A 60,948-nucleotide genomic window follows, 5' to 3' on the forward strand; every position below is an offset into this window, starting at 1 on the left:
AAGATCTAAAGCATTCCTGGTGGAGCTGGGGTGTCTCCACTGGAGAATTCACTGACATGGGCATGGATACCCGTGTCCTCTCCTTCCTTGTTAGTGACCTTGAAAGAAGGGGGAACATATCTGCTCTAGTCACGGGTAGACGCTTGGCCACTGTGACATTAATGATGACTAACCTTATCTCTGAAAAAGCCACCATTCAAACAAACCTCTGACATGAACATTCCCTTTGACCCATTTGTTTTTAGACGCTTAGTGAATAATTTACTCAAAATGTAGAGAATGCTTTTTCCTTAGCCTGTTGATGTCACAGCAACTGGAAAGTGGGGAAGAAAAAAAAAAAAAACAGGTATCCAGGGCATGAGGGGGCAAAACCAAAAGCAGCCAGCAAGGTGGGAACAAATAGAGAAAAAAAAAAATTTTTTTTGAGAGGCCGTGCAGAAAGAGCAGGCTTTAGGACCCTGTGGAACCCTCATGTCCAACCTCCCACCCAAGCAAGCTGGTCTGTCCCTGCCTCCAGCTGTTACTGGCTCCCAGAAAGCCATGATGCCAAGGCAAAGCGCCCTCCCTGTCTTCTCTACCAGCTGATTACTGCAGTGCCTGGTATCGAACCCACGGCCTCAAGTGTACTTAGGCAGTCCTACTGCTGAGCCCAACCCACAGCCCCCAGAGCCAGCACTCACACCATTTCCTTCCCCACTCCTCCTCCAGTGTCCCACTGTCACCCCGAGGCCAGCAAAGAGCTCTGCACAGGCAATGGGGGCACAAGGGAGCCTGGCTAGAGAAGGAGTGCGTGTAGACGGAGCATTTACACGGTGAGAAATGGTACTGCCCCACAGCCCAGCTGAGGGAGACCCTGTTCCTGCTATCATAACTCCTGAGAGCTCCCATATGGTGAGGACTCTTTGAGACAGGACATTCATAGCTCTCTCGAGAGCTTGAAGGAGGAGTAGAACCCGCCTCCAGGATCACGCTGGTCCAGACAAACAATGGAAGCCTCTCGGGGATGCCTGCAACCGAGGAAGCTTTCTTCCACAGGAACAGAACTTTCCCTCCTAGCTCGGCACAGCCTCCATTAGGGGTCTGGCACTCCTGACTCAGGGCAAGCGGGATGTCACTTTCTTTACTCAAGAACCAGGAAGCTGAGTGGGCCTCCCGTTCCCACAGACAGCCTACACCCAGGTGCCTGCTCTTAGCTGTTCACAGCTCAAAAGCCAAATATCTGAGTGTAGGGTTAAGAAGCAATCAAGCAGAGGAGTATCCTTGCCTGTGGACCCTTCCCAGGGGTACTGTTCCCCTGGGGAATGCACTGGGAGTCTCTGTCTCCCACCCTTGTGCCCTGGGAGATGATGGTTTCTTAGGATTCGGTTTGCCCTGTCTCTTGGTGCAGGGGTGGCAGCATAGGCTCTCAAGGGAGTAATCTCCTTCCTGCTGTAAAAGGTGGGAGCCCGAGTCTCTACTCTCCCTACTCCCAGCAGAGGTGGGGGCTAACGGGGGGCTCCCACTGTGCTAGTCATGGTGGAAGGGGTCCCCTCGCTAGGAAGGGGCCCTCAGTGCCAGATGGGTCATGGTCACATCTGGTTCCTATGCAGTTTGCAGTTAGATATACAACCTTGAGTAGAAGGCTTCTCAAACCATGGAAGAAGGAGCCCAAAAAACCATTACAGGGTGCTAGTGGTTACCTGGAGGATTGTTGGGTTTGTTCCCTGACATAAAGACTGAACATCTAGGAAAGACAGACTACCAAGCTGCGGAAGAAGGTAAAGATAACAGCTTCAGGCCTGGGGATGGGAGGAGCCCAAGGCTGAGAGTCTGCTAAAAATACCCTTTGGTCCTGTAGAGGAAACCCCTGCCCCCAAACCATCTCTAAATTTCTACTGTAAACAAAAAAACCACCAAGTCAAGGAATCATTTTTTGTCTTTTAGTCAATGTCCCTCTACCTCTCCACTTTCAGACATGAATCCGGGAGTAAAATTGGTACATAATATCATTCTATGTATTTATTTTATTTATATAAGTATAAATAAATACATACAGGGGCCTGGAGTTTGCAATCCTCCTGCCTCTGCTTCCTCGGTGCTGGAATTTCAGGCTGGTTTTCCCAGGGTTGATGGCTGAGGCCCTCCACACAACACTCTGTATGCCTCCAGCAGAGCCCTGGGCTCTGCCTTTTCTCTCCCACTGGTGCTATCCTCTTGAGTCTCCTCACTAGGCCCTAGCCCCAGCCCCAGTGACCCACAGCACCTGAAACAGGGAGCCACCAGGAAGGCTGGGCTACTCTGCAGAGGCTGGCATCCTGCTGGCCCTGGTGCTGGCAGCATAGGCACACTGCTGCCTGTGCCATCCCTCGGGGACTCACGGTATGTTCCATACTTTTCTGCTACCATCTGGAAATAATGATTTTGAAGGCAGAACCCTGGACTCTGCAAATGATACCATGGGTTCTGACAGGTACAGTAAATTTACACTCTGGAAATTAGGCCCCAGCAATAACCAGAGCCTCCCGGGTGAGTCCTTGGACAAGGCAGCCTGGGCTGCTGGGGAGTCCCTAACTGTGCATGGCCTGCCCTCAATCCTGGCCCTGCCTGCCATTGTCCTTGTCTGCCTCTCATCTGTGAGATGAGAGAGAAGAACTCAACAGTTTGGGTTGTGCTCTCCAGAGCTCCTGAGGTGAGGAGGAATGATGGGAAATTCCAGAGGGTGGGTTGGGATGTGTTCCAGCCCTATGTCAACACTGACCCTTCCCCCTTCATCCTCTGTATTATAATAGACTTCAGACTGTGCCATCCCCAAAATGCAGCACCTTAGTATAGTGGATGCTTAGAACGGAAGGAATCTGAGGAGTAGCCCACACAGGAAAGCCCTTTCTGACCCTGTCCTGACCTCTCACCTCCCCCTTGAAGCTAGCCAGAAGATCTGGATGAGAGGAACCCTCCAGATCCTACAGGAAAGGAGTGGAGGAAGCTGATAAGAGATGCTCCCTGATCCCCCACAGCGGGCCCTCAGCCCTCCACCCTGACACCTTTCCTCACTCTACCCACTCTCCACTGCTTTCCCCCTTTGGGAAGGGGGCTCCTTGTTTCCTTAGGAAGGCTCTTGGATCACAGGAAACTCACGGTCCATGTGTGTGTCATGCTTTTCTCTTGTTAACTTGTTTATTGGTACAGGGGCCTCGGCTAACGAACCTAAGATGGGTGGAAAGAAAAGGAAATGTCTACCCATAAGAGTGGACAGGAAGCTGAGCCCAGACTGGAAGGTGACCTGGCTCGCTCCTCCACCCCATGCCACTCAGTTCTCCCCAGCATCGGGTAACCAGAGGGAAGGCCCACCTATTGGAGAGGTGCCCCAGCTGCCAGCTAGAAATATAGTGAAAAAGGTGTCCCTGGGGGACACCACATATAAAGTTATATACATACACACACACATACATACACGCATACATGCATGTGTACACACACGTCTGCACATATTAGAACATATTGACAAGGGAAAACTCAACTGTTTGCAAAATAATATGACCAACAGGTCAAACTGCTCCTCAGAGTGCTAGCCTGAACACCAAACACAGGGATGGCGGCAAGGACACTGGCTTCATCCAGACCACAGAGGGAGAAGGAGCCATCAGGTCCGAGGGCAGAGACTCCAGTAAAACTGGATCCTGAGCACGGCTGCATGGAAAGACCAGGAGACTCCAGTTTCCTCTTTTCCTCCTCTGCAGCTAACACGAGGCTCTGCCAATGGCCAGAGCCCCAAGCCGCACACACCAGCCCCACCCCCGAGCTGTCTTCTGCAAACAGCAAAGCATTGTAGCGCGTACATGCACACACACACACACACACACACACACACACGCACGCACGCACGCACGCACGCACGCACGCACGCATGCACGCATGGTACCTTAAGCAGAGGGGCGGAGAAGGGCAGGTGGAGAAGTGGGAGCTCCAGGAGCCCTGGCCCACGCCCACCCCAAGCTGCCAATCTTGAGGAAGTAGGTGAAGGCTGAGCTTTGATGCAGACCCCAGGATGTCTGCAGCTTCTTTGCTGCCAATTACTGAGTGCTCACCCCTGCATCTCAGCAGACACTCTTTGGGGACATTTTAAGTCTGACTGTGCCTGCTGAGCAGCTGACAAATGAAGCCTCTCCCTCCCTCCCTCCCTTGAGCTGCCAATTCCTGTCTCTCTGCCTTTGCTTTTTAAGGCTGGAGGTGGGGGAGGGCTGAGGTGGAAGGTGTTGGCCTGTCCCAGGGCAAAAACGTGGTAAATCTGTCCCTTATATCCCCTGCCTGGACTATACTAGAATGGGCTGGAACAGTCCAATGTTCCTTAGGGACCATGTCTTTCACTTCCTCCTTAAAGGCGTAAGCCATGTCTTAAGCACCCCATTAGCAGTCAAGAAGTAGTAATGGGTTGTGTGAAGAGATGGTTCAAGGGTTAAGAGCACTGACTGTTCTTCCAGAGGACCCAGGTTCAATTCCCAGCACTCACATGGTGGCTAACAACCATCTGTAACTCTAATTTCAAGGGGATCAAACGCCCTCTTTTGGCCTCTGTGAGCAATAACACAGACAAAACATTCATAGACATAAAATAAAAATAAAGAAATCTTGAAGAAAGAAAGTGTTTGGTCGGAAGCATCACCTCAGTTCCCTAACACCCCTTTATATAAAAAGTCTGGATTGTTTGCGGGGGTCATCACCCCAGCTCCTGGCATAAGCTCCCTCCCCTGGGAGTTGCCTCAGTCCAAACTTCACCTCTGAGAAAGCCCGCCAACCCATAATCCCCTCCCCAGGGAGGGTCAAGAAAGCCTGCCAAATGGTAACCCCTCCCCAGGGAGGGTCGAGACCACTCCCACAGGCTATTTAAACTGCCCGCCCCCCCCAGAGAATGAACACACGGTCTTTGGGTTTCGCATGATCTCCACTTTTCTCTCTTCCCCTCTCCATGTTTTCCTGGGGCCACCTGGGAGCACTCCATTAACCATGGGCATCTTTTAATTCAGTTTAATTTGGTTTGATTGGGATTGTTTGCATTGGTGGAGAGGTTCGGCTAAAGAAAGTGCTAGGAAGAAAGGAAGGAAGGAAGGAAGGAAGGAAGGAAGGAAGGAAGGAAGGAAAGAAGAGAGAGAGGGAAAGAAACTGGGTGGGTTGGTAGGGTAGATGGAGGGATGGATGCATGGATGGATGCATGGATGGAATGCAAGTCAGTCAGTGGGCAGATGGAGAGGTGCACTGATGAAGCATCAGACGTGATGGAGAGAGCCATGGTGGATATTTTGTGTGAACCAACGCATTGATGGACATCTATCTGCAAGAATGGACAGGGGAAATGCTATCCCATCAGAAGGATGGGTAAATGCATAGAGAGATGGGAAGACCCAATAAGAATATGTCTATACTCAGGCTGAACTACCTACCACCTCTTGGGAGAAGCCAAAAGATCATGAGCCCCTGTCGTGGTCCATGGCCAGCCCGGACCATAAATTATTTTTCGATCCAGAGGGGAGGTGTGGGAATAAAAACATAACTCACATGACTTTATCGGGAGGGAGTTTTCAGGGATCCCTCATGAAATCCTGAGTTCACATCCTGAAATTTTCACCCGCGTTTAATCTCCAAACAGTTTTTATACCAAAATGTAAACTGAAAGAGACGTTCATTAGCATTCTGTTTCCTAGGTAGCTGGGAGAATGGCTGTGGTCACGTCCACACCTTTCTATGCCCATTTTGTCGTCTTCCTATCTATGGCTGCTCTGTAGGTCTCTGTCACAGACTGAATTAACACCTCCTTCCCAGGCGACCGTCCAATTACAGAAAGGAGCAGAGCGACATTAGCATATCCTGATCCTTTGTCTAGGATGTCTCAAAAGGCCGGGTAACCACCTCTGTGTGGCAGGTGCACTGTGGCCTGAAATTCTGGCTGCCATACCATGTAGAAATATGGGCCTGTATAATGTGGCCCCTAGAAGCCCAAACCTGAACTTCCCACAAACTTTAGGTCCCCAGTCCTTGGCTCACTCAATTCAAAACAGCCAAAAGTACTCTCAAGAAAGAACTGATCTTGAGGTAACCCCAGAGGGCATTAAGGACTCAGCCTCTAGGGCCTCAGTGAGTAGCTATTCAGGGAACTATGCCAAAGTCTCTAAAGCAGCCTGTGACCAGATCTGGTGGCCCTGAAACTGTCTAACCACCCATTCCTCTACAAGAGCCAACCCAGCCTGGCCTCCCCCCCAACCTGGAACAAAGTTGAGGGATTCCCCCCAAAGAGATGTGGAAGGTGTAAGGGGCCAGGACGACATGCCCTATCCTTAAGCCTCACCCATCCCTCCCATCATTCCTCTTGATATGAGTAGCCCTGATTTCACAGGTGAGAATTATTTGTTTACTTTGCATGAGTGCGAGCCAACCTTAAACACAATTGCAGATCTGGACACAAATTCATTCAGCAGTCACATATTTGAATCAGTCACCCAAACATGCTGGGGCTCTGTTCCCTCCTCCCCGAGAGCCCTACAGGCAAGTGGCCTGAGGCCTTGGGGTCCCTTGTAAAGGAAAGGGAGAAGTGCCACAGGATCTCCTAGCCCTGCACGTCTAGGTTCTGAAGCAGCCCACCCCAAGGCTATGGGCTGAAAGCAACAGATCCCCACATGGGTGAGAGCGGAGGAAAATCCCCAGCCCTGCTGTGATTGCCGCAGATCTGAGAGCTCAGCCGGGATCCACCCTAGAAACTTTCTGTGTGCATGTTTATGTGTGTTCCTGTGTACCAATGTGCCACATGCCAGAGCACATGGGCATGTATATATATGTGAAGGCCAGAGGTTAATGCCTGGCATCTTCCTCCATGGATTATTTTTTGAGACAGTCTCTCATTAAACCTGGAATTCACCCATTAATTGGCTAGACTGGCCAGCTAGCTAGCAAGCCCAGTGATTCTCCTGTCTCTGCCTCCTTAGTGCTGGGATTACAAGCACGTGCCACTACATCCAACTTTCAGGTGTGTTTCAGGTCTGCATACCTGCATGGCAGGCACATTGCCTAATGAGCCTTCTCTCTAGCCCTACCAGCCAGACTTATCTTCTTAAGGCTTATGATTCATTGACACATATGTGTGTGTGTGTGCTTGTGTGCACAACGTGCACAGGCATCTGTGTCCACACGTGAAAGCCAGAATTACACATCCTCTATCACTATCCACCCAGTCATCTGGGGCAGAGTCTCTCTGCAAACCTGGGCATCTCATTTTCTTGGGAAGGCTGGAAACTATTAAGTCCCAGTGATCCTCCAGTCTCCACCTGCTCAGGGCTGGAGCTGTAGGAGTGTGAGGAATGCCTGGTTTGTTACGTGGGCGTTGAGATTTAATACCAGCCTCACAACTACACAACACCACACTATCTAGCCTCCCCTACCTCAACCAAGCAGCTGGAACTGCAGGGAGGATTTGCATGCGTAGATTGGGGAAAATACTTAGTGTTTTTTTTTTTTTGGTAAGATTTTAGTTTTATTTATGTGTATGTATGCATTTGTCTGTGAATATGCCATGAGCGTATGGGCATCAAAGGAGGTTGGAAGAAGGTGTGGGATCCCCTGGGCCTGAAGTGAAAGGCTCTTGTGAGCCACCAGATATGGGTGCTGGGAAGAGAATTCTGGTCTTCCAAAAGAGCAGTGAGTGTTCTTAACTGCTGAGCCCTCCCTTCAGTCCCTAGGAAGACACTTTGAAAGGCTAAATGCAGATGAGCCTGAGAGCAAGTGTACACATGGCCACAAAAGAGACATTAGAATGAACAGCCTTTAAGTGAAAAACAGAAATAAGGTAGAGAGGGGATCCCCAAGAGAAGCCCCACCGAGAGGCTGAAGGGTTAATGTGTTGTGGGCACACAATGGCCTCTTCTCACCCCACACTAGTCATCCCCAGGGCTTCTACACCACCAGTGCCTTGTGGAGATGGATGTGAGAATGAGAAGTTGTTCTCTGCCTTTCATAGGCAGACACACACATACACACATGTGCACATGCGCGCATGCGCACACACACACACACACACACACACAGAGGCAGGATTATTTTGACTCACAGTTTCAGAGACGTCAGGCAATGGTAGTTTGGCCCTGTCATTCTGGCCCATGGTCAGGCTGAACACCATGGTGGAATATATTAGTTGTAACATGAAGGGCTGGCCTGCTTGTTTGTTGTGGTTTTTGTCCTGCCCAGTACCCCACAACTATTTAGCTCCAAAGAAAATCACACATAGGTCTCCATAAATTATAAGCTGATTGGCCCATTAGCTCTAGCCTCTCACTGGCTAACTCTCACATCTGGATTAACCCATTTTTCTGATCTATGTTAGCCATGTGGCTCAGTACCTTTTTTCAGTGGGGCAGATCACTGCTGCTTCGGTGGTCTGGGCAGGAGTGGAGGGGGAATCAGCTTTATCCTTCCCAGAATTCTCCTGTTCTCATTACATCATTTCTACTTCCTGTCTGATTTTCCCGCCTATATTTCCTACCTGGCCAATCAGCGTTTATTTATAACATGATTGACAGAATACAGACAATTCTCCTGCACCAATTAGGGTTTTCTAGAGGAACAGAACTTATAGACTAAATATATATGAAAAATATACACGTGAAAGGGCATTTATTAGAATGGCTTACTGGCTGTGGTTCATCTAAGCCAACAACAGTTGTTTACCAATGGAAAGCCCAAGAATCCAGTAGTTGTTGAGTTCACAAGGTTGTCAGCAGGTCTTCAGCATATACCAGAATCCCAAAGATATTAATAAGCTCTAAAGCCAGTGAAGGAGTGGTCTCACCAGTGAGAAGGAGCGCAAGCAGGCAAAGAGAGAGCAAGCTTTCCTCCCATGTTCTTTATAAAGGCTGCCAGCAGAAGGTGTGGCCCAGATTAAAGGTGGACTTCCCACCTCAAAGATCCAGATTAGAAGTGGGTCTTTCCACTTCAAATGATTTAATTAAGAAAAAGTCCCCCACTGGGCAGTGCTGGCACACACCTTTAATCCCAGCACTCGGGAAGCAGAGGCAGGCAGATCTCTATGAGTTTCAAGACCAGCCTGGTCTACAGAGAGAGTTCCAGGACAGGCAAGGCTAAGACACCTTGTGAAGCCAAGACAGAAACCTTGTCTCAAAAAATGAAAAAGAAAAGAGATATTTTGTTTGTGCTCTAATAAATAAAGCTTTTCTAGAGATCAGAGTGTGGAGCTAGCCATTAGATAACCATGGAGGTCTGTACAAATATACAGGAAGTGATATGTCTGGGCAGAGAAAGGAGCTTGGCACCTTTCCGTCTGAGGATTTCGTAGAGGGAAGAACTTCAGTGGCTGGCCGCTTCTCTGATCTTTCAGCTTTCACCCGCTAATATCTGACTCCAGGTTTTTATTATTAAGACCAATTAAGACCAGTGTGGGGCACAAATTCAAGTGAAAGCTGCTTGCCTGTGACTTTGCAGCCACGGGCACAGACTGGAGCGACACATGGCTGGAGTCACTGCCCCACCGGCCAGGTTTTCTTTTCCTCTTTCCCTCAAGCCCTCTGAATGGGTCTGACTTTTTTTTGTTGCAGCCTCTCTGCAACAAACTGCACAGGCGTGTGGGCTCAATATGCTGCCAGAGTTAGCCCCTCGCCACCAGCCAACACTGCATTTAGGCAGTTCCCTCTGCACAGTTTCTTCCCTGTGTTCATTTTTCAGACAGTGGGTTCCTTCTCCCAGTGAGTTGTGTTTTTCCTGGAACCTCTTCTTGGGCAGCCTTGACACCTGCTCGGGCTCCTACTGTTCTGTGTAGCGGCGTCTCTGAGTCATCATCAGCAGGTTTGCTGAAACAGTTGGGAATTCTTAAAGGCAGGAATTAGTTAAAAGAGAGGCTTTTGCCCCACATTAAAAAAAAAGAAAACATTATTATCATAGTTACATGATGAATTGTTTAAAAATGGAATAGTTAAATGAAGGAATAATCAACTTATCAGGGATCGACATAATGTTAATTATCATTTTGATAATCTTTGTTGTTGTTTGATAATTCTTAATTCTTTTTTTTTATCCTTTAAAAAGTTGGTTGATATGAGTGCCAAGATACAGGCCTCAGAAAAGCTTGTTAAAACAGATCACAGAGATATTCAGATCCAGACAGAGGAATTGAAAGGAAAATCAATTTCAGCATTGCATTATAAAGCTAGAGAGGAACAGCCTTAAGGTTTTCAAACAATCAACTTTAATTTATCCAGTAACCTTACAGGAATTGCCAAATGATAGCTAACCACAAAGCTGTGCAAGAGCTGAATGGACCCCTGTGGAAATGTTAGATTTAAGGAGGTTCAAGAAAATGGTAGTCTCGTATAGCATGCATTCACCTTTTGTGCAGCAAATGTTAAACTCATGGTCAACATGTAATAGAATTATCCCTCAAGACTGGAGAGACTTGGCTACAGCAGTCTTGGAGCCTGGTCCTCAAGGACCTGGTGGAAAGATGAGGCTAAGACCATTGAACAACGAAGCAGGGCTAGAGGTATGGAAATCTCCCAAGACCAACTTCTTGTGTTGCTAATGCACAAAGGCAATCTCTGTATGATGGACACACCCTGGCTTTAAGCCAAATAGTAGCTTTAAATGCTTAGGACAAAATTGAAGAAATAGGAAAGAAAATTAAGTCATTTACTCAAGTCATACAGGACCCAAAAGAAACCTTCACTGATCTCTTACAAAGATCGACTTCATCAGTAAATAGAATGATATCAAATTCAGAAGCTAGACAAATAATAATTGAAACCCTGGCTTTTGAAAATGCTAGTTTTGAAAATGCAAAAGGGTAATTAGGCTGCTAAAGACAAGACCAACACCCTTGGAGGAATGGGTCTGAGATGCAATCAATATTGAATCTCATGACCATGATAATGCTTGGAAAAGGAAGTGATTTCCAGAGGTTTTCAAAAACTGAAATGTCAAGGGTTTCAATTGTGGTAAACGAGGGCACCTAAAAATGGATTATAAAAAGGGCATTCCTAGAAACAATGTTTTTTTCCAAGAATAATTCAGACAGAACACTCTCCTTTCTATATGCAGAAGATATGGCAAAGGCAGACATTGGACTTATGAATGTAGATCAACAAGGAATAGTCAAGGTAACCAACCCTTTGGCATCAGGAAATGCCTTGGGGGACCTCTCACAGGCCCTCATTCAGATTTAGTTCAGTCATTTCTTGTAATCGTGTGGAAAACTCCTTCCCAGAGCAATTAAAGAACCTAATGCCCATTGTAAAAACACTTACTGCGCTGGATGATAGAACGGCTTTAGAAGATAAGACAAAAATTCCAGGAGAAACCATAAAGCAAAGATTATAAAGATTAGATTTGAACAAGAGAGGCCTCTAGATTAAAAGAGGTGATAGTTCATCAACCAGTGTGACCACTCGATCTAAACTAACTTACACGACTAACAATGCTTCTCATTTGATCAGATATAACTTGACAAAAGGGAACCTCCCCAAAGTTAGGGTTGGGGCAGAGTTTTCTTTTTTCTTTTCAGGAGAATAAAGACATCCAGCTAAGAAATCTGAAGACCACTGGACAAATGAGACATCTGAAGAAAAAGGACAAATCATACAGAGAAAATGTCAAATAAAAAGAGTAAACTGGCCTATTGGTATATCACATTTCCAACAGGATAAAATTTCATAAATCTTTCCAAATGTTTGCTTCTGCTGTTCTCTACAGACACATAATGCAAATGGTCTTTTTGTAGTCTTGGTCCAATTAAAAATTAAAGCAAACCTTGGAGTTGGAGTGTTACTCTCTTCTTTTCTAAACAGAAGCATACTTATTAAAGTGAAATCCAAAATCTCTGTCTCTTGTCAGAGGAGCCAACAGATATGGTACAGAAGAAAAACAAAAATTAGGGACTATTTTATTGCCACTAACCTCACAATCCTTTAGTTTTATTTTGACTCTTTAACAGCTTTTCTTAAGGTATAAATACTATCTCAAAATTTATTTATAAGATATATCATATAAATATACATATGATGGGGCCCCACAATGACGTTTCCACCAGTACTATGAAAACACCACTAAGTTGACAAACAGCACCTAAAGATCAGCTTTGAACTACAGACTTATCAGTACAATTTCAAGGTGACTAGCTTAGATGATCCAGCCTCACAGACTACTCTAGCCAGGACTTGAGACGAGCCCTGCACTTTCTCATTACACAGAGACTGGACAACAAATGATACAGCTACCTCTCCCAGGACTTCAATTAACACAATTTTTTTTCAGAATCCCCTAAAGATGCCACCACCCCCAGACAGTAGGAAGTAATTTTAAGAATATGATGCCCACATTCCCAAAAGGTGGGGTGGGTGGTTTTTGTTGTTCAATGGGTTATGTGATGGAAGAAGGTCATTGGTTAATTAATAAAGAAACTGCTTGGCCCTGATAGGTTAGAACATAGGTGGGTGGAGTAAACAGAACAGAATGCTGGGAGAAAGAGGAAGTGAGGTAAGATGCCTCAGACAGACCCCATAGCTCTGCTCTCGGAGGCAGACGTGATGAAGCTCCGGCCCATGATGGCCGTACGCTAGAATCTTCCCGGTAAGCGCACCTTGGGGTGCTACACACATTAATAGAAATCGGTAATCAAGATGAAAGAATTAGCCAGTAAGAAGCTAGAGCTAATGGGCCAGGCAGTGTTTAAATGAATACAATTTGTGTGTTGTTATTTCGGGGCATAAGCTAGCCAGGCAGCTGGGAGTCGGGCTGTGGGAAGGGGCCCGCAGCTCCCTCAACAGTTATGAATATTTGTCATTATTTAGGGTGGTTGGATACAGTTTGTTATTTGTAATGGTCAGGAAAAAAGCTGAACAAAGGAGATTGGATTCAGAGTTATTGTTTTGAAAAGGGAAAGGGGGATATAGAAGTGATAGGATAAAAGATAGATTATTGAATCTACTCTGAAAAGAAAAAGGAGGGATATGAAATTAGGATAAAAAAGTAGATTATTGAATCTACTTTTAAACAAAAAAGCAACTACTAGTTTTAAATATTTTATATGATATGAATTTTTGTATATTGATGCAAATTTAAGGTTATTTTTGTTAGGACCTGCTGTACAAACATTTCTAATCTTGTTTAAGGTACTGTACGTATACAACTCATCTAGCAATGTAATGCAAATTTCTATTCCTTGAAAGTTGTTATTACCAATTATTTAGGATGATAAGGAAATACAGGTAAATAGTCACTATTACAATCATATTAGGTATATTTTCTAGATCAAATAGACATATTTTAGATAGACATGTTGCCTTCAAATACTTCAAAGATCAGCAGAATATGGCATTTAAGATGTTTTAATAACATAGGCGGTTTTATGACAATGAGCCATTTCTGCTTCTGGCAGCACCAATCTACTTTGGGGAAGATGATGGGCATTGAAGAAACTCCATATGGAGCTTACTTTCTTTGTGACAAAGGTGAGCCACTGGGCAAGAAAATACCCTTGCATTAACTGCTGTCCTAATTGGACAAGCTGGACACAAAAGAAAGAACTGCTGAACTTTGCCAAGACAAGGTGGGACAGCCCTTAGGAATATCCTGCTTCACAGGAAAGCCTGCCAGACATGCTAGGCCTGTAGGCTGAAGATGGGTGCCCCAACATTACAGAGAAACCTTGGGTGACTGTCCAGGCAGCCAGCTGTTTCGTCATTTCTCACATTTTTTGAAAGTTTCTTGCTTGTACTTCCTGCTTACTCAGGTAATATTATTGATGGAGTTCCTGATGGAGTTGAAGACTTTATAGTTATAGTTTTCCTTGTTGTCAGATTCAGAAAAGAAATTCACTAAAGAGGTGTAAAGTGTATACGGTTGAGAGACATTAAAAGATAGTTATGGTAATGCAAGCTAGAATAGAAAGTGAATTAGGTACAATCCTTTGAACTCACCAAAATAGGATAGATATGAAGTTTTTTCTCTAAATTTGTCAAACAAATGGACAAGACATTGCTGTTGTATTTATTGACTGTATATATTGTATATAGTTATTGTACTTATTGTATATAGTTTTTCTTATATTAGTTATAGCCTTTTTTATTTTAGACAGAAAGGGTTGGAAAGGTGGTGATATTTTATTTATGCTTTAACAAATAAAGCTTGCCTGGAGATCAAATTGTGGAACTAGCCATTAGTTAACCATAGAGGTCTGGAGGTTTGTACAGACAGACTGGAAGTGATATGGCTAAGCAGAGAAAGGAATATAAGGTGGGAAGAGACAGGAGCTTAGTCCCTTATGGTCTGAGGATTTCATAAAGATAAGAACTTCAGTGGCTGGTTGTTTTACTTCTCTGGTCTTTCAGCTTTCACCCCCTAATATCTGACTCCGGGTTTTTATTATTAAGACCAATTAGATTCATGCTACTCACAGTCATTGGGTTTTAATTAATTCCAGATTTAGCCAAGTTAATAAAACCAAGAACAACTATTACATGGGGTGGGGAGGGCAAAGCTGCTCAGGTCATGGTGACTGAGACTGAAAACCGAGAGAGGAGGTGCCAGGATTCCAGCATCCCGCTAAGAACACAACTCCAATGACTTAACTTGTTCTCAGCAGTGCCTTCCTTGAGTACCAAGGCGTCAACACAGGAGCTTTTGCAGGGATCACTTAAGAGTCAAACCATAATACTCATCCTCACCATCTCCTAAAGATTCTAAACTTGTCAAAAACTAAAGCCAGTCTCTGCAGCCTTGCTCGCTTTGCTGGCCCAGCGTCCGCTCCAGAGTCAGCTAGCCTGCAGAAACCTCCTCTCCATTCTAGTGGTTCTGCCTTCCTTGGACACAGTCTCCCCCACACCTAGCTGTAGATCTCAGCAGCCACTGCCACCCCTGCCTCCCCCCACCAGTCCATGAGAGAGAGCCCAGTGCTCCTCCACGGTACACCTGCCTCTGGATTAAAACAAAAGTGCCCACTGGTCTAGGTCCCCGGCCCCTTCTCCTGTGTCCTCTCCCCCTTCACACACCTGCAGGCAGCAACTCCCATTTCCCTGGGTCCCTTTTAGAATGGGAAATGGTGCTGCAGAGAATTCAAACAGTTTGGGATGGAATGGGCTCCAACAGTGTCGGCTAATGGAAATAACAAGATGATAAATTAGTCCAGGAGGAGAGTGATTTTCCTTATACCCTACTTGACCCAGAAAACACAGACTGTAGTAGACATTGGAGGAGTCAGAGCCCAAACCTAGGAAAAGAGAAACAGAAGCTTTCAGCCCAACCCTGAAATTGCAGTCTCCAGATACGAATGATAGCATGAGGCGAGACCAGGCTGGGGGTACAGCTAAGTGACGAGGCTCGGGTTCAAGGACAGGAAGCAGCGGTCCCAGTCAGGGCAGTTTGCACGTGTCAGCTCTTCCCAGCTCTGCACTGACTCAACCTTAGACAAGTGACTTAACCTCTCAGAGCTCAACTTTCCAGAAATAACAATAGTGAGGGTGACATGAGTAACCCATGACACACTCAGGGCGGCACATGGGAATGGCCGCTATTGGGCTGCCCAGCCATGTCATCCCCTCTGTGCCCGCTCCCATAAGCAGAGGGCACAGAACTGCTATGGCAGCAGGTGAGGGGCGCTACAGCAGGAATAGGATTTGGATGCAGGACCCTGGGACCATAAGGACACCGGGCCTGTCTCAAAGGAACAACTCCCAGTTGTGTCAAACACCACTCATTCTGGGGGACTCAGCCTGACCCCCACACACACCTCTCTCCAGCCACTATGCACCTAAGAGTGTTCTCTATTCTCTACGGCTTTCAAATAACTGAAATTTTGTTATTTCCCTCACCTGCTTGAATTTTGTTTGGCTTTATGATTCCTTTTTAAAAACAATTACTCTGTGTGTGTGCGCGCGCGTGCATGCATGTGTGTGTACGCATGTGTGCACGCATGTGTGCATGTGCGTGTGTGTCTGTGTGTGATATTCATGTGCCATGGCATACACGTGGAGGTCAGAGGACAACTTGCAAGAGACAGTTCTCTCCTTCCATCACATGGGATCAGGGGATCAAATCTGAGGTCAGGTTAGCAGCAATACCCTTTAACTACTGAGCCATCTCACTGGCCCCCATGATTGCTTTTTAGCTAGTTTTATGGAACTCAAACCCCAAGCCTTTATAGGAAGTTTTGAAGATGTTCAAGGAACACCATTTTCCCAGGTAACAAGTGTCTTGTAAATTTTGAGGTTTTTTTTTTTTTTTCAGGTGTTTTAGAAGAAAGGGGACCTCTTTTGTATCCCACACTAAATAGTTCCAGGGAGCTGGAACCCCCAGGAGACTCCTAAATGGCTGCACCAAGAGGCCAGACCCAGAGGATGTCTCCTCTGCAAAAGCCAGCACCCCTAGGGAGGCCAAGAGGGTGCCGGGTCACCTTCTGCTGCAGCAAGGCCACATGCGGGACCCGCACCACGCTGCTCCCTGCTCAGCTCTGAAGCTAGTTCTTACTTCTTAGAGGCCTTTGATTCCTTCCATTCCCAGCAACTGGCTGGCTTCGCGGGGCTGGAGAGGCCTTGAAGCTGACTGCTAGACAAGGGAAAGAGCTTTTCTCACCTACTGTTGTTGACTCAATCCAGAGTCTGTGCCTGTACCATAAAGACTTCAAACATCCGGGGAGGCTTCCTCGGCTGGAATGTGGGCAAATGCAGGCGTGAACACGAGGGGCCGAGAAGAAAGGGTTCCACAAGACAGCAAATTGCAGGGGTAAGGTCCCAGCAGCGCTGGGGCTGTGCTGGAGTGCTCACCGCTTACCTTGGCAGCTAAGAGCTGGCCAGATGGCACAGGGGGTAAAGGCTCGTGACACCAAGCCTAACAACATGAATTTGACCCCAGAAAACAGAGCCCACATGGTTGAAGAAGAGAATAGATTCCTAAAAGTTGTCCACTAACTTCCACATGCTCACAAGCATGCACGCACACACACACACACGCACACTAAATAAAGTTTTCAAAATTAACACGTCAACTAAGAATACAAATGTAGCCACAAGATGTGGTGGAACAGACCTCTAATCTCATCATTTGAGAAGTCAGGCAGGAAGATCCTGGGTTCAAAGCCAGCCAGGTCTTCAGCGTGAGACCTTGTCTTAACAAAAAAAGGAAGAACATAGAAACATAACTATACATAAACTCAATCTCATGTCAGGAGAAAAGGGTCCATTTCAGAAAACAACTGTCTTAGTCACTAATCTCCATTTTCCTCTGCTTTCTCCTGCTGTATCCGGATCTGGTGAGAAGGCACTTTTTCAAAGGCCCATCATTATGGCCCAGCTCCCCAGGGCAGAGCCATGCCTTAAGAACCAGATACAACCAGATACCAGAGTTCCTGGGTTCCAGGACTGGGGTAACCCATCGCACAGTCTGGGCAGGATCTGTCCATAGGCAGTCTGGCTTTGAACCTACTCTTACTGGAACAGAAACCTGCAGTTACCTCTGTGCCTCAGTTTCCCCATCCTGGCAGTGGCAGAAGTCAGTACACCCACCTCTTGGACTCTGGAGTGGACTGTGTGTATTCACACATGCCTGAGGTGGTGTTTTAGGGAGGCCCTCTAGCCTTCTGCAACTTCATAGACATGCAGAGTCCACTGGTAGGAATGGTCTTTGGGTGGAAGTATGCAGCCAGTTGGAAGAGAGGCTGGCTCCCATTCCTGACAGCATGGGAACCAGCCAATCCCTGAGATCATGCCAAGCTGTGTTTCTGAAGACCCAAAGCATGCACCTGAGCAGAAGAGGGGACCCTAAGGCCCAGCCCCACAGCTGGAAGGCACGTTTCACGGAGAGACTGTCAGAGCTCCACCAGGGGACCCCGTCACCAGCTCACACATACACATAAGCATACACCAAAGAACACACACGTGTAAGCATGCACACATGCATGTGCACATGCATGCACACATGTGCACACACTCCACTTCGCAGAACAAAGGACCTCTGAACACCAGCTCTGACTGACTGAGTGTTTATAGGACAATGTGTGTATAGCCTGTGTGGGCACACCTGTGTGGATGTACATCTATATGGCTATGTGTACGTATATTACATGTGTGCCCGTAATGCTGTGTACAGGCAAGTATGTTTATACATATTCACATGGATAAGTGCATTTGCAGATGTTTCAGTGAGTATAAGGCTCTGTCCTAATGTGTTTCTCCCCATCCCCTGATACCCATCTATCTGATCATACTTTCTTTGTTTCCTTCTCTGTCATAAGAAAAGGCAAGTGAGCCAAGTATGGTGCCATATTTGTGAGGCCGATCCAAGAGGATCACAAGTTCAAAGCCAGCCTAGGCCACATACACAATTCCATGCCAACTTGGGTTATGACAATATGTCTCAAAGAATAAAATGAAAGAGCCCAGCAGTAATCCTAGCACTTGGGAGGCTGAGGCAAGAGGATTGGTGTGAGTTCAAAGCCGGCCTGACCTGCATAGCAAGTATCAAGCCAAAAAGGGATACAAAGCAAAATCCGGGGGGGTGGGGGAGAGAAAAAATAGAAAAAAGAGAGAAGTAAAGGAGACTAACCAGGGGCAGCCACATTTGCGAGTCACACAGACTTGGTCCAAGTCCCAGCTCTGCCACTGCCTGTCCCTGGGGTCCTGAGCAGGCCACTCAACTAGTTAAGCCTGTTTGTCATCTGTGAGGGGTCACAGATTCACAGGACCATCCTCCAGCAGCAAAACCTGTGGTCCCAGGACTAAATCACTGGCTGGGGCTGGCCTGGGGCTCAGCCTGTCTGTCAGTCTCTAGGAGGGTGACCTTGGGGAGCTCCTCACCCTCCCATATCTCCCTGTCATTGTCTCCAAAATGCACTTTTTCCAAGTTGCCGTGAGGACTAACTGAGGTAACATAATGTCCCCAAAGCAAGGGCCAGCACCCACCAGGGGCCTCCTGAGGGGAAGGAATCAAGATCTGTCCAAAAGTACGTGAAGCAAACGGGGGGGGGGGGGGGGGGGGAGATGAAATGCATCTGGCCGCTTTAGGAGAGAGAGATGGGGTGTTCTAAAACTGGATTGTGCTGACGGTGCACAGCTCTGTACATGTACCCAAAACCGTCCAGTTGTATACTCAGTTACGGTGCATAAATTGTACCTCAGTAGGGCAGCTTTTAAAAGACCTCTTAGACAAGGATGAAAACACAGCGTGCAGCATGATAGGAACAGGATTGCTGTCATTTACGCAAAGTTCTAAACTATGCAAAACAAATTTATGTGTTAAAAATACACAACTCAGTCTGGCATGGTCTATGTGAGTTTCATTACTGGGCCTGCCTCCTGGGGTGAAGCTGGACCACAAGAAAGGTAGTTTTTATCTGTGATATTTTATTGAATTTATATTTGTATTTATTTATTTTTGGTTTTTCAAAATAGGGTTTCTCTGTCTAACAGCCCTGGCTGTCCTGGAACTCACTTTGGACTTAAACCCACAGAGATCCACCTGATTCTGCCTACTGCGTGCTGGGATTAAAGGCGTGCGCCACCATGACCAAGCATATTTATTTTTAAATAGTGAGCCAATTTTTAAGTTAAATTTTAATTTTAAATTTTAAACCAAACATCATTCACTTTAACTTTTTAATTCTCTGCTCGTGTGTGTGTGTGTGTGTGTGTGTGTGTGTGTATGTGTGTGTATCTATACACTTGTGTGGGTTGGTGCCTATACAGGCCATAAGAAGGCATCAGAGTCCCTGAATCTGGAGTTATAGGTAATAGGAACCACCCAAAGTGGCTTCTGGGAACTGAACCCTGGCCCCTGGGAGAACAACAGGTTCTCTTCATCGCTATCTCCCTGTATTTGTATTTTTAAATACAACGACCAGGAGAAGGGCTGGGGAGATGGCTCAGCAGTTAAGAGGGTGTACTGCTCTTGGAGAGGACCTGAGTTTGATTCCCAGTGCCTACATCAAAACTATCACTCACTGCAGCTCCAGGAGAGCAGACGCCCCTCTGACCTCCAAGGGCACCTGCACCCTCTGCGCGCGCGCGCGCGCGCGCGCACACACACACACACACACACACACAAGACCAGGGATGCTAGGCAGCGGCGTCCCATAGATCAGAGTGGGATGTGAGGGGCAGTCGATCAGGGGGACCCGGGTCTCATCTCACAGCTGGGAAGGTCACGGACGCTGATATATGCTGTGTTTTTCCGCACATCTGAACTTTCCGTGATTCTATATGCTATACAGCCTCAAAACGTGAGCTTGTGCTGCGGATGGGATCCACCTTATGTATGCTAAGCACACACTCTGTCGCTGAGCTAGACCCTCAGCTCCACAGTTACAATTTTTCACTAAAAAAAAAAAAACCTCTAAATATAAAAAAAATACTGATTTTAGTAGGTAGTTTTCAAGTTTATTATGTTAGTCTATGTACTCTTGTGTATAAAATTCAAAATAATTCAAACAAAATAATTGCCTTCTGAGATGGGACGACGGTTCCAGATGGAATCCGACACCTTCGGGAGATTTATCTGTTTTTAAATGTTTTACTGTGAAGCAAATGTCTGGGCTGGAAAGGGAAGGTAATTGGCAAGGAGCCCTCCCTCCTCCACCGCTGTGGTCCTGGGGCTCTCCTGGCTCTCACAGCCTGCCCATCAGGCTCCGAGATGATGGGGAATGCCAGGCAGATGCGGCAAAGGTGCCTCAGACAGCTTCCTCGATTTCCCAGGCACTCCACGTCTCTCCTGACGGATGACCCTCCACTCTGCCGCCTCCTTCCTCTGAATACCGCTGTCTCCAAGGCCACCAGCTGGAGTGGGAGCAAGCTGGTGCTGGCAGAGAGGAGCAGAGCTAGCCCAAGGCTAGCGGGCCCCTGCAGGCCTCTCCTCCCAAATGCCCTGCCTGTAATCCTGTAGCCTGGATCAGCTGTCTCTTAGCACTGCGACTTGAGTGCCCATAAGCTGGGAGACAGTCAGCGCCAGGTCCCTGTCCCTGAGGAGCCTGCAGACACTGAGCAATAAACAGAAAGGGACATAGCAGCTTTCTATGACTGTCTCTGGCATCTCCAGAAACTGGCCTTGAGCTAAGACCTACAAAATGAGAATGGGCCAACTTGAGGTGACCTAATGGGAGGATATCCCAGGGGTGGGGAATTTGATGGGACAAAGGCCCTGAGACAGGCCTGGGCTTCAGTTCATAGATTTAGCCAGGCATGAGATATGAGTTAGGAGAAAAAAAATAAACAGAATTAGATTCTAAGAACTAAGTGTTCTCTGGTTCTGTCAGAGGTGGCTACTAGAACCAAGGGGCTAAGGAAACAACCCCCCAAAGACCTCACTGTGGCCTCACTGGAGTGGACTTGAAGGCCTAAGCCAGGTATAGCCAGACAGCGAGCTGCTATAGGGCCCACTGATGTGGCAGCTGGAGAAGAGGCTGAAGGCATCATGAGGCCTAGGCCTGCAGCTGCATGTTGGCTATTAAAAGCGTCCAGGTGGCACATAGAGGGCATAGAGGGCATCAGTGGCAGCTGGAGTGCAGCCTCCAAGGGAAGTGGGGCCATACAGAGGACAGTACAGTCCTGGGCAAGATGAAAGGGAAAAGATGGTGGAGCCCAGCTAGTCTTGGATCTGAATACAGAGAAGTAGGACCTCAAGTGAGGGCAGTTGCCATAGAGAGCCCCTAGGAGCCTAGATGGAGAGCTGGATATGTTATGGGAGGACCCTGAGAAACACAGCATGGGGCATCCCATCCTGGTCCTTGATCTCCTCCATCCCAACTGCCATCCGGACACCCTGCCTCAAAGGCTGCAAATCATGGATCCATCATCTGTCATGCTAAAATACTGTTTGGTTGGTGTTTTTTTGTTATTGTTGTTGCTGCTGCTTTCTGTTTGGTTGGTTTTGTTGTGGTGGTAAAACAGGTACAACATAATCTGGGTGTGGTGGGTCACACCTGCGAACCCAGCACTCAGGGGACTAAATGAAGCAAGGGAATTTCAAATTTGAGGCCAGTCTAAGCTTCAAAGCAAGACCCAGCCACAGACAAATAAATGGGATAACACAGAAGGTGCCATTGTAACCACTTTGTTGTTGTTGTTATTTTTTTTTTTTTTCGAGATAGGGTTTCTCTGTAGTTTTGGTGCCTGTCCTGGAACTAGCTCTTGTAGACCAGGCTGGCCTCGAACTCATAGAGATCTGCCCGCCTCTGCCTCCCAAGTGCTGGGATTAAAGGAGTGCGCTACCTCCGCCCGACTATTGTAGCCACTTTTTAAGCCTGAGGACAATTTTATTTGTCTGTCTGTTGGTTTATAAGTATTATATTTGCCTGCATGACCATGTTCCACAGGCCTGATGGAGCTAGAAGAAGGCATCAGAACCCCTGAAACCTGAGCTAAGAATGTGAAAGAAAGCAGGCAGGCCTTTTGAGCTAGGCATGGAAATCAGCAAGTGATCGCCAGACGAAAGTGAGGGTAGCACCTGAGGAAGCGTGAGAAAGCCCAAAGTGCCAGAGAAAGCATGCGTAGGCTTTGGCCAGTAACCAAAAGAAAGAGATAAAGAAAAACAAAAACTTTTCTGAAAAGTGGCCCAACTCAAAAGAGCCGCATAGCCAGTGCTGGCCGGGTCAGCGATCGCCCATTGTAACCCTTTCTATGTAAGCAGACCAGTGCGCCCTCCCGCGGTGCCGTCCAATCGTCAGCACTGTGTAAGCAGTCAGTGCACCACGGTGCTGTCCAATCCTCAGCACTATGATCTACTTCCAGAACTTCCCATAACCTTGAGCTCATTAAGCAACAACTCTTGGAAAATTATTCATCACTCTTTTTTGGATTTGCTTATTTTTGTTAATAAGATAATGCATGCAATGTGGTGAAAATGGGCCCCAAAGAAATGTTCCTGTATGGGGGCTGGTGAGATGGCAAGATGGCTCAGTGGTTAAGAGCACTGAATGCTCTTCCAGAGGACCGGAGTTCAATTCCCAGCACCCACATGGTGGCTCACAACCATCTGTAATGCTATCTGGTGCCCTCTTCTGGCCTGCAGACAGAACAATAAACATAATAAATAACAAATAAGAAAGAATGTCTCTATGTCCCAGTTTTCTCTCCAAATGAATGACTCTTTCTAGTTTCCCATCAACTCTTTCAGAGATATCCTCTCCATACACAGAAGAGCAGACGTGTGTGTGATCTTTTATTTATACAGAAAGGAAACACTGTTTTATGACTCTTGCTTTTTTATTTGCTAGTAAATTTGGGGCCACCAAGATGGCCCAGCGGGTAAAGGCCCTTATTGCCAACCCTAATGACCTCAGTTCAGATCCCAGAAACCACAAAATATAAAGAGAGAACTGACTCCGCAAGTTTCCCTCTGACCTCCTCCCACACATCCACAGACACACACACACACACACACACACACACACACACACACTAAGTTAAAATGTAGGTAATTTGGTGGGGGAGGGTTTCTTTGTTTTTGAGATAGGATTTCTTTATGTACACCTTTGTCCTGGAACTCGCTCTGTAGACCAGGCTGGCCTCAAACTCACAGTGTTCCGCCTGCCTCTGCCTCTTGAGTGCTGGGATTAAAGGTGTGCGCCACCACCGCCCAGCTAAATATTGTAAAATAGTAACTTTGAGCAAGATAAGGAACTTTAGTATATCAGGATATCAATGTACCTTCCATATCAGAACTGCTGCACCCTTTAAAAACTGTTTTTTATATTTCTTTTTTTTTTAATTTACTTTTGAAGGGGCCCATCTGAACTGCAGCATGTATGTGGCGTTTAGAGGGTAACCTGTATAAGTCGGTTCTTCCCTTCCACCATGAGGGTTCTGGGGATGGAATACAGGGCACCAACCCTGCTTCCTCCTTCTTAAGGCAACATGCTGTTTCGTCTATACAGAGACTGTTCTAGTCAATCCCATGCTGCCTTTCAACCCGGCCACGCTCACCTGATGATGCTAGATGCCCATCAGCGGCAGGAACGAACTAGCACTAGTTAGGAAGACAAACCAAGCAGAAGTTGAGACCCATCGACATCTCTTGAACCAGCTAACATTTGGGTCTGCTGCTACAAGTGTTTAGGAGGACCTGGAGAAAGCAAGGGGAAATGAATTGCTGGTGGGAATGGAGAGGATGGTAATCGATTTGGAGGTAATCGAATGGAAATATATGGTTAAGCTAATGATGCACAACCCAAGGCTAGCAAGATAGGCCAGCAGGTAGAGGTATTTGTCAAGCAAGCTTGGTGATCTGAGTTCAATTTCTGAATTCCACATGGTGGGAGGACAGAACTGACTCCACAGAGTTGTCCTCTGATCTCCACATGCACACTTTGGTGCATATGCTCACACACACACACACACACACACACACACACTCACCATGCTATACACATTATAATAAATAAATGCACAAATAATTTATTAAAAACCACACAATCCTTGGGCTTAACAATTCTCTATTTGGGAACTGCTAAAGAAATATTCCTATATGAAGCCAAGCAACAGGTCTGGAGGTGTCTGGCATGCTCAAGGGCCTGGGTTTGGTCCCCAGCACCACAGAAAGGAAAGAGAAAAAAACAGGAATAAACATCATATGATATTGGGGGTGATAGCAAAGCATAGGGATCAGTCTGGCTGTTCAAAAACAGAAGGAAGGGGGTTGGAGAGATGGCTCAGAGGCTAAGAGCACTGCCTGATCTTCCAAAGGTCCTGAGTTCAATTCCCAGCAACCACATGGTGGCTCACAGCCATCTGTAATGAGGTCTGGTGCCCTCTTCTGGCCTGCAGGCAGACATGCAGGGAGAACACTGTATACATAATAAATAAATAAATAATTTTTAAAAAAAAGAAGGAAGGAGAAATAAATTAAACCGCATTCACCTCATGGAATAATATGCAGAAGTGGAACAAACTATAGCTATTACATCCACCAGAATAAATCTTAGGACAGCGATACAATAAAAAGAAAATGAATTGGGGCTAGGTGTGGTGGCACACACCTTTAATCCCAGCATTCAGCAGGCAGAGGCAGGTGGATCTCTATGGGCTCAAGGCCAGACTGATCTACATAAAAGTTCTCACTAAATAGCCAGAGCTATATAGTGAGATTCTGCCTATAAATAAATAGATAGGAAAGGAAGGGAGGGAGGGAGAGAAGAAAGGAGGAAGGGGGAGGGAGGAAGGGAGGGAAGGAGGGAGGGAGGGAAGGAGGGAGGGAGGGAGGGAAGTAGATGAGTTGAAGGCCAGGCACCACAGCACACAGCTAGAGTAACTTGCACTATGGGGTTAGATTGCCAGATGTTTGAGCTCACTGAGAAGCAGGCCTTGGAAACAGTGTTGCCCAACTCCACTTTGGACCCAACTGTGTCCGTGTCAAAGTGTTCAAGGTCTGGACATGGGCTGGTCCACTAACTCTGTGATAGGGGGAGGGGACAGAAAATCAGCCCAAGTGTAAACACACTGTCCTGGAAGACATTCAAAGGTAAGCCATTTCCAACCATGTTCTACTGGCTGTGTTCTTCATGGGGGAAAGAAGCTGGGAAACAGCCAAAAACTTCAGCTGATTGCCTCAACTTCCCAAGCGGGTGTCTTCTGGGTGCCATGAGGACCGGATGTGATGATGTCATCTCTGCCTATTGAAACTGGCATATTACTTGGATATCTCACCTGGGGAGTCACTCTGCCCTGCCTGGGGTTTTTGGAGGAACTCCAAATGGCCTTAATGGGTCAGTTGGTCTCTTTGAGTGCTTTGAGTCTCAATTAAATGCTTTCTTACCTAAGTACTATTCATTATTTAATCTTTTACTTTGGCATGCTAGATATTTAGTGACTCACTCAGTCAAAACAAAAACATGGCTACTGTAGATTACTCTCCAAACTGTACAATGTATCTTTAAGGCCAGCACTCAGAGGCTGAGGCAGGAGGGTCAGCAAGTTCTAACAAACACCCTGGTTACTTTCTGTCCTGTGATAGACACCATGACCAAGAGCAACGTGAGTAGGAAAAGCTGCATCTGGCTTACATGGCCCAGTCACTGTCCATCACTGAGGGAAGCCACAGTGGCAATTTACAGGCGCAGAAACAGAAAATCCAGAGGAGTGTCGCTTACTGGCTTCTCCTTATGTCTTGCTCAGCCTGCTTTCTTATAGCACCCAGGACCAACTGTCCAGGATTGGCACCACCCACAGGGGGCTGGGCCCTCCACATCAATCATCAGTCAAGAAAATGTCCCCACTGACTTGCCTCTAAGACAATTTATGAAATTTCTCAGGTGAGATTCCCTCTTCGCGAGTACATCTAGGTTTATGTCAAGCTGACAAAAACAACCAGCAGAGCCACCCTGAGGTACATAAAACTTTTCCTCAAAAAAAAAAAAAAAATTGAGGCCAGGCAGTAATGGCGTGTGCCTTTAATCTCAGCACTCAGGAGGCAGAGGCAGGCAGATCTTTGTGAGCTCAAGGTCAGCCTGGTCTGCAAGAGCTAGTTCCAGAACAGGCTCCAAAGCCACAGAGAAACTCTGTCTCAAAAAAACAAAAAAAATAAATAAAATAAAAAAAATCGAGCTGGAAAGATAACCCAGCATAAAAATTTTGAATTTGATCCAGCATTCACATAAAAAGCTGGATGTAGCACCAGGCAGTTGTAATGCCAGCGACAGAAAGGTAGAGACAGGCAGGTCCCTGGGGCTCACTGGCCAACCCTAGCCTAATCAGCAAGCCATAGGTTCCAGGGAGAAAGCCTGTCTCAAAGAAAACACGGTGGGTAGCTCCGCAGAACAGCACCTAAGGTTGATCTCTTGCCTCCACATGCACACGCACATGCACACACACACACACACACACACACACACACACACACGCACATGCACACATATGCACACACATGCACACGCACATACACACACATGAACATGTACATACACATGCACACACACATATACATATATATATGTGCACATACCAAAACTGTGCACTTAGATGAAGTTCTGAACCATACAAACAATACCAGTTATTATTCGTTTACATAATAAATTTTAAAAAATAATTGTGTGGAGAAATAGAATCAAATTCTATCTCAAAGAACGTTCTTGCCTTGGAAGATAATGCAATGGAGGAAAACAATTATACTCAGATTTCAAACACATTTGTAATTTTTTAAATATTAAAATATAGGTGAGGAAGTTTATCATCATCTCAGTCACTTCAGTGGATTGCTGTGGGTCAAATACAGGGCCTACTGAATGCTAGGCACACCCTCTGACCCTGGTTCTCGGCCAAGCCACCCCCCCATTTTAACCTAGGTATGGATTTCAGCAGCACGACCCAAGCTCAAAGGGCTGTGCAGCAGCCGTTTCTGAACCCGTTTTCCATCGCATTAAGGCTACTTACTGCTTAACAATATCTCCCCATCCTCTCTATATTTAACTTTTGGGGTTTTGTTTTTTGTTTTCAGACAGGGTCTCACGTAGCCCAGGCTGGCCTCCAACTCAATATGTAGCCAAAGATGGCTTTGAACTTCTGGATTCCCTGCCCCACATGCTTAGTGCTGGGATTACTGGCATGAGCCAACACACCCAGTACAGTTGGAGGTGTTAAAGACAGGGTCTTTCTGTGTTTCCCAGGCTGGCCTTGAACTCCTGGACTCAAGCCTCCACGGTCCCTGAGACAAGAGATGTGTACCACCACATCAGGCTCCTGTGTCTAGTTTTTCAAAGAACTGGAATGATTTATTTTAAAGGTGGTTGCTGGGTGCAGACATTCTTTATTTTATATTCCAGGCATTTTTATATGAGGAAAACATTCTCCAAATTTAAGAAGTGAAGCAAACTATAATTGAAAGTTACTGCTTGCATTGTTAATACTTTTGAATTGCATCATTAATCCGAAGCCATTTGCCTTGGGTTTCAAAATTATTAGCTTGAGTTTCTTCCTCCCCACCCCCACCCAGAGCTGGAGAATCACACCCAAAGCCTTATACGTTCTAGGCAAGCATTTTATCAGAGTCACAGCCTCGGGCCTGTGCCTGCCATTCTAGCCCCCTTACAATACTGCAGTGCTCAATCCCGTGCTGAAGACTCCTTGAACCAAAGCTTTGATCTCTAGAAACCTCTAACCTGGAAGTGATATGCTGCCCCAACCTAAGCCTCACACCACACTTTCCTAACCCCGTAGGTCATTTCTGGGGGTTCCCAAGGACATAACACTGTGCCTTGGGTGACCGCTGATCTCCGGTAGAGATGATCTGACTTTAGGCTGTCTCTCCTGGCAGGCGAACCTGCCTCTGTCCAGGCTGACAGCTTAGATCCTGGCCAGTACAGAGGGACAGAGCCAAGTTCTGGCTAGTATAGAGGGAAGGGCCTAGTCCTTCCCTACCTCCAATGTGTAGGGGCCAAATATCAGAAAACTTGCTGTGAGTCCCAGGTCTGCCTCACTGAACATGGAGCCAGGCCCTCTGTCTCTCCAGGCCTCCAGGTCAGAAGAGCAAGTGAAGCGAGGGGCTCCAAGACCCATATTTAATGAGTGTTGCAGGAGAAGCAGAAGCCCAAACCCCTCTCTGGGCCAGTTAGCCCATTACCAAACTCCTAAGCATTTGACATCTGCAGAACCTCATTAGGTAAGTGTTAACTTGTCCCTTCTGCTAGGCCCAGCCCTCGTAAATGTACTGTGACGAGGGTGATGTGTTTATGAGAATGCACAAGATAAATTATCAGAAAGCCACATTGTAATGTCACTTAGTACATCATTGCCCTGCAGCAGACACCGGCTAATGGCAAACAATGAAGCTCACGGCTCGGGCTAGCACTCAGACCACAGAGTGTGCAAAGGTACAAAGAAGGCGGATGCCCCCCAGAGCGCCTGGTTCCCAATCCTCCTGATTTACCATCCCTCATCCAGAATCTAAAGAAAAATGGGGTTTCATTTCATCGCCAGCCCCCTGCAGACTGCAGCACGCCGAGGAGGCGCTGGGTAAACATTTGTTGAAAAGTGGAGTCATGAATAAATGAACGGACAAGAACCCCTGGAAGGCAACTCTCCACCAACCAGCAACAGTATTTGGAGTTTCTCTGCCGGACTCTCTTCTAGGTTAAAAAAAAATTAATAAAACTAAGGTCTATCAACATAACCTGGCAAGATTCCTTCTATCAGAGAAGGAAGGACAAGCTGTAGGGGGTGGGGTGGCGGTAGGCTGGAACCACCAATGTCCTTTCCTCCCCAGATACATGTATACTAGCTAGGGACACTGTAGTGGCATTTCAAATGTATTTTAATAAATAAAGACTGCCTTCAATGAAGAACCCCTGAAAAATCTCCACTGGAAACAGATGATCCAGATGATCCAACATTTCAGAGTACATTTGTTGCGGTTTCCTCTGAGTTCTGCATCCAGAACAGCTTCAAGACAGATTACTCCAGTAAGGATTTGATCATAATTTTAAATATTCTTTGGGTCCCCATAAGATTCTTGGCACCTCCAATAAGCAGGAAGTAGCCTAGAAAACTACACCCATATTCCCCCTCCCCCACAAAATGGATTATGGATGTTTGTCTTTGTTTAATGTGTTGCAAAGTTGTTATGGATAATGGTCAGGGAAAAAGCTAAACAAAGGAAATTAGATTCAGGGTTCTTGTTTTGAGGGGGGGGGGAAGGCCAGGCAGCGGTGGCACATGCCTTTAATCACAGCACTTGGGAGGCAGAAGCAAGCAGATCTCTCTGAATTCAAGGTCAGCCTGGTCTACAGAGGAGTTCTAGGAAGGAAGGAAGGAAGGAAGGAAGGAAGGAAGGAAGGAAGGAAGGAAGGAAGGAAGGAAGGAAGGAGAAAAAGGGAAAAGAAAAAAGGATATAAATATGATAAGAAAGGGGGCTGGAGAGATGGCTCAGAGGTTAAGAGCATTGCCTGCTCTTCCAAAGGTCCTGAGTTCAATTCCCATCAACCACATGGTGGCTCACAACCATCTGTAATGGGGTCTGGTGCCCTCTTCTGGCCTGCAGACATACACGCAGACAGAATATTGTATACATAATAAATAAATAAATAAATATTTTTAAAAAATATGTTAAGATAAAAAGGTAGATTGTTGAATCTACTCCAAAAAGAAAAAGGAAGGATATAGATATGATAAAACAATCTACTTTTTAAAAGCAACTATTAGCTTTAAAAGTTTTACATTGGTTTTACTTTTGTAGATTGTATACAAATTTTGATTTGTATATTGTTACAAATTTGAGATTAATTTTGTTAAAACATACTATACATACATTTCAAATGTTGTTCAGGATATATAGTGCATTTAACAATGTAATGCAAATTTCTAGTCCTTGAAAATTATTATTACCAACTGTTTAGCATAATAAACAAATATAGTTAGTAGTTAATCACCTAGTATAATCACACATTAGGTATGTTTTCAAGGTCAAACAAAGATATAATTTAGATAGATAGGTCATCTTCAAACACTTCAGAGATCTACAGAATATGACATTTAAGATGTGTTAATAACCTAGGTTCTTCTTTTTTATGACAATGAGACATGTCTGCTCCTGGCAGCACCAATCTACTTCACAGAAGATGATGGGCATAAAAGAAACTCCGCATGGAGTTTCCTTTCTTTGTGGCAAAAGTAAGCCACTGGGCAAGAAAATGCCCCTGCCTCAACTGCTGACATTATGCTGACCTAATTAAACAAGCAGGACACAAAATATCCTGCTTCACAGAAAAAGTCTGTTGAGTATGCTAGGCTTGTAGGCAGAAGATGGAGCCCCAACACTGCAGAGGAACTTTGGGTGACTATCTAGGCAGCCAGCTGTTTCTGTCATTACACGCATTTTTGGAAGTCGCTTGCTTCCACTTCCTGCTTACTCAGTTAATATTATTTCCTTCTTGGGTCTCTGAGGGAGTTGAAGATTTATAGTCTAGGCCAGGCAGTGGTGGCGCACACCTTTAATCCCAGCACTCGGGAGGCGGAGGCAGGTGGATCTTGTGAGACCAGCCTGGTCTATAAGAGCTAGTTCCAGGACAGGCTCCAAAACCACAGAGAAACCCTGTCTCGAAAAAAAAAAAAAAAGATTTATAGTCTACCAAAGCAAGTTGTGATAGAAAGTAAGTTAGATATAAGATTTTGGACTCACCAAGATAGAATAGATATGAAGTATTTTCTCTGAATTTGTCAAATGCTAATGGACTAGACATTGTTGATGTGTTTATTGCCTGTATATATTGTATAGAGTTATTGTACTTACTGAATATAGTTTTTCTTATATTAGCTATAGCCTTCTCTTTTTTTAGACAAAAAGGAGAGATGTAGTGGCATTTTAAATGTATTTTAATAAATAAAGACTGCCTGAAGATCTGAGAGTAAAACAGTTCCACTGGCCAGCTTTACAGACCAGGATATGGTAACACACACCTTTAATCCCAGTAGCCATACTGACATGCACCTTTAATCCCTGTGGTCGCCCTAGTTGCCATAGAAATCAGATGGTACATGCCTTTAATCCCAGTGGTGCATGCTTTTGATCCCAGCCCTACAGAGGAATATAAAACGAGGGGAGACAGTTCTCAGACAGTCTCATTCTGAGATTCCTAAAGGCAGATCATCATTCAGACTGAGGTTGAGATAAGAGCCAGTGGCTGGCTGTTTTGTTTTTTGGATCTTCAGGTTGAACCCCAATTTCTGACCCTGAGTTTTTATTAATTGTACTTCAGGACACCAATCAAGGACATCCAGCCAACTGCTGAGTAGAGGCCATTTCCTCAAAAATGCAGGCCACCTGACTGGGGGGTGGTGGCATATGCCTTTTATCCCAACAGTTGGGAGGCAGAGGCAGAAGGATGTCTGTGAGTTCAAAGCTAGCCTGGTCTACAGAGCAAGTTCCAGGGCAGCCAAGGCTACAGAGAAACCCTTCTCGAAAAACAAAAACAAATGGCCTGTCATCTGTAGTCCCAGCACTAGAGAAGTCCGAGGCCAGCCTCTACTACATACTGAGCTCCAGGCTATCCCTGAGCTACAGGGACCCTGTCTCAAAAATAAGAAGAAATGTATGTCACCTTTAAAAGGGAGAGGTTTTCACTGTCCATTCTGGACCAAGAAGGAGGCCAAATCAAGCTCCCCACTCTGATCTGGCCAAATCTTTCTAGAAATGCTCCCCTCCCCAGATACCACACCCATAACTCCTGTCAAGCACTTACTTCCTTGGAGGAGAACTGCTAAATACTGAGAGGTGCTGTCGATGGCGTGTGTGACATGTGAACTGTGACATGTGTGAACTGTGACATGTGTGAGCTGTGACATATATGAACTATGGGGTGGCACCTGCCAAAAACTGAGAAGTGCTATCGATGGTGTGTGTGACATGTGTGAAGTGTGACGTGTGAACTGTGACGTGTGTGAACTGTGACATGTGTGAACTGGGGAGGGGGCACCTGCAGCTTGAGCATCACAGTACTAAATACCGAGAGGTGCTGTTAATGGCATGTGTGACATTTGTGAACTGTGGGCGGGGCACCTGCGGCTTGAGCATCACAGTATCAAACCATTAGCACCTCCTAACCTAGCAATTTGCGGCCTTGGCTGTGCATAAAAATCATCTAGAGGTGCTTGTTGAGACACATCTGGCATTGCACACACCTCTTCTGGGTCAGCGGGTGTGAGGTGGAGCCCTGGAATCTGCATTATTCATAGACATCCATCACAGTGGGACAGACAGCCCAGACATCCCTCGTGGAGTCCATTTTATTTGTAGAGGGCCTTGGAGAGAGTCGGGGGCGGGGAGCAGACTGCACTCACTGAACCTTGCAGGGGGAGGGGGGAGTTCCGCTGTGGAGCTGCCCACCCCAGCAACATGACTGATTAGGCTTGGACATATCCAGCTGCTTGGAGAACCCCGCCCCCTGCCAGCTGGTACTCAGCACTGGCAAGAACATTCATTTCTCAACAGGTTTCCTGTCTGTATCCTCATCTGGTCCTGGCAACAGACAAAGCAGCTGACTGCATTCACCCAATAGAGAAACTGAGGCAGGCACGTGGCATAGGATGACATTTACACCCAGAAGACACGGCAAGAGTGCCTCCTACCAGCCAGATAGTGTGTTAGGCATCCTCTGGCCAGAATCCCTTTAATCCTAGCTCCCATGGGGCAAAGAACTGTGAGCAGCTCTTCCAGAAAACCCTTCCTCAAATGGTCAAGAAGCCAGGAGGAACTGGTCAGCCCCTCCTCTATCCCAGTCTCCCCATGAGCCCACGGGTCAGATTGGCTTAGAAAGAACACAGGGTCAGGAGTCGATATACCCAGGCTCCTGTGCCTAGTCCCACGTGCTCGCCCCTTGCCCACCTGAAGCCTCCCTTTCCCTGTCTCCAAGGTGACGCTCACCTTTTCTTGTTCCTCCTGCAGGAATGTGGAGGCTGCTCTGCTGCTGTATTCGGATACCCACTTCATGCTACAGACACCTCTTGCCACCCCTGGCATAGGGAAAGTCACAGTTCGCCTGCGTAAGGAGTAAAAGCCACCCTTTAGTCATTGTAGAAGGACAGCCCTGCTGAGACCAGGTACCTCCGTCCCTCCTTAGACTCAGAATCTCCAGAAGGCTGAGTAGGCGCTCCCAGCACCCGCCACCAGGCCAGTTACTGCCCTGTAATCCCTGAAGCTCAGCCCTTCCACCCCCACCCCCACTCCATCTGGCTACCCCCACCCAAGAAGCCTCGTGGGGATCCTGGAGTGCAAGGTTTTACCTGTGCAGCCAGGTCCACTCTGAGCCATTCCAGCTCTGTAAGGGTGAGGAAGAAGAGGGAGGGGGCAGGGAGAATGGAAACAAATGAACACAAGATTGTACTGTTTGAGAAGGGGTCTTGCTGTGCTGCCCTGACTGGTCTAGAGCTCACTGTGTAGACCAGGCTGCCCTCAAGCGTGTGGCAATCCTGCCTTTGTTTCCTGAATGTTGAATTAAAGGTCTTTGCCACCATACCCAGCCCTCCTTTAGGTCTTAATTGCAGCTCTCGGCAACCAGCAGTCCCCCAGAGCTGTTCTCTGTTTCCTTAGCTGCAAAGTGGGAACAAGAACCTCTGGCTCCATGAGGGGACAGTAAAAGGATCAGTGAAATGGTGACTGGGGATATGGCAGAGCAGGACATGTTCCAAAGACAGGTGGCCACCCACGCACAAAAGCCAGGCCCGGAGGAATAGGCTGTTGTCCAGTACTCCAGAGCTGAAGTGGAGGATCAGAAGGTGAGCCCAAGGCCAGCACAAGCCGCTTAGTGAGACCTTGTCTCAAAGTAAGAACTTCAAAGAAGACTAGGTACAAATTCAAAACCAACCCCGGACAGAAAGTTTCCTACTGGAAAACTTATGGAAACCCATTCTCAAAATAAAAACTACTGAGGGCTGGGGGTGTGGCTAAGTGGTAAAGTGTGCCTAGTGTGTGGGAGACCCTAGGTTCAAGTCACAATGCCACAAAGAAAAAAAGAAAAGTGAAAAGAGGGGGAGGAATTCTCCACCTGACTCTCCATCATTTCTTACCAGTGAGTTAGTCTCTAAAAGGGAGGAAAAGGCAGCCTTGTGAAGCTCCTCAGGCCTGTCATCTTCAGTGCTAAACTAACGTGGAGCTCCACCACGATGCTGGGAAAATGGAATTAGTCCCATTCCACAGACGAGGAGACCGAGATTCAGGGGCTCAAATGATGTAACTAAGAGCAATAGGGGAGGCTCTCTCCTTTCCTCTCTCCGGTCCTCACCTTGCCCAGGTCTCATGGTTGACGTCCTCATTCAGATTCAATAGAGCAGTGGTCCTCAACCTTCCTAAGGTTGTGACCCTTTAATACAGTTCCTCATGTTGTGGTAACCCCGCAACCATGAAATTATTTACATTGCTACTTCATAATTATAATTTTGTTACTGTTATGAATCATAATATAAATATATTTTCTGATGGTCTCAGGTGACCCCCGTGGAAGAGTCAATCGACACCCCTCCAATAAATAGGTCGTGAACGTCGGCAATAGGGCAGACACGGACGAAATGATAAGCCTCTCCCTCTGTCAGCGAAGAGCAGAGTAAACAGGATTCCATCCCCGCCAGACCAGGGCTTACTGGAGACGCACCTGTGCAAGCAGCAGCCCGTTCACAGCACAGCTGTACCCAGAAGGCCGGCAGGGGTTTGTTTAGTTGCCTGGCCAGGGGAGACACAAGTCCGGGGTTTACTCCCAGACTCAGGCATCACTCCCGTCCGGAGGTCTCTTCCTCTCCCAATCCTGACCATGCCCTGGGCTAAGTCCTCACCCAGTCTGTCCCGGTGGGTCTTTCAAACCATTCAGGGACTGAATGAAGAAAAGCCCAGTCCAGGTCACAAAAGCTCCAGTTTGCTTGTGACCTGAGAGGAAGTGAGCAGACAGACTGTCCCAGAAGTGACCTGGGACAGCCTAGGGTGCACATGTCATGCCAGGATGTAAACAGCCTGTTCCTGTTTTCCCCGAGAGTGTAGCCCTGTGGCCTGCCTACCTGCCTCTGCACAGGAGGGGGATTCTGAGGAGTTCACGGCCACATCCCCAAATAGTTTCTATGGCTAGAGTTCTGCTAGTTGAGCACAGCACGGGAGTCCGTGTCCTGGGCATTCTTGAGAACATGTGTTTCTTGGATGTATATGCCTGCTGGGGAGGTGCGCCATGCCATAGCATCTGCCACCAGTGCATGTGCCTGTAGCCTGTAGCCCCAATGGGTGACCGTTTCCACTGATTGTCTCTACGCACGTTCGTGTGTATTTGCAGTGCCCCACACACCTGCGCATGTCCCGCAAGAGTGGCTGCAGCCCCTCATGGGAGAATGAGTGGCACGCGGGTCCCGGCCTGCGAGTGCGAGGGAAGGCTCCGAGTGGCCTTGCGCGTCTCCCGCGTGTGTGTGTGTGCGCGCCGTGTGAGTGCGAGTGAGTGGTTGCTCTCCTGGCTCGCTCGCTCGCTCCCTCGCTCTCTCCGCGCCCGCCAGCTCGCCCGCCCGCGCGCGCAGCCCGCACACTCACCGCTTGGTTGCTACCGGGTGACGCGGGCTGGGCCCGCCCCCTGCTGCCGGCCCCACACTCACTCGCACCAGCCGCCGCCAAGCAGGCAGCAACCGCGTCAGGGCCGTCCGGGGGCCACGCCGGCGATGCCCGCAGCCCTCGCCGAGCCCCGCGGGACCCGCTGAGTTACCCCCGGGCCGGGGTCATACCGGGCCGGGCCGGGCCGCGCGCCGCGGCGCTGCCTGCATGACCCTCCGGCGGCGCGGGGAGAAGGCGACCATCAGCATCCAGGAGCATATGGCCATCGACGTGTGCCCGGGGCCCATTCGGCCCATCAAACAGATCTCCGACTACTTCCCCCGCTTCCCGCGGGGCCTGCCCCCCACCGCCGCGCCCCGCGCCACCGCGTCCCCGGACGCCCCCGCGCGCCCGTCTGCAGCCAGCGCCGGCCCCCGCAGCCCCTCCGACGGCGGCCGCGACGACGACGAGGATGTGGACCAGCTCTTTGGAGCCTACGGTTCCAGCCCGAGCCCCGGCCCCAGCCCCAGCCCCGCGAGGCCGCCTGCCAAGCCCCCCGAGGATGAGCCGGACGCCGACGGCTATGAGTCTGACGACTGCAGTAAGTTTGCCGGCCGCCCGCTGCTGGCCCCCTCCCCGCGCCCGGGTCCCCATAGGGCATGCGCCGCAGCCGCCCGGCACACCCGCACGCGAGAGCAGGGAAGTTTGGGGGCGTCATCTGGGGGCGCCCCGTTTCCGGGCCTCCGTTCCCTTGAGCGCGCCCCGCACCCCTTCCCGGCCCGCGCACCGGGAGCTTCAGCGCGGGCGGCGGCTTTTGTTCCCGGGAAGGGCGGAGCTGCGCCCCGGGAAGACACCAGTTGCTGCGGGCCGCGCGGTAGCTCCCGGCCCCAGAGCCCTCTGCGGGCCGCCCGGAGTGGCTGCCCGGCGAGCTGGGGACCCTGTGGCGGCTAGGGCGGGCCCAACGGCCCGCAGCGCCGCGGCTTTGCTGGTGCGCGGGCCGAGGAGCAGGAGCGCGAGCCGCTTGTCCTTTGGAAAAACCTTGGCGGTTCCTCCTCCCGCGTCCGCGGACCCCACCGCAACGCTGGCCTTGGCCGCGGACCTCCGCCCACCTGTTACGCCGACTTCCCGACGCAGGAGGGTCCCCAGCCTGGGTCTGGGACTCAGTCCCAGGGAGACAGCGGACACCAGGGTCTCCCAAGCCAGGCCAGGAGCACTTCTGGCGTCTTGTGTGGTCCTTGGGGGTGCCTGGCCGGCCCACCGGGGACCATCCGGGCAGCCAAGGAGGGAATAGGTTGTAGTTGGAGTCCAGTGGATTTACTGGGGGGTGGAAATGGGGGTCGCTTCATGGAAGAGCCCCTGCCCAACTGTGACACCAAGCTGGTTCACTTAGACCTGAAGAACCAGCCACAAAACCTAGTCACGGTCGCCATGGGAGTGTGGGGTATGGGGGTCTCACACCAGCTTCCCCGTGGCAAAAGCAGCCCCTCCTTGGTGCGACAGTGGTGGTTTGTGCCTGACCTGGGTGTTTCCCGGGGCCTCTAGGGAAGGGCCTGGCTTTTCCCGTCATAACTTGTGCCTCTGAACTGAAGATGGGAGTTCACCGCGCTGTTCTGGGAACAGACTCCGCATTTCGCTTCAGGGAGCCCATCAACAGAGGTGGATCAAGCCCCGCCTGAGAACACCGTGTATTCTAGGCCTGGACCCTCTCACCAAGGCCCTACCCCCAAGCACAGAGGCTGAGGAGCAGGACTCACCCTCTGCTGTCCTGCAGACTGCGGAAAACTGGGTGGGCAGAATTTATTAAAGTCTACAGAGCTGTGCCCTGGATTTACTCCCTTGCCCAGCTCCTGGCACTCTGTGCAAGGATCCAGGCTGACAGGCCTCTGGGGAGGCTCTAACTAGGACCGCAGTCACCCTCCTGGGGGACCCAGAGCCATCCTGGGAAGAGAGGATAGGAAGTGGTTCCCATTTCCAGCCTTCTGCCTGCAGCCCGGGGAGTGAGCAGGTGGATGCAGCTTGTGCCTGAGCTGCAGGCCACACTCCAGGTGCCTTAGAGGCCCAGAGGATGACATATGGCCTAGAAGGGAGAAACCTAGTCCTTTTGACTCTCCTGAAACCCCACCACAAAGACTAAAACAGATCAGAAGCCCCATCTCCTGTTAGTCGGCTCCACAGCGTTTGCACAATACTGTTCCAGTGGCTGGGGGTGGCGCAGAGGGAACCATGCTGAGGCTCTGGGCTCAGCCACAGGTGTCCTAGCTGGGGACAGGCTCACAAGAGCAGGGTCCTAGATACAGCTTTCTCGGCTGAACCTGGGGGCTGGCCACACCCAGATCACTGTGACACATTAACAAAGTGTGGAGAAGAGGCCTGGAGGTCGCATTGCTGAGGAAGTGGATACGAGGCTGAGCCAGGAGGCTTGTATCTCATCGGGCTGAGAGCGTGAGGACTGTGGCTCTCGTAGGTGAGGAAGCACAGAGCAAGACCACCCTGTACCTGGTACCCAAGCTGTGCACTCTCTGAGCTCTGACGACCAGATCCCTTAGAATAAGCCTAAGTGATTCAAGCCAGATGGTTCATTATGGCTTTAGCCAGGGTTATGCTATTTGCTGCTCTAATTATTGGATTATCTGTTCAGACGAAAAGAAATGAGGGCGGTTGCTCTGTTGTCCAAGCAGAGGATAAAAACAGCCTCTTTGCTTGGCCCTGTTCTCCTCTTTAAATCCCTCCTTTGCTGGTCACCTCAAAGTGTGCAAGCATGGTCACATGAATATAAACACACACACAACACACACACATGCACACACAGAACTCACACACACACACACACATCCTTCATTCCCTGGTGAGCTTAGGCCAGTGAAGAAGATGCAGCATCATCCTACGCTTCTGCTCCGCATGTCCCAAGCTACCTGCTCCCCATCTACAGAGGAACCTGGACCCCAAAGCTGCGTTGACTAAGAGACTTTGGGTTGCAAGCACCATGAAATCAATTCAGAGGAGCTCGGCCCAGCAGGGGAGCAAAGGTCCCGCTGCAGACACCATGGTCCCTGGAGCAGCCTTCCAGCATCCCTGGTGATGAGGTTTCTGTCAGTCCTGCTCAGCCAGCTCTTTCCCTCTTGGGCTGAACATCGGGGCAGATTTCCTATTCCCAAGGGTATATGGGTGAGGAACATCAGCTGTGAAACATGGCCACGGTGATACTGTCACTCTCCATCAACCGAGCAGGACCCTCGTGACCCAAGGTGGCTGCTGTGGGTCCAGGCATCACATGTCACAAGGTTCTAGATCTGATTTAAAACCGAAACAAAAGGAAAAAAAAAAAAAAACGTTTTCTACTCTCATGTCTAGGATCCAGAAAAAAATCTCTCCTAGAAGTTCCCAGGAGACCTGTCCTTTTGTCTCATTGGCTAGAATTGCATCACATGTCTGTGTTCCCAAATGACTCACTCAGCTAGGTCAGGACGGGTGCCCACAGAGGTCTGGAGCAAGGGTGAAGTGGAGAACCGTTGTTGGGTCTGCCTGAAAGGTTCTCCTGGGCATGGGCAGATTCCAGTCACTGGTTTATATGGCCTCTTCCTTCACCCGGAACTTGTGTGAGCCTCGGTCATGCTCTGGCCAGACCTCTGCCATATTTCACATTCAACAGTGCAGCGCCAACCATATGTCAGGCACAGTACAAGGGTCACAGAGAGCCGAGCACTGTCTGGATTGCACACAGTCTCTGGTATTAGGATGCTCACAGAAACTCAGCAAGGGATAGGGAGGCAAACATCCACAGAGGCCTCTGCTCTGAAACTGGGGGGAAGGGGAAGAAGGCCAGCAGAGTGGAAGGAGGTATTGGGGGCAACAGAGGAACCAAGGTGTCAGAAATACAAAGGGAAGAAGGATGAGGTCAAAGTGAAAGGCTTAAATGAGGAATCAAGGAGGTCAAATCTTGTCCTGGATGTGATAAAATTTTGAACAGCTTGAAGGGAAGGTCAGAGGAGAAGCCTACGGTCTGAATCTGTCTCTAGGCTCTGTGAAGGGTGTATCGCTGATTCCTCTGCGGCCTCCCCCACAGTGCCTACCAAGTGTGCTACCTCAGTTCCCTCGCCTATGAAGTGCTTTCGAATCAGGCTTGGTAATCTTCTGTGATTTCATGCCAATTAAAAAAAAGCATTTTTATTGTATTTATAATTGTGTATGTGTGATGTGAAGGGGTGCACTGTGCTATAGCACACACATGCAGAGGTCGGAGGACAACTTTGTGGAGTTGGGTCTTCCATTTTTTTGTGTATCCCAGGGATTGCACTTGAGTCATCAGGCTTGCAAAGCAAGTACCCTTGCCCACTGAGCCATCCCCTCAGCTCCAGAGAAACTGTTTTAGAGGCTGACATTTTTCTTCCAAATACAAAACAAAAAGGATTGATTTCTGATTCCCAGGGGTGAATGGGTCAAGTGAGTTCAAGTAGAGACCAAGGTCATGGTCAGCTAGCTGCCTGTCTGCATAGGCCCTGCTGGGGAACACTCAGCCTTGGAGGAAGCAACAGGGGCCTGAGCTTGATTCTCTCTGAATTAGCCCCATTAAAGCGCTATAATTATCAGCAAGCCGGTGACAACTCTCAGAGGCCCATTAGTGACCAACCTTCATTATTTTTCCAAAGATGTAAACTTTCATCAAAGCACGTGATCTGAGTGGCGCTGAGGGCAGGGCCCTCAGGATCCTGGGGCTCACAGAAAGATACTCTCTCTTGTCCTTTGAGCCCTGCCATTCCCTCCACCACCGCCACTGCCACCCTGCCCAGGCCCTTCAGATTACCAGTGAGTCCCTATCATATCCCTGCCTCCCCTGCCCCGTTGCTGAGGCAAGAACCCAGGGCCTGTGCATGTGAGGTCAGGGCTCTACTGCTGAGCCACACCCCCAACCCCTTCCCTTCCTGAAGATGCTGCATCTTCAGGACGGTGAAGGAAAACTTTCAGGAAGCCACTAGGCTTTTTAAGACAGAATCCCCAGCTTTGTGGGGCCACCCTCACTTGGCCACCTCCCCTCTCTGAACCTCGTTTCTATAAATGGAAAGGGTGAACTTGGGGTTATGTGTTCTCTAAGACAACTCCTCCACACATGTTCTGATGATGAGGTAGAATTTCTTCTAGGACTCAGTGGCACCAGACATTCATCGGTCCTTTGTTGGCCACACACCAGGCACACTGTTCTTCTCTGGTGGTGGTATCAAATGTTAGTGTCCCAAGAGGCACGTTCCCGAACTTGTCCTCTGGGGTTGGGACACAGGCAAACACCCCAGAGGATGTGCTTGTAACATGTGGTATAACACCAAATCCTTCCTGCTGGGAAGGAACCGGATAGCAAAGCCGTTTGAGTGGCTCCACCATAAACACTGACCTGCTGCTTGCTGATCCCAAGGTGCCTGAGGCAGTGTCCTCAGGGTGAAGTCATCAGGGAACAGGTATCCTAAACTGGACATCATGCAAACCGACTGTCATGTGAAGCCATCAGCTCTGCAGAATGATGTTGCAGAAACCCAGCGGGGTGGCTGCAGTAAAGGCAATGGTATCCTTACCCTCAGCATCTTCCCCTCCCCTACAGCATCTTCATCTACAGTATCCGCACCCTCAGCATCTTCTCCTATAGCATCTTCATCCACAGCATCCTCATCTTCAGCATCCTCACTTACAGCATCCTCACCCTCAGCATCTTCTCCTGCAACATCTTCATTTACAGTATCCTCACCCTCAGCCTCCTCACCCATAGCATCTTCATCCACAGCATCCTCATCTGCAGCATCCTCACTCTCAGCATCTTCCCTTCCCCTACAGCATCTTCATCCACAGCATCCTCATCTGCAGCATCTTCACCCTTAGCATCTTCTCCTGCAACATCTTCATTTACAGTATCCTCACCCTCAGCATCCTCACCCATAGCATCTTCATCCACAGTATCCTCTCCTGCAGCATCTACACCCTCAAGATACTCACCAGCAGCTTCCTCACCCTCAACATCTTCACCCACAGTACCTTCACTCACAACATCTTTTCCACAGCATTCTTACCTTCAGCATCCTCAGTTATGGTATCCCCATCTGTAGCATTCTCACCCATAGCATCCTCACTTGCTCCCCTGAGGATGAGGATGCAGCAGCAAAGGGCATGCATTTCACTAATGCATGCATTTTCCACTAGGAGAAGATACTTGCAGCTCATTCCAGATCTAGGGACTCTTAGTCTGAAGACAGTTCTATTATTACCGGTTTACAAAAGAAAGAACTGTTTGTGCTACCAGAAGCAGGAGCAAAGGGAGGAGGCAGGAAAGTGAGGTACCACCTAGGACCCCTGGTGGGGTAATCACTTCACATCCCTCTGTCTCACTGTGACTGTGACCCATAGCAGAATCATTGTTAGTCATAGCAATGACTCTGCTTATGCAGAAAAGCTTAAGTGATGGCTTCTATACCATGTTCCCAAAGGCAGGGAGAAGGTGATCCAGTTTAGGGCAGTCCCTTCCAGAAAGTCCTTAGAGGGGCAAGCTCAGAGCTCTAGAAGTGTCTGTTGCTCCTGTAACCACCTGACAAGCCCCACGTGCCAGGAGGTAGTTACAGTTCTCTCTAGGCTGCAGATGAGAAAACTGTCTGAAGTCACTCAGCAAGGACATGCCGAGCTGGGATTTGAACCTGCAGAGTACACCAGCAGATGTCATCCTCCACACTCGCAACTGCACTAGAAAGAGACAAGAGCATCACCTCGTTGGGATGCAGGGCACCTGACACAGTTCTACATGTCTCTCAGAACGAAGAGAAGAGCCCTGGATGGACCCACCTCCCTCCAGACACAAAGGCTGTCATGATGTGGCCTGCCCTTGTGACTAAAGGCGGACACTGTCCTGATGTGTGTTTACTTAGGATCCAGTGCAGTATCCTGATGAGGACAGAGTCCCAGCCAGCCCCTTCCTTCATCTTGGCCTCACTTCAGCCATCAACCCCCACCTGCCAGATGCCTGTGGTTATGATGTCCCCTCCAAGTCATTCGTACGACTGGCCAACTGCTATCTTGTTTTCTCCTCTCTCGGGTGAGGCATCAATTCCTCCAAGACCCCTCCCCTGATGGCCTAATTTACACTGGGCCCAGAGTCCCTTTTGAAGCTCTCTTGGCTCACCAGACAATGTTGTGACCTGTCCAGGGATTGGGAAATATCTAAGCATGTGTAGTCTGGGGCCTTCAAAGGTTTCCCTCACTCAGACCCTGCTGGCTCTCTTGCTGGGAACCCTCAGGACATGGCAGGCCCCAGCTGTAGCAAGTGGCTGTTCCTAAGGTGGCAGCTGAACCCAATTATTGCTGCATCCTCTGCCTGGCCCTTGGAACTTATTGATGCTTTTGAGAGACTTGGGGGCAGCAGCATGAGGACCCAGCTGGCTCGTCATTGCCCACTTAGGATCTCTCAGGACCAGGAGACCAGGGAGCTACAGTGTCACCTGGGGCTCAATCAACAGTCAGCCACTCAGGCTGGTCAGGTCTTACAGTGGATAGGTGCCTTGGAGCCTATCCTCTGCCTTCTCATACCACTGTGGGTCATTACTTGTGCGGGGGAAACTGAGGCAAGGGCCCCCAAGCCATCTAGTTCAAAACAGCACCACCATGGAACAGGACAGACTGCACAAAACGGGTGAGAGCCCCTTTCTGAGCCACCTACCTGGTTGTGATCAGGTTACCACGCGTGGGACTTAGGTGATCCGCCCAGAATCCCAGAACCTCCTCATCTAACAGCGACAGGATGTTATCTGTCTGAGGGCTTAGTGTTTCACTGGGAGAGATAGATAACAAAGTTGGCACATCGTAGCTGCTCTGTTGTCACAGCAACAGCCATTGAGCTGGATACAGTAACATCCTTTTTTGATAACTTTTCTTGCTGGGAATTGAACCCAGGGCCTTTGCTACTAAGCTAGATTTCCTAGCCCAAAAGTTAGTGAATGGCCTACCGCTGTTACCACATGCAGACTCTTACTGTCTTTGGTAGAACTTGAAGTGTTTGTTTTATTTTGCAGTGCTGTAGATGGAACCGATGGCCCAGCGCAGGCTAGGCCAGTGATCTGCCCCTGAACCACATTCCTGTCTACATCTCTGCTTTATTTCTGAGACCTGTGGATTGGCCTAGCAATGGTCAATTTGAACCTGTGCCTCCACCCTAAGTCAGCTGCCCACGGTCCTCAGCACTGTAGGTCTATCCACTTCCTTACGCTCCATGCGGAAGTCATCTGTGTAGTTTAAAATGGCTTTACTGTGTCCCCGTGTGGTTCCACTAAGCCTTGCTGTAACCGTATTTTGCTTGTTTTAACTAATTCCAGCCATTTAGACACAAAAAATGATTTTACCTTTTAGTTTGTGCAGCATCCTGAAGACAGATGCTGGAGACAACTGGTGTCCGTTGGAGCAGAGACGGTCGTGTTGGGGTTTGTGCCAGGGGTTCTCACCTGTGCCCCATGTGAGCATGCCAGGAAACCAGCTTCTCCACAGATTCATGTTCACACATTCTTTTTTAAATTATTTATTTGCTTATTATTTATTTTTTATATCGTTATTATGTCTACATGTATGTCTATGTAGCAGTGTAATGCCTGGTGCTCACCGAACTGGAAGAGAGAGTCAAGTCGTCTGGAACTGGAATTACAGATGGTTGTGAGCCACTATGTAGGTCCTGGCAACAGAACCTGGGACCTTGGAGAGCAGACAGTGCCCTTAACTGTTGAGCTGTCTCTCCATCCTCCCGTGTTCACATATTCTAAGGACTGTGATGGACATATTTGCCTTATGGTTCTTCCAAATAAACTTTATTTGTTTATTCATTTATTTATATGTTTATTTTTGAAAGAGTAGCTCTATGCCAGGTGATGGTGGCACACTCCTTTAATCCCAGCACTCGGAAGGCAGAGGCAGGCAGATCTCTGTGAGTTCGAGGCCGGCCTGGTCTACAAGAGCTAGTTCCAGGACAGGCTCTAAAACTACAGTGAAACCTGTCTTGAAAAAAGAGTTGCTCTGACTAATCTGGAGCTCACTTTGTAGATCTCAAACTCAAAGGGCCCTACCTTCCTTTGCCTCCCAAGTTCTGGGACTAAAAGCAGACACCACCAAATAAATCTTTTAATCTTGATAGCAATGCGACTGTTGGGCCAGCAAGACAATCAGCTACCAACTCCCGAATTAAAGCTCCATACCCCACATGGTGGAAGAAGAAGACGAACCCCTGCAAGTTTTCCTCTGGCCTCCACATGCATATCCTGCCACATGTATGCTCACACACATGCACGAATAAACGCACGTTAAGTAACAATAATGCGGCTCTGGAAGCCCCACGGGGAGGGTGTTGCTCCCCACATCCACCTGGTGTTGACCCACATCTCCTTCTCACACAGCCGCCCTGGGTACCCTGGACTTCAGTCTGCTCTATGACCAGGAGAACAACGCATTGCACTGCACCATCAGCAAGGCCAAGGTAAGCCTTGTGCCAACCCTAGCTCGAGCCTCAGGAAGGGGGCAGGGTCCTGTCTATCCTCTCTGTCCAGGCTTCCTGGTGTCCCTGCTGTGTGGAGTACAGCTGCCCATTTCCCAGACTGGCCTTGCCCAGTAAACCCAGTAAAGCTTTTGGGGAAAGGAGTTTCAGAAGGAGACAGTGGGAAAGGCAGAAGACCAGGCAGCTTTTAGAGCCTGGGAATGGTCCCTGAAGAAGGGGGAAGGTGGAGGGCTTATCTTACAGCGGGGGTAGGGGGTAGGATGATTGGATGCCACCATCTCTAGATCTCCCCGCTCGGAAGTTCCGGCCCCTAAGCAGCTCCTATGATGAAAGCAGCAGGTGCCACTGAAGACAGCTAGGCTTCAGGCAGGGTGGTAGACATTGGGCCTTAGCATCAGAGGCCCCATGAGCCTTGCTGAGGAGGAGCCAGGGCCATCTGCAGACCCAGTGTGGCCTGGCCAGGGCCTATCCCCTGGGCTCCTCTGCAGATCTGCTCTTGAACCTGTATCTGTCCCATGTTCTCAACCTCATTGTCCCCCTTACACTGCTCCCTCTGGGAGGAAGGTGCCCAAGTTGATGTTTTCCCGAAAGGTAAGGACCTATGTGGTCAGTAGAGACTCCAGCAGGGCTGTGGGACGGCCTGGGCCAGCCCAACACCCATGGAGTGGCTTCAAGTGCTGCCAGGCCTAGACCTCACCCAGCATCCCCGACCTGCAGCTTCTTTCCGACCCACGCTGCCCTTGGCTCTGTGCCTGCCGAGAGGGACAACCGGCGCCGTACCCCTACCCAGCCTGGGTCACTCATGTGGAAGGCCAGTGTGAGGATGGTCTACATTAGGCCCGGGTTGGGTACTTGATGGCCTAATCACTCCTCCTTGGTCTCTGTCCACTCCATTGGCACCTTTAAGCTGTGATAGTCTAAGGAACAGAGCAGAGCTCCTGGTGACCCTTGCCTGGAGAGGGGGAGGCAGGCTGCAGGGCCAGGCAGAGCCCCTCCTCCCCGCTCCTGGCTTAGAGCTTGTCTGTGCTTGGGGGCCAGCAGTCAGACCACTGTAGTGGAGCCCATCTTTCCCAGCTTTTCCTCCCCATCTCAGAGCCCGGGGTTCCTGCTGTCTTCTTCCCTGCAGCAGGTGTGTGTGTTTCTGTCTGTCTGTCTGTGGTATGTGTCTCTGTGCCTGTATGCACAGATTTAAATGGGTACTGGTGTAAGCAGGAGACCAGAGGCCTCTGAACCATGGTGGCCCTGTTCTCTGTAAATGTCTACAAAACAGGGAACAGACCTGGGAAATACTGGGATCCACAGGGTGTAAGCTGAAGCAAGGCTCCCACTCAGAACCTCTCGGGGAATCCATGGACTATGGACTTCGCAGGCTCCACTCTCACCTGGTGTCTTAGTTCATTGTTTGTTGCTGTCATAAAACCCTGAGCAGAAGCAGCCTGGGATGGGAAGGCTTTATCTCATCGTCCTGCTTGTGGTTTATCATCCAGGGATGTTGGGGCAGGAACCTGGAGGCAGGAGCTGGTGCAGAGCCCATGGAGGGGTGCTGCTAACTGGCTTGCTCCACATGGCTTGCTCAGCCTGCTTTCTTACACATGCCCAGGACCACCAGCCCGGGGTAGCACCACCCACAGTGAGCGGGGCTCTGCCACATCAATCATCAGTCAAGAAAATGCCCCACAGGCTTGCCCACGGACCAATCTGGTGGGCACATTTTCTCAGTTAAGGTGCTCTCTTCTCAGTGACTCTAGCTTGCACCAGGTTGATATACAGCTAACCAGGATTCTTGGTCACCCGCACCCTCCAGGTGAGAATGCATCTGTCCACGGGTGGACCTGGGCACTCCCCTCCAAACAGTGCACAGCAAAACCCCTAAGAGCCACAGTGCTGAAAGACCAATGTTACTTCGCCACACCCTGATTTTTCCTATACAGTTTCTCTGTATAGCCTTGGCTGTCCTGGAGCTCACAGAGATCCACCTGCCTCTGCCTCCCGAATGCTGAGATTAAAGGCGTAGACCACCATCACCTGACACAATATTGCTTCTTAATTGTGATAAAAATATCACACATGTGAAACTTAGCAGTGGAATGCTGAGCCCACTCGAATGGCTGTTACATCACCGTCCGTCCCAGAGCCCTTTCAGCTTGCCAGACTGAAACTCTGTACCTCTCCTTGCCTGACCCAAGCTGCTCCTCCCCACTCTCTCCAGGGATCTTGTAGGCACAAAGTCATACAGTTTCTGTCCCTCTGCACCAGGCCATCTCACCAGCTGGTGTCTGTCCCTCTTCTTCGTGCTGAGCACTGAGAGCCTCAGCTTTGACTATCCAGAAGGTTCCACTACCAAATGCTTGGTGAACAGTAACCTCTGGATGTGTAGAGACAACAGAAACTTGGTTTGAAGGGAATCTGCCATTCCTTCCTGTCCCCTCGGTGCTAGTAGTACCATCCCACAGAGCACCTCCCCTGCCCCTCTCTAAGACAGGGGCATCTGCTTTTATCCCTTAGAAGCACAATAAGCTGATGGGACCTGCTGGAGACAACCCCTTTTCCACGTCCTGCTGAACTCAGCCTCCTGCCCCCTCTGCTGGATTCAGTCAGCTCCTGGGGGTTGTGCATACTCCTGGAGGGGACCTTGCCATGCTGTAGGGTCAAGCGAGGCTGTTTGAGCTAGGGAGTCAGTGTAGGAACTGAGCTGAGCCCACCAGCCCTTGCCTCTAGCTCAGTGTGTGGACCTTTGGTGTGTCCGGGTAGAAGGATGTGGATGTAACGACAGGGACCACATCACAGGTAGGGGACCCAACAGGCAGAGCCGGCACCATTGTCATCTTAGCGCGGCAGCTGCCCCTCCCCCAACCAGCCCACATGGGTGCTCCAGGGCCTTCGAAGTGGGACCCACAGTATCTCTGGTTAACCTCCCAGTTCAAAGGTATACAAGGGAAAAGAGAAATAGTGAAACATTGTAAACATGCGGAACTGGCGTGCAGGAATTGTAGAAAGGAAACAGGAGCCCTCAGCTGTCCCCTACTCAGGCTGGGCCATCGGCTCCCCAGGACACCTTCTCTTTACTGCCTGGGGGTAAGGAGCTAGCAGGGGAAAGCTAGCAGGATGTGAATGGCCACCCTCACCAATGCACACACACACAGCCTCCAGGTCAAGTCTCACCCTCAGCCCTGCGTCTGCATCCCTCCAGGCTCTGTTTCACCAGCCTGTGGGAATGGTTAGCTCTTTACCCGGGATAAAGCTGAGCCGGCCAATGCCTGGTCTGCTAACTAAGAAGCGCACCAGCTCTGCTGACTCCCAAACCTGGGCCTGGGGCCACAGCAGAAGAGAAATGTTGGGTGGGTGCCCTGCGTGGAAGTTTGCCCAAACCTGTAGGGGTAGGCCTGGGAGAAAGGTCTGGGGTACGTGGCAGGAGCCGAGCCATCCCTCTCTCACCCATGTGGAACGTAGGCCATGCACCCCTCTGCTGCTTCCCCAGCCCCTGCAGGCCTTCACCTCTGAAAGGAGGAAACAATTCGCAGGTTAGCTGAGGCCCTTGTGGGCCCCTCCCCTGAGCTGTACATTCCTAGGCTGGCAACTAAAATCAAAGTTAGCAAGGGGTGCCACCTTGTGGAAGGACCCTCCATGGCAGGCAGCCTCAGGGACACCAACTGGCAAAGGCAGAGGGAAATGGCAGTCTCAGCTGGCCTCACATACTCGGAACAAAGAGCTTTCCAAGTACCACAAGGAACTTGAGGACGAGTATGTAGCCAAATCATGGAGACTTGGGTCAGAGAAGAAAGACCCAACAAGGGGTGGCATCCGGGAAGTGGGAAGAGAGACCGGCCTCCCCAAGTTTACAGTGAAGTATGTCCTCTGGGTTCAGTTGTCAAGAAGGGAGGAAGTGAAAGAACCTGGAGGAGGTCGAGAGAAGGGAAGCTTATGCCAGCACTGTTTGGTCCTTGATAACTTCCCATCTTCAGGGAAACTGAAGATGCCAGGGACGAGGCCCAATCAGCAGGCCTCTTAGCTCTTCATCCTCTCTGGTCTCTGCTCAGGGCCTGAAGCCGATGGACCACAATGGACTGGCTGATCCCTAAGTCAAGCTACACCTGCTACCTGGAGCCAGCAAGGTGAGAGTTTCTGCCCCAGACATGGCTTGGCCTCCCTGGGACCTCATGAGTCCGTTACCTGTCTGCTGCATGGGCCCCAGAGAACATCCAGGTTACATTTCATAGGAAACCATTTTAGCCTGCGGTTCATATTATATGGGGGGACAAAAGACTCTATGGGATCAGGTGTGATGGCGCACACCTTTAACTGCAGCGCTCTGGAGGGACAAAAGTCTGTGGGATCAGGTGTGATGGCGCACACCTTTAACTGCAGCGCTCGGGGGGGACAAAAGACTCTGTGGGATCAGGTGTGATGGCGCACACCTTTAACTGCAGCGCTCAGGAGGCAGAGGCAGGCAGATCCCTGTGAGTCTACGGACGTGTGAAATCCAGGTCAGTCAGGGATGTATAACACCTTCCTAAAAGGAAATACTGTTACAGAGGTTTCTTGGTGGAAGGACCTGTCAGAGCCCTCAGTGTGTTGACGGGCCATTCTGTGGCTTCATAAGGGGACTGAGTGGGTAGCATTAGCTTGGTGTATTTGACCACAGAATCGCTGTTCCTGCTTCCCTGCAGGGTGGCCCAGCAAGCAGATGCAAACACAAGGCTTTCACTAGGAAAGTATGGATCCCAGGCAGCATCAGCCAGAGTACAGCAGGGGAGGATGGGGACACCAGGTGATCCAGGAAAGGGGTCCAGTTTTGGGGACATGGCCAGTCTTGATAGGGAACTCTTGTAATGGGGTGGGGGCAGCTTTGGTTAAACTAATTCCTATTAAACTGAACACTTCAACTTCCTAATGGGAATGTGTGAACATGGCAACTGCCCACCCCATAGCCGTCACCTCTACCGTGCTGTTGTCATCGGGGTCTGGGGTCAGGGTGCTCCTCACATTACTTCTGTGGTTGCCACAACAAATTCCACAGCTTGGCCATTTAAACACACTCATCGCCTCCCTGTTCCACTGGTAGTCAGCGAGAAAGGTTGCACTGACTGTACCAGAAGACAAGATGCCAGCCATGGCTGGTCCATTCTGGGGACAGCCATTCCCTTTCCTTTTTAACTAGAGGCTGCCTACTTCCCCAGCTGAGGCCCCGACCTGTGTCTGAAGCCAGCTGAGCTCCCAACTGTGTGATCCTGTCTCTCTTGGTTATCTTTTGCTGTCAAAGACCTCTGTGACCACAGGGGCCATTCACATGTCTCCAGTAAGCTTGCTGAGTAGTTTCATTTCGTTTCGTTTTTCAAGACAGGGTTTCTCTGTAGCTCTGAATCTGTCCTGGAACTCACTCTGTAGACCAGGCTGGCCTCGAACTCACAGAGATCCGCCTGCCTCTGCCTCCCGAGTGCTGGGATTAAAGGCGTGCACCACCACTGCCCTGCTAAGCCTGCTGTGTTTTTTTTGGGGGGGGGGGTTCGAGACAGGGTTTCTCTGTAGCTTTTGGAGCCTGTTCTGAAACTAGCTCTTGTAGATCAACCGGCCTCAAACTCACAGAGATCCACCTGCCTCTGCCTCCCAAGTGCTAGTATTAAAGGCGTGTGCCACCACCGTCCGGCAAGCCTGCTGTTTTTAAGTTAACTAATTAACAGTGTTAGTTTCACCTTCTGCCCCAGGTCTCCCCGACTGGGTCAGGTAGCATCTTCATGGGGAGGGAGTAGGCTGGCCAGCCTTTCAGCCACACTCATTCAGTACCAATAAGATCACCCTCTTTCTCTCTCTCTCTCTTTAGGCAAACAAGCTCAGAACAAAAACTCTGAGGAACACTCTGAACCCCACATGGAACGAGACCCTCACTTATTACGGGATCACGGACGAGGACATGATCCGAAAGACCCTGAGGTGGGTGAGGGCCCCTGTGCCTCCACCCCATCCGGGGACACCCTACCACTTGTGAATTCCCACTGACTGTGGAAGCCAATCGCCCCCAGGATCTCCGTGTGTGATGAGGACAAATTCCGCCACAATGAGTTCATTGGCGAGACTCGTGTACCCCTGAAGAAGCTGAAGCCCAACCACACCAAGACATTCAGCATCTGCCTGGAGAAGCAGCTGCCGGTGAGTGGAGCCAGGGTCTGGCCCCCCAGCCAGCGGGAGTTTACTATGAGCTTCTGCTATGCGCTGATGATATATTCTAGGCACTCTTCCACCCTCAGCCCTTTTAAATTTTTATGTTTACGAATTTTAAAGTTTTCGTGTGTATAGTGTTGTGTGTGTGTGTGTGTGTGTAGTCTATGTGAGTGTGTGTGCAGTGGATACGTGTGTGAATGTGTAGGCCTGCCATCACCATGAGTGCTTCCTCAATTGCTCTCCACCTCAGTTTTTGAGACAGGGTCCCTCCCTGAGCCCAGTGCTCACTAACTGGTCTGGCTAGCCAGTGAGCTATGATGCTCTTGTCTCCACCCAGTGGTTACAGATTTGTGCCACTATGCCCAGCTTTCCCAGGTCGGCAGAGCAAGTTCTTGGGCTACAGAACAAATTCAAGGCCGACCTGGGTTGCAGAGCAAGTTCAAGGCCGGCCTGGGGAACAGAGCAGGACTCTGTTTCATATGAAAATTAGAAGGGGGTGGGGAGATGGCTCAGTCAAGTGCAGGCTGTGTAAGTTTGGATTCCTAGCTTCCTTGGCGTTCTCAGATTGTATTCTCACACCACTTTCCACTCGGTGCATGGATGTGCAGTGGGTAGAACCTTCACTGATGTTGTGGTAGTCACTTGCCAGGGGTGACCCAAATTTTCTAAATGGCCTACACCTAAGGAAGGCATGACCAGCGCCTGTGGTGCTTTGTTGTCCATGAGTTCTGACCTCAGATAGAAATGAGACTCTGGTGGAGCACGGTGGTGCACACCTTTAATCACAGAGCTTGAGAGGCAGAGGCAAGAGGATTTGAGTTCGAGGCCAACCTATTCTACTGAGTGAGTTTCAGGACAGCCAGGGCTACACGGAGAAACCTTGTCTTGAAAAACAAACAAAAACAAAACAAAAAACCCAAGACTCTCTCTGTACAAGAATGCATGAATAAGTAGGGAATGTATGTACACATGTGCATACTGTGTGTAAATGTGTGTACATTTGTGTGAATGCTTGTGTGTTGTTAGTGTTCCTGAGACATACTTTGGCCATTGCTAAGCCTCCCTTGAATTTGCTATGGTGCTCATTGGCTATCTTGGAGATACACAGTGACCACAGGAGTGACGTTTGAAATAACCACTCTGGTTATAAGGATACAGTTGGTGGTTTTAGATTTTATACTACTTATTCTAACTAAATACCTGGTTAAGAGGTGGTCAGATGTAACAGTGTAAAGTACGGTAGTGTCATCTGCCCTTGAAAACATCTCTGCTCATATGTACTCCATGCAGAGCCCAGGCTCCCACATCTGCACCATTGGTCATGACTGTCTGAGCATTGGGCTGAGAAGGAAGCCAAGGCTGTGTCTGAATTGAGTGAATGCTGGGATCAATTAGCCGTGTCTGCTCTGGACATGAAATTCGGAGAAAGGCCTGTGGGTCACAGGCCTCCCATCCTCACCTCACGGGACTCTCTCATCTCCAGTGAGGTTTGGACCTGGCCACGTGGGAACTCAGGTCAGCCCCAAGCAGAGCACAGCTGCAGGCAAAGGCTGAGCCTATAGAAGAAGAGCCTGGCAGACCCTGAGGAGGGGCGCTCAGGGAACGGGGCTTCCAACTGTGCGTGTCTGGGTGACTTTGGGGGAGGATGGGAAATGAAGACAGACTCAAGCTGTCAGGACATGGAGGGGGAGATGTGGAGGCCTAGAGGTAACATCTCACCCTGAAGTGCATCCTGGGCCTGCTTGGGAGGGGCTTGGGAGGGGCATCTTCTCACTGGGCTCCCAGCTGCCTGGGGCTCAGAAGGTAGCAAAGCTCTGTCATTCAGGCTGGGGGCGGGGGCACCCTGCAACATTTCCAGGAGTAGGTGAGATTAAGCAAAGACATGGAAGAGGGCACCAGCTCAGAGCTGAAGTCCACAGAGAAGGCTTGGGTGTGAAGAAGGTAGAGCAGGCTGGGGCAGGCTTCCTACCCGGATGACAAATGCATCAGGCCCTGAAGACCAGGCCCTCTCTGTCACTGCCACCCACTTCTCCTGCTGTAGGCAAAAACATCTGTGGCAGAGATGGAAATGGCCAGACTCTGTTCCAGAAAAAATTTACTTAAGGACACAGAAGTTGCCTGCCTGTCTCCCTTCCTCCCTTTCCCCACTTCCTTCTCTCCTTCCATCCCTCCCTCCCTCCCTACCTCCCTCCTCACCTCCCTCTTTACCTCCCTCCTTCCCTTTCTCCCTCCCTTCCTTCCTTTCCAAGCTAGAAATGGTGCCAAGGACCTCACTTGGGCCAGGCAAGTGGGTACCACTGAACTGCACCCCCAGCCCCCGGGTTCCATAGATCCCTGTATGTCCAAGCCTAGCTGAGCACTAGCAAGTAGACACTAGTGGGTGAGATTATGGGTGGCCTCACTGCTTAGCCAAGAAGGTAGAAGCAGACAAGGACGACGGAGTGACGACCCTCTCCTGCAGGTGGACAAGGCAGAGGACAAGTCCCTGGAGGAGCGAGGCCGCATCCTCATCTCACTCAAGTACAGCTCCCAGAAGCAGGGCCTGCTGGTGGGCATCGTGCGCTGTGCACACCTGGCTGCCATGGACGCTAACGGCTACTCGGACCCCTACGTGAAAACGTGAGTGTGCGCCCAGGCCTGTGCCTGACTCCCCAGCTCACCAGGAAGAGCTAGAGTCCTCCATGGCCAGAGCTGGAGCAACATGACAAGACCTAAGAGGGTTGCCTCAGAGCAATGGGGCTTTTATTCACCAGGGGGTTTTCTTTTGTGAGTTGTTGTCGTTGTTGATACTGGAGCTACATGCAGTCATCCCATTTCATAGATGAGGAAACCGAAGCCTGCAGAAGGGTCTCCCACTGGGAGAGAAAATAGTCATCTCTTTTTGGTGATGGGGGACATGGTCACACGTATTCCAGGCTGCCCTTGAGTTTACTGTGTAGCCAGATGCTGCTGCTACCTCCTGGCCACTGCAGTTGAAGGTGTGAACCACCACACATGGACGTGTGGAGCTAGAGTCAGACCTGAGCCTAGGGAGGCAAGGTCAGTAGGGATCCAGGCTCACAAGCAAGTTGGAGGAGGAGGCAGGGCCAGTGCCAGTGCCAGGAGACTAGGGGAGCTGGCCTTCCTGAGTGGAGCAGGATTGGAGGGTCAGCGGCATGCGTCACCTGCACCTGTCACACCGCGTTTCCCGGGAGACGGAAATGAGATGCAGAACCCCAACATGGCGTGAACATTTTAAATTGTGTTCAATGCCAATCTGCTGGGTGAACTCCAGCTGCAGGTCAAACCTGGGCTCCCTCGGTGCTGACTTGCACAGGCAAACTGACGGAAGCAGGGTACTTTGACAGCTCGGAGCTCCTCCCTGCCCCTGGGACCACATCAATACTTGTTACCTATCTCTGAGTAATGGTGAAGTTTCTTCCCTTTTCTTTTCTTTTCTTTGAGGGTGAGGAGTGGGGGTTGAGGCAGGGTCTCACTATGTGCACTAGGCAGGCCTTGAACTTCTAATCTTCCTGCCTCAGCCTTCCAAGAACTGGAATTCCAGGCAAGTGCCAACAAATCCAACCCTCGGTTGAATCTGAGGGTCTAAGACCGATGGGTACAGAAAGCCAGCTGTTTTGCTCTTTTCCCAGGAGCTCCTTAGCCCTGGGCATCCTCAGACTAGCTATCCCAATAGTGTTCCCCTTCCCACATTTCACATCAAACACCAGATAGATGCGGCCTCAGGCGGGCTTCACCTGCACGGGGGCTTTGTCCAAGTTCACCCACCCACACAGTATAGGCACTGGAGACTTCATCTTTGATATGGCTGTGTAGCTTTCAGCATGTATGTGAAGCATAGTTCATTGTTAGTCACATGTATGTAAAGCATGGGTTCATTGTTACTTTGCCTGTTAAAGAGCATGTAGGTTGTTTAAACTTTGGATGATTGTGTGTAAAGCGACCGTTAGCATGTAATTTGTAAGGTGGGCAAGGCTGTGCATACATGAAACCTCAGCACTTGGGAGGTGGAGGCAGAGGGTGGGGAGTTTAAGGCCAGCCTGGGCTACACACTCAGTGCCAGGGAAGCCAGGCTGTGTAGCAAACTATGTGACAGATACAAAACAAATCCAGAAGTGTCTGTGTCCATATATATCTTCATTCCCCTCCCTTCCCACCAACCTTGTTAGCATGCATTTTCTAAGATCTGTTTTAACAAGCCGGTATGGTATATGCAGCAGAACCTCAACTTGAAGCTGGATGTGGTTGTCACATCTGCAATACTAGGCGCTTAGCAACTGGAGGCAGGAGTTCAGGGTTATCCTAGCCGTCCTAGGAGACTGACAGCAAATGTTCGTGCACGTGGAGGTCAGAGGACAACTGTACGAATCCTTCCTCCCTTTCAGTCTGTGCGCGCTGGGCGGGAGGGGGATAGTGTCCACACTTACATGGGTGGGCTCAGGCAGCAAGTACAAAGCCCCCAGCAGCCTGCTGGGCTTCTGGTAAGGACTCAACAACAGCACTCAGTTTTTCCGTGGGCAAAGTTTGGCAAAAAGCATGCAAGAACCTTGACTATTGTGAGCATGACTTTGAACAGTTAAACCTCTAGGAAGCTAGTCATTTACTGTGTTGAGGTCCCCAGTGCCAGCCACTGAGCAGAGCACACTTAGCAGAAACAAGGCATTTGTCACACAATTGTCTGTGCGTGGACAGGGTGAGAGATTTTGCAAAAGAGAGTTCAGAGGCCTCCTGCATCCCCAGCCTGTGCATGGCCTCCCTGTCGTGGAGAAAGGAGACTGAGCCTGGCTTCCAAGCACCACTCTTGCCAACCGCGACCTTGGGCAAGCCACCTGGCCTTTCTGGACTTAGAGTAGATTTAAGCCTAAAGAGGGACCAGGCTCACTCCTTTAATCCCAGCTCTAGGGAGGCTGAGGCAGGTGGATCTCTGAGGTTAAGGCTAGCCTGGTCTACAGAGTGAGTTCCATGAGAGTAACAGGTACACAGGGAAACCATGTCTTGAAAAGAAAAAGGAAAAGCCTAAGGAAGGCACGGGCACAAGCTTTCCCGCCCCTGGAGGGTCATCCCTGAGAACTGCCGAAAGAGGAACTTCCTCCAGGCTCCTACAGAGGAGAGAGGCTTGCCCAGCTCGAGGGATGTGCTGAAAAACTGGATTTTACCCTTGAGAAAAATGGAGTTTATGGTGTGTGAATTCTTAGTAAATCTGGCGTGGGGGCACTGTGGAAGCTCATAGTTCTTGGAGCTGGAGCTAAGAACAGTTTAGAGCACTTGCCTTATATGCATGAGAACTCAGGTTCAGTACTGCAATGTTCCCCATTCCCTGCCCCCACTAAAAACAAAACAAAACAAAAAACAACAACAACAACAAAAAAAAACTAACAACAATTCCTGAAAAGGGACAAACTGCTTTTCAAAACTAGTTTTCCTGTGAGAGGTGTGAACTTTGTGAAGATCAGATTTCCAGAGAAAAGACACATCCTCTTCTGGGCATGCTCAGAAGGTGTGCTCAGGTGACCATGCAGCCACCTCAGTGTTGCCCAAGGTAGGCAGACTGGCACTTCAGGGTTAGGACAAAGGTCACCAGGGTTGTGTCCCGACGGCTCTGCCCGGCCTCTAACTGTCCCCAGTTATCATTCCAGATACCTGAAGCCAGATGTAGACAAGAAGTCCAAGCACAAGACTGCGGTGAAAAAGAAAACACTAAACCCAGAGTTCAATGAGGTATGGCCAGGCTGGGGGTGACTGGTGAGGGGTTGTGGGGCTCCCCTGGGCTGGGTGAGGGTCTGGAGGGTCCTGGTTTTCAAAGGGGCACTGTGGGAACTAGAAAGTGGTAAGAGAGGATGGGGAGCAGCTCCCAGAAAGAGCCCTCAGCCACGGTGGGTAAGGCTCCCCTAGACTGCTCGGCGATGGGGAAGCTCATGGAACAAAGGAACCTTCTAAAAGGTCTTGTTGATAGAGGTAGGGGTGAAAAGAGAGAATGTTGAGCAGCCCTTGGGTTCCCTTCTAGATGACAGGGATGGGAAGGGAGGTGTGGAGAACATGGGAGGACACTTTAGGTGGAACGTGAGGGTTCAAGACACCCAGCAGGTGCGGCAGGACAGCTGTGAATGCCGTCAACAGACAGCCGTAAACTTACCGAAATACTGTGGGACTCTTTGCAGTTTCTGTTTGGAAATCAGTTGCACAGTTCTCAAGCTTGAACTTTGTAGATGAGAAGGTCATGATGCCTGAAAGGCAAACAGGACGAGTGGGTGCCCAGGTCCTCAGAGCAGAGGGTGGCTCACATCTGGGGATCTTCACTGAGAAGAAAGGCAGAGTGCCTCAGGCCTGACTCTCAGACAGGGATTCACAGGAAGAGCAGGTAGCAAGGCCAGCCCTAGGGGACAAGGGAAGGGTGACGAAAACACTATTGGACGATTAATTGCAGCCAAGCGTTCTTGCAGCATCTGGGAGCAGCTTCTGGAAGAGAAGGGCAGGTGGGTAGAGGGCGGGCCTGGCTAGTCTCCCACCAGGCGGAAGTGGGCAGACTGGCCAGAGAGCATCCCACACTGCCCAGTGCCATCCTTCAGCACGTCACAGACCCCTTATTCACGTGGTCTTGGCTCTAACACCCTCTTCTGGCCAGCAGGAGTTCTGTTATGAGATCAAGCATGGAGACCTGGCCAAGAAGACCCTGGAGGTCACTGTCTGGGATTATGACATTGGAAAATCCAATGATTTCATCGGTAAGGAATACAAGGGAAATGCTGCTTAGCCGTGTGCCTGTTCTGGGCAGATATGGGTCCAAGAACTACTTACCCCTAGTGAGTAGGACCTAAGACACTCTCCAAACTGTTCTCATGTGACAAGAGACAGGCCCAGAGAGGGAAGGAGGCCTGGGAAGGGCTCACAGCCGCTTGTGGGGGACCTGGGAGTGATCGGCACTTGGCGCTGAACTCAGAGCCCAGGTGACCACAAGTTTCTGGTGGGCGTGACATTGGTGCACAGTGGGCCACTGCAGCCCTCCCCGTTTCCGTCCCTAATATGTGTCATGGCACCCTGCCCCACACTGCTCTGGTCCCTGGCAGAGGAAGAATATGACATCAAGTACTCGGTCGGGTGGGTAGGAGGGAGGCCCAGACACTGGCTTGCTGAGTTCCTGGTGGCCCCCGGCCTCTTCCACAGGCGGAGTGGTTCTGGGTATCAATGCCAAGGGTGAGCGCCTGAAGCACTGGTTTGACTGTCTGAAGAACAAGGACAAAAGGATTGAGCGTTGGCACACACTCACCAACGAGCTCCCGGGAGCTGTGCTCAGCGACTGACTGCCCCATCTGCTGCCACCCACCCATACCACCCAGCCCACACAGGCCCTGCCCTGGGCCTTCTCAGCTGCCGGCAAGGGCTGTGGCCCTCACAATGGGCAAGATCCAGGTTGTCTGCTCGGACATAGCCACTGCAGCCCCAGCTTGGAGGCCACAGAGAATCCAGCCCCCCGCCCCCCCAGGGGCAGGAAGACACAACGTTGGACCTGTTTCAACCCCCTGGGGCCTAGGAGGGCTGGAGCTGGAAGAAGTCCTCACCCTCAGCTCCACCCAGAGGAAGGGCTATCTAGGGTGAGGACCTGTTGGGGAGGTAAGGGGCAGAACACATGCTGCAAGCACAGAAGTGGGGGTACTCTGGCTGCCTGGAGACCCCAGAGGGAAGGACTACGGGCAGGTGGAGCCCAGGACTCTAGGACAGGCCATGTAGTCAACTGGGGCTCCCAACTTACTCACGCCAGGCTTCCATGGACAGACAGAAAGAGTCCGAGCCCCCGGGGCAGGGAATCCTTGTCTAGCAGGGGATCTGGGTGAACACATTACCACAAAGAGGTGAGGCATACAGGAACAGCCGGTTGTCTGCAGGGGCTGTGGGTACCGCTGACTGCCAGAGGGTGAGGACAGATTGGGCATCTTGGGAGAGTCAGGACTCAGCACGGCCTGGAAAAGCCAGCTGTGGCTCTGAAGCTAAGAGAAGGCCAAAAACGGAGAGCAGGAGGCCTGGGGTAGGCGTCAGGACTGGGACGGAGTCATGGGTGGGGATCTGGGGTTGGTTTAGCATTAATGGGGGCAGCATTAGGTTTTTAGGCAGGATCTGGGCTTGATGTGTACAAGCACTATAGGGAAACTGAGGCTGACTGTTCAAACCCAAGCTCTCCCATTTGATCTTGCTCCCAAGGGGCCTCAATGCACCCTGCTCCTGTTCTCAGCAGAAGTCTCTTTCCCTCAACTTCAGGGAGAAGAGAAAGGAATTTTACTAGCATGAAAAGAGACACCCACCTCTCTCTTCCTCATCTCCACAGCTCAGGCTGGTATTGGGTCCCTCAAGACTCCATGGCAGGCATCCTGGACCTATCAAGACAGTGGGTTGCCTTCAGGAAGACAGAACCTTGCTTGGGGGAAGGGGTGGGGGTGGGGCTTCTGCCCTCCGGAGCTGAGAGCTCTGACCTAACTTTCTGGGATAGGGTGGGACACATCTCAATCTTGAAGCCCCCAAATGTCTCCTGCAACTAGGGCTCCAGGAAGAGAGGAGGAACGAAGAACTAAGGAGTTCTACCATCATTCCAAAGCCCCATTTTGCTCAACCCATCTCTGGGTAACAAGGCCTGGGGGTCCTGAGAGGGATGATGTCCTGCCCTAAGCCCAGCACCTTCCTTCAGCTAAAATAAGGATCCAGGGTCCCAGGTCACGATTCCAATCCCAAGCACTCACCAGCCTTCCCCACTTGGCAGGGAAAATATGTCTCTATTCCCTACACACCCACCTGTTGCTTATAGAGACTGGGTTTCCTTCTTGAAAAGGTTTTTGCCTATGTTACAGAATTGGCAGGCACCTTATTGAATCTTCACCATCTTGTGTGGCGGGTGGCTTGGTCAGCCCATTTTATAAGTGAAATGATCTCAGAGAAGTTGAAAAACTTCTAGGGCCACCAAACTGGGAGGAGCTGAAACAAGACAACACCAAACCCTTTAACTGTTTGAGGGTAAGGCTCCTTTCCCTGCTGAATCGCTGAGACTTGAAGTCTGTTGCAGAGGAGTCTTGTACTTACCCACCTCCTCGCCCTCGAGCTGGTATTGAAATCACCTGTGCCATTTAGGGTTTGCCAGAAGGCCAGAGCCAAGCCCTGGAACTCAGCTGCCCTGCCCCCAGTCTGAGGTCAAGGGACTTAGTGTCAAGGCTGCCCGTTTCCCCATACAGCTAAAAACCGGAGCTTATGGGGGCCCGAGGAAGGTGTTCAACGCACCTGGTTGAGCTCTGAGTAAGTCAGTATTTGCCCTTTGGGAAGCCCTGTTCTGAAAG

At 49.6% G+C, this 60,948-nt stretch overlaps 1 protein-coding gene across 1 annotated transcript; it reads left to right on the top strand.

Moving 5' to 3' along the window:
- Positions 1–36,058: 36,058 nt before the first annotated feature.
- Doc2b (double C2 domain beta) lies at positions 36,059–60,036 on the top strand. The gene is given in 9 exon segments (XM_050128849.1): positions 36,059–36,580; positions 45,381–45,460; positions 49,516–49,590; positions 51,297–51,406; positions 51,496–51,622; positions 54,096–54,253; positions 57,271–57,352; positions 58,260–58,356; positions 58,796–60,036. Coding segments are annotated over 9 exon segments (1,239 nt in total). The 5' UTR covers positions 36,059–36,207; the 3' UTR covers positions 58,933–60,036.
- The last annotated feature ends 912 nt before the right edge of the window (positions 60,037–60,948 follow it).

This window comes from Alexandromys fortis, unplaced genomic scaffold (assembly GCF_014885135.2).
Source record: "Alexandromys fortis isolate MF-2015 unplaced genomic scaffold, M_Fortis_MF-2015_v1.1 scaffold_80, whole genome shotgun sequence".
NCBI lineage: Eukaryota > Metazoa > Chordata > Mammalia > Rodentia > Cricetidae > Alexandromys > Alexandromys fortis.